This window comes from Pinus tabuliformis, chromosome 9 (genome assembly GCF_031772625.1).
Source record: "Pinus tabuliformis cultivar Carrire ecotype Pingquan chromosome 9, CPIR1, whole genome shotgun sequence".
NCBI classification, from domain to species: domain Eukaryota; kingdom Viridiplantae; phylum Streptophyta; class Pinopsida; order Pinales; family Pinaceae; genus Pinus; species Pinus tabuliformis.
The window spans coordinates 1,607,645,382-1,607,717,470 of record NC_142307.1 but is presented as its reverse complement, the minus strand read 5'-3'; the positions used below and the strand labels follow the sequence as shown (position 1 = coordinate 1,607,717,470).

At 35.6% G+C, this 72,089-nt stretch overlaps 1 protein-coding gene and 3 pseudogenes across 1 annotated transcript; 3 read left to right on the top strand and 1 right to left on the bottom strand.

Moving 5' to 3' along the window:
- The first annotated feature begins 34,390 nt into the window (after positions 1–34,390).
- LOC149154929 (SWI/SNF complex component SNF12 homolog pseudogene) lies at positions 34,391–41,459 on the top strand (annotated as a pseudogene).
- A 1,974-nt stretch (positions 41,460–43,433) lies between these two features.
- On the top strand, positions 43,434–44,075 carry LOC149154928 (uncharacterized). The gene has a single exon (XM_089444260.1). The coding sequence runs from the start codon at positions 43,434–43,436 to the stop codon at positions 44,073–44,075; it is 642 nt and encodes a 213-aa protein (XP_089300386.1).
- Positions 44,076–48,425: 4,350 nt separating this feature from the next.
- LOC149154927 (putative histone H2A.3 pseudogene) lies at positions 48,426–48,866 on the top strand (annotated as a pseudogene).
- Positions 48,867–49,210: 344 nt separating this feature from the next.
- Positions 49,211–54,085, bottom strand: LOC149154926 (plasma membrane ATPase 1-like; annotated as a pseudogene).
- Positions 54,086–72,089: the final 18,004 nt, after the last annotated feature.

Here is a 72,089-nt window from a genome sequence, read left to right as displayed (position 1 = left end):
CCCCAACCACTATAAGGAGAAAGAATAGTGTTGGGCAACAATAATGGAAGTATTACAAGAAACACATGCTGGAAAAATAATTTTAGGAGGAGATTTAAATCTGGTTAGAAGTATAGAGAAAAATTTTGGAGGAAACTTTCAAGCGGACCCATCCAGGAACTCTTTAGAAGAAATAATGTAAAGTATATCCTTCTAGATATTCCTCCAAACAATGGAAAATATACCTGGAATAACAAGAGAGTGGGAAAAAGTAACATAAAAGAAAGACTGGACAGAATCCTAATTCAAGACAGCATAGCAGCATTTGTACAGCTCTATCAAATCCAAAATCATTCACACCACAACTTCTGATCATAAGCCAGTTGTAATGGCAATGGGAAAAATGGAAAACCAAGGCCCACTCCCGTTTAGGTATAGCTCAATCTAGGACAGCAACACAGAAATCAACGAATTAGTTAAAGCAGCATGGGCACCAAGAATATTAGGCTCACCACAGTACATATGGGAGACAAAACTAAAAAGTGTAAGAACCAAGCTAAAGGAATGGGCAAGGTTAAATGAAATTAAAAAAAAAAGGAAAAGAAAAAAGAGCTACAACAGAAAATGGATAGCATGCATGCTGAAAAAGAATGTAAAGAAGAAAGCAAGGAAGACTACCTTAAAGAGAAAGAAATTTTCTGGGAGATATATAGGGAAAAAAGGAAGGAGGAGGAAGAGGCAAGACTAAAATCTAGAGTCCTCTGGCTCAAGGCAGGGAATAAGAATACATCCTTTTTTCATAACAGCATGAAAATCAAAAGAGCTAGAAACCAGATAGAAGAAATACAAGTGGAAAATCAAGAAATCAAAGGAGCGGAAGAAATAAAAAAAGCAGCCCACCAGCACTTCAAAAACTTATTGTCAGCAACAGAGGAAACGGTTGAATATGAAGAAATTTTGCAGCACACAAAGAAGAAAATAAAAAAAGAACAAAGTAAAGACATGTGTAAGGACGTCACAGAAGAAGAAATTGTGGAGGCCATTTGGAGCCTGCATTCGGACAAAGCACCCGAGCCAGATGGATTCACAATAGCCTTCTACAGAAATCATTGGTATACAATCAGAAAGGATTTCTTAAGAATGGCAAAGAATGTTTTTAAAAACAAAGGGAGGCCACACAAGATCTTCCTATCTTGCTTTGGTTCCAAAGGAAGAAAATCCATCCACCTTCAATAGGTTCTGGCCCATTTCTCTGTGCAATTCCTCCTATAAGATAATAACAAAAATTGTGGCAAACAAAATAAAGAAAGTGTTGCACTTAATCATCTCAGAAAACCAAGGAGGGTTTGTCCCAAACAGACAAATCATTGACAATGTCATCATAGTTCAGGAAGTTGTCCACTCCAGTATCTTAAAGCAAGAAAAAGGTATGATAATCAAACTAGATATGGCAAACGCTTTCGATAGAGTCAGCCACTCATATATGCAAGTTGTACTTCAGAAACCAGGCTTCTCAAAAGAAATAATAGAAGTGATACAAGAATGCATATCCACTCCCTGGATAACCCCCCTCATCAATGGAAGACCTAGAGAATTTTTTCAAAGCACAAGAGGCCTCAGGCAAGGCTGCTCTCTATCACCATTTCTATACATAATAATGGCAGAAACTCTTAGTAGAGCATTGGAAACACAGAGGAAAGAAAGAACTATCATAGGACTAAGAATAGCAAAAGGAATAAAAACCATAAATCACTCCTTGTTTGCAGATGATACATTGTTGATGGGAGGAGCATCAACAATAATAACGAGAAGATTCAAAAAAATAATGGATGCATTTATGCAGGTGTCAGGTGGACTTTTGAAAAATACAAAATGCGGGATCTATGGGTGGAACATTCCACCACGAACTATGCAAAGAATTTCCCAAATAATGGGAATCCAAACACAGGAAAATTGGAATCACTTTCTCTATCTGGGATTACCAATATCAAAAGAGATCATGTAGAAATATGGACAAAACAAATTGGGAAAATGCAAGACAGGATAAATAACTGGGGAATGATGTGGTTAAATATGGCTGGAAGGGTGATATTAATTAAATCTCTCCTTGCTGCACTACCAATATACAAATATGCACTAATCATGGCACCAACAAGTGCCCACAAGTAGATGGAATTAATTCTAAGAAGTTTTCTCTGGCAGGGAGGGAAGCAGGAAAACAAAAAATTTAGTTTGGTAAGGTGGGAACAAGTAGTGCTACAATATGAACAAGGAGGCATGTCCATTTGGCTACCTGGGCTCATGAATGAAACCCTGGGAATGAAAATTGTCTGGAGACTCATGACAGGTAATGAGAGCTGGTGGAAAAAATCCCTCATAAACAAATATCTAAATGGCTCCAAGGAGAATCTGTTGAATGGGAACATCCCAATAAGACAAAGCACCCAAGTATGGAAGCTAGTCAAAAGAGTCATTCCAATAATGGGCAGTCACATCTCCAACACTCCTGGGAATGGACAAAAAATCTCGATATGGGAAGACAGAATCATGGGAAATGACCCATTGCAGGATCACCCGGAAATGGATGGCATTCAAGAGTGGATGAGAGGGAAAGGCTTTAATACCTTACATTCAATCTCCCTGTGGAATCAGAAGGAATGGAAGGAATGGAAAAAGCCAGCAATCCCAACGAACATGGAAGGACAATGGAATAAACTCAAGCAACATCTAAAGGGGCCAACACCAATTCATTGTGACGAGGAAGACAATTACCTCTCGGACCCAAGTAATGGGCAATATACAGTCAAAACTAGATATAAAATTCTTCAAGATCAAGCCAATCATCAAGAATGGGAACCATGGAAAATAGCATGGAAATCAGAAAGTTTGCCTAAAATAAAAATTTTCATTTGGACCCTATTAAAAGGAAAGATCCTGACTGGCGAAAACCTTAAAAAAAGAGGATTCCATGGGCCATCAAGATGCCCATTATGCCAGCAGGCAGAAGAAACCATTCAACACTTATTTCAGGACTATAAATTCTCAAGAGAATGCTGGGAGCAACTCTTGAGCCTGTTGGAAGTAAATATAGACTATGGAAAACCATTGTCGGAATTCCTCAAAATTCTGGAGAAAGCCAACCCATATGCAACAAAGAAGAAAGTCACAATTATAAGAATCTGGAAATGCATCCCAACAGTTCTATGCTGGCAAATTTGGCTGACTTGGAATAGGTGTATCTTTAAAAACTAAAATCCTAGAATTGGAAAAACATTATCAAAAGTATGGGGATTAACTTCAGAAATATTCAATGAAAAAGGAACTGCCCCAACATATTATAGTATCCTTCAACAAGAAGAAAGAGAATGGCTTAGCAAAGCCATAATAGACAACAATGGTAAAAAGGGACAGAGAAAAGAAAGCTCAGGGAAAAACTGGAAATTGAGAATGACTGAAGAAGAAATTGAAAGTTGGAAAAGACAGCAAAATAGATATTGTTTGCAATTTGATGGAGCCTCCAAGAATAATCCTGGAAAGGCAGGAGCAGGCGGGATAATTTTTTATCCAAGTGGGAAAAAAATTGTCACATATGAATGGGGATTGGGACAAATTTCAAATAATAAGGCTGAAGCGTATAGCTTGTTCATGGGGACAAAAATAATTAAAAAAAGAGGAATCCAAAATCCAATAATTTTGGGAGATTCAGCCATCATAATTGAGGCAATGACCCGAACCAAAAGTCCAAGCAATGAGTTTATGAGTAGAATTATCAAAAGAATAAGAAGGAATCTAGAAGACTCTGGTAGTGTAACTTTCAAACATATACTGAGACTTCACAATCAGTAGGCAGATTTTCACGCAAATCAAGCAGTGGAGATGAATGAAGGAAGAGTCCGGGAGAATAATGAGGAATATCAACACTCTGTGCCATAAGATCAAAATGAATTCGAAAAGATTAATGTACTAGGGAAAAAAGGGACAAAGCAAGACAAATTATGGAAAAAATAAAAAAACAAAAAACAAAGAAAATAAAAAAAGTGACAACCCAAAAAAATCCCAGAAAATCATGGAAGGACAGAGGAAAAAGCAAGGAAAAATGGAAATACAAAGGATCAACTTCAGAAACTTCAATCAAAGTCAAAAAGCTCATGAGCAAGCAAAGCTCGGCTCAGAAGGAAACCAAGCTAGAAAAGAAAAAAGTGTGCAAGGGACAGCTCTCAACTCCAATGCATGGGGGACCACTACAACCACACGCTTGGAGGCAAGCATGCAACGTAGAACAACTTTAAAAAAAAGAGCGCACAATGAAAATTATCACCTATTAGAGGACTCAACTCCCCTTGGCACTTCCATGTTTGCATTAAGGAACAACTCCCTCACACACCCTCGCTGTCCCCTCCCTCTCTCTAACACGTGGTCCCCTGCTCTCTACGCAGTCCTCTCTGCGTAGTCCCCTCCCCAGCACCCACTCCTTGCTATCTTGCTCAGTTGCCTCTCCACGCAGCCCCTACCCAACTTCCCTCACGCAGTTTGTTGTCCGGCTCCCTTAAGCAACCATGTTCTCCCCTCCCTCAAGCATCCACGCATTTTGTTGTTCGGCTCTCAAGCACCCACACAGTTTGCTGTCTGGCTCCCTCAAGCATCCACGTGGTCCCTAGCTCTCTGCACAGTCTCATGTTCTCTGCGTAGCCACCTCCCCAGCTCCCATTCCTCCATGTTGTCTAGCTCAACTACCTTCTCCACGTAGCCCTTCTTAGCCTCCCTCCCTCACACATTTCCCTTACACACCAGCTTTCCTGCTCATGCTCGCCCGTTGCTTCTTGTCCTCTTGCAAAAGCTACTTAGCAGGCAACCTTTTTATTTGATCAAGCTATCACCTACCCTCATTCAGTTCTTACTGCAAAATTATAAGTTTAGCTGCAATTTACATTCCCCTCTTCATAAATGTAAGCCCTCTCTCATTTTATCTAGCTCAGCGGAAATATCCACAGCTACTCAAAAATTTTAGAGCAGAGGCTATCAAATCAGAGCAACTATAGATCAAGGGAGCACAGGCAACTACAACAAAGCAAGGGGAAATAGCAATTAGACGGAGCTTAACACCACTGAGAAGGCAGTCAGGAACGACTCATGCCCAGCATGCAAAGAAAACAAGGTCATGATACATTGGCTACAACAGTCTCTCAAATATCTAAGAAGTGAAATGAGAATGGAGTACAACTTTCAGAAGAAAAATATGGCAGCACAACAACATGAGATAAAGGATCTGAAAACCAAGTGCAAACATCTGCAGGAAGCAGTAGAATACTACAAGAGCAACAATATGAGTAGTGAAGGAAAAAACTCAGCCAACAACAACAATATGAATGAAGCAGCCCAAGAATACTCAGTCAACAAGCCATAAACCCAATGAGAAATTATGTTATGTAAATTTGTTTTCTTAGTAGGCCAATACGTCCGGCAGTATCGTAGAATAGTTAAAAAAAATTATGAAGGTTGGAAATCAAGCACAGGGGAAGGGATTGCGATCTCGTATCGCTGCTTAGTCTACTATCGCAATATAGCTGAATGTAATTGGAGTTTGCTCTACAACCTTTTTTGGTAATATATCATCTAACTGACCTTGTTAAAAAAAAAAAAATGTTAGTGTATTGAAATAATGAATTTATATGAAAACATGAATATGTATGTGGGGGGAAATTATATCTAGTCTTCTATTTCTTCACATGTTGTCAACCTCATATACACTTAACTCTATAGTGGCATGATTTGTCGTATTTTATACATATAAAATAATATGTAGATTTACTCTTTTATAGGTTAAATTTCATATATATATATATATATATATATATATATATATATATATATATATATATATATATTATACTTACCTATAATGTAAGTAGAAAGAACATTTTTAATCTTTTATATATATTGGATTAATGTAAGTGAGAACAAATTTTCTATGGTGAATGTTGAAGTGATTTATTTTGTTATTTTGTATCTAGGTTGTATTGTAAATGCACTTAGGCAAGGGTGTTATTTGTGTTTTTATAGTATATGAATTGTCATTTTAAAATGGTTAAAAATGGTCTTTACAGGTTTTAGATTCTTTGAATTCAAGTGAAAGGCTATAATTCTTGTTGTGGATTTTGACATAATAAAATCTTTTTGATAAGGAAGTAAAAATTATTAGATGGGTCTCTCTTGGGGTTGTTCTTCTACAATTTGCAATTGTTGTAATATCATATATGTTGAAGCATTATGGTGCATTTTCAGAGAAATGCATGTCGAATTAGCTATAGAGATGAAAGAACCTGTGATTCATTGAACCATTTGAATATACATAGATGAATTGAAGTGCATGCTCTCAATGTTTTGTGGAACTATGCTTGATGCAAATGAGGAGTGTTCTTTTTGATATGGTATGACTAGTGCTTGTGCAAGTTCGATCTGTTAGTGTTTGAGCATGTCACTACTCTTTATGGAGCATGGGAAGCCTATTGAGATTCAATTTTGTGTGTTTGTTTGTGCCTTGAACTATGAGTTGACCCTGAATATCACAACATGTTTTAGGTAGAAATTAGTTGGCTAATTGCATATGAATATTCTATTGAATCCACTGGTGTCAAGCACAGGTCAACTTCCTAGCATACCTACAAAGCATGAAGAAAAGTTGTTCATGTATAACTGCAATATTTAGGAGCTTAGACTATCCATGGTATGTGCATTTGTTTAGATTTCCATAAGTCTTACAGTAATGGATGGATGGTATATATCTGTCCGTCATAAAAGGACTCATATGATTAATTACTCATGTGACAAGTTTTATGTTAGTGAAACAATGCATTCAATCCACATAATATTTAAAGAGAACTTTGTTGATCTCCTCCATGACTATTTGTGAAAGTATACCTTGACAAAACACATATATAGCACAATTTTATATATAAAACGTTAAAAAACAAAGATAATCACCCAAATTTATCATCCTTAATAAATTGCATAGATGTGTTAAAATAACAATTAATACAATGTAAAATATAAAGATCACCAAGCCCACTATAGAATTACATGTCATTGTGATCTTCTATAATTCTTATAAGATGATCTTTCTCCTTTGCTCTCGTGTCTCTCCACTCCTCTTGGTAGAAAATCTATTATAAAACATCAAATCGCTTCAATAGTACTTAAAGCTTTCCTCTCCTTTAAACTTAAGTTATTAGGATTAACACTTTGCAATAATTTGATGATTTTAAAAATATCTAATAAATTTCATACATTATTAATTTCACATAATGACTAATAAATTAATATAACTTTATAAAAACTACAAAATTTATTGTGACAACCTATCTTAATATAATATCAAAAATAACCTGTAAAATATAAAATAATATCTTTTCAATATTCTTTATATCCACACTCTAGATTCATATAAAATTATAACTTTTACTTTCATTATCTAATATAATTTTTTTATTTAAAAATACAAAATAAAAATATAAAACCAGACAATCCTACAGAATATTATATTTTCAGATTCACGATCTTTCTATATAATATAGGATTATCAGCTAGCACTCCTATATAATATCATTTACCACCCAATTCTATCATTCATAGTCTTTTTATATAATATATCATTTACCACAAGTTGCAAAGTAGATATTACTTTCTGATCAGCTACTTTCAAGCATGTGATCAACCTGGAAAGATAATGTTATTTAAAATTGATTTTTTCCCGTTGTAATTAGGTAATATAATATTTGGCAATTTCTTTATTAGTCCCTGCCATCTGGCATCCGGCAGGGACTATAGTAATCGATAGGACCCCGACTTAGCATTAGTTGACCCCTGCCCTTCTCTGTTATACGGCGGTTAGAGCGGGGATATGCTAAGTTTCGTTTGCACTCACTCTTTCCCCATCCTTCATCATCTTATTTGGCCTCTTCCCGAGGCGGAAGAGGCCGGACCATAGCTTAAACTCGTATTTATGCACAATCGAGTGGCCCTGACCATGTGCGGTTTCGTTTTAATGCTAACATTAATTCCTTAATGTTTAATGTTAAGTGCGAATGGGCATACATATGCTAAGGTTTGCTTGTTCTTTTGCAGGTGTCGGCCGTATGCTCAAGGTTTGCATGGCGGGAGGTGTCCGCCTATCGGCTCGGCGGTTTTGTGCAAAGCATTTGAAGAGCAGGCGGTGTGTTGCCTCAGTATCTTTCACTGGTAAACCAGTGTCACTCTTTGCATTCCGTTTTCCATTGTGGCATCTGCGAAAAACGGGTTCATAGCTGAAAACGACGGGTTCCTGGTTCTGCAATGGGGTTTTTGGTTTGGAAAGTGGGGCGCATGCCCAACCACATACAGAGGTCAAAAACCCTAGGTCAGTTGGAAGGGGCAGTTTTGTGCGAAGCATTTGAAGAGCAGGCGGGTTCATAGCTGAAAACGACGGGTTTCTGGTTCTGCAATGGGGTTTTTGGTTGGGAAAGTGGGGCGCATGCCCAACCACATACAGAGGTCAAAAACCCTAGGTCACAAGACCCCTTCCCATGCCAGACTTTTCAACTTCCGCGCAGCTCAAACATAGCTTTTGCATGTAACTTGTGAAATGATGTTATGCATAGATTTATATCGGTAATCCTTTAATCCGCTCCTATATTCGTATCCGCTCAGTTATCCATATCGGCTTCTATAGCAGTATAAACAATTATTCGCTAAAGCCGAGCTATCATCCCCTTATAGTTCCTGCGCCACTTCTGCGTTCAGGGTTCAAATATCATCTTTCTATGATGATGACTCAGACGCTCAGAAAACGCGACCGAGAGCCGGAAGCTCTGCCGGTCTCCACTGACGTGCAGGAGGCGAAACGCTTCCACGGCGAAGAAACAGAGCGGTTTTGTCAATTAGACAAAACCCTGTCACAAGAAGAAGACGAATGGGCTGCCAGTGAGGAGGTCATAAATGAGGTCATGAAAAGCCTGGAGGAAGAGATGGGCACGCCTCCTTTCACTTCTTGTCCATCAAATTCTGGGCATAATTTGGCGTCGTCCGATATTCCTAGCGGCCAAGAAGGTGGAACCCTAGCTTCGGACTTGGGGGATGATCTGTTTTATCTGTTGGGGGCTTCAGATGACGAGCTCGGCATTCCTTTGAGCCCTCTTACGAATGTGATGGACGAAGCACGCCAGTCTCCTGAGGAGAAGGCTGATTTTAAATCTATTAGCGAAGTCTGGGACTTCGATGACAATTTTGGAAACTATCGACAGTTTGCATCGTATGACGATGCCCATCAAGCGAGCGAGCTACAGATGCCGGGGGAAAATCCAGCACGAGGGTGGATAGCAAATCGAAAACGAATTGCAAGGCACTGATTTCCTTTCTGGAAAAAAAGACCACCCAGGACTTGAGGTTTGCAAGACGAGATCGATACCTACAGAAAGGCATGGGGACGAGCGAACCAGAACCCCTAACCAGTTCCGAAGAAAGGCCATTCAAATGCCATATAATAACTAATGTTGGCTTCTAAATTGACCAATGGCCTCAGGGCCGCATTGGTCAAGCATTTACTGATTTTTACTTAAGACAAATCTAACTATATTTCAGTCTCATTCTGTCTGAATGAATGCTTAGATCTAGAGCTGACTACTTTGCTTTAAACGTGATATAAAAATAGCTTCAGGTCAACAGGAGTAAAGAACTTTATTGATTTATTTTTTGTAAATCATCTAAGCAGAAATATGTTGGTGTTTTCAGATATGCAATAAAGGCAAATGCCATATAATAACTGATGTTGGCTTCTAAATTGACCAATGGCCTCAGGGCCGCATTGGTCAAGCATTTACTGATTTTTACTTAAGACAAATCTAACTATATTGTGTCAAAATTAGCTCACCGTAAAAACTGAAACGAATACTCATGGACTGGCTACAGGTGGTGAATGAAGAATTTGCTATTGCTGAGGCCCTCATGACCACTGTTCATGCAACAACAGGTAGGCATGGGCCTCTTTGTTTTAAGTCCTGAATTTAAAATGATAATAAAGTTGTTATGATTCTTTTCTTCTGATGCTTAGATCCAGAGCTGACTACTTTGCTTTAAACGTGATATAAAAATAGCTTCAGGTCAACAGGAGTAAAGAACTTTATTGATTTATTTCTTGTAAATCATCTAAGCAGAAATATGTTGGTGTTTTCAGATATGCAATAAAGGCAAATGCCATATAATAACTGATGTTGGCTTCTAAATTGACCAATGGCCTCAGGGCCGCATTGGTCAAGCATTTACTGATTTTTACTTAAGACAAATCTAACTATATTTCAGTCTTATTCTGTCTGATTTATAAAGGGAAAGGCATCTAGATCGAGGAAATACTGATCTGCTAGATCTACGAATCTGTTACCATAATGCAGTTAGTGCTCTCCAATTGCTTCTAGCATGAATGCCAATCTAGATGATACAGAATGGTGCATGCTGAACATCAGGCACTAGATCATCTTGTGTGTTCCTGAGTTGATTAGGTACAAGTATCATCCGGCAATCAAATGGAGGATTTCTTATACTACTTGAAAATATTCATTCTTGACACATTACAAGCAAAAAGAATGCTATTATTTGGCAGACCTAGGAAAATAGTAAGTGGATTACTTCTGTATGCCATCGTAAAGACCATCTATTATTATGCATGTTCGTATGGGCTTCATATAGAGTTTAGTTTAACAGTTCTTCTTGTTGAAACTTCTGAGAGGATCCCTTTCTCATTATTAATGCTATTTCCTATTCACTGATTTTATTTTGTTTTTGTTTTCTTTCGATGTATGTTTTCTATCATACTTTTTTAAACTTGTTTTGTGTCCTTAGTCAGACACATCCTAATTCATGATTGCTTACAAATGATGTTCAGAATCAGAGGATTTTGTAGCGGCTGTTCCAGTTGCTGCTAAAGAGAAACCAAAAAGTGTGTGGGATGAAGAGGCTTTGGTCCTTATTCACACATCCTAATTCATGATTGCTTCAGTCTTATTCTGTCTGATTTATAAAGGGAAGGCATCTAGATCGAGGAAATACTGATCTGCTAGATCTACGAATCTGTTACCATAATGCAGTTAGTGCTCTCCAATTGCTTCTAGCATGAATGCCAATCTAGATGATACAGAATGGTGCATGCTGAACATCAGGCACTAGATCATCTTGTGTGTTCCTGAGTTGATTAGGTACAAGTATCATGCGGCAATCAAATGGAGGATTTCTTATACTACTTGAAAATCTTCATTCTTGACACATTACAAGCAAAAAGAATGCTATTATTTGGCAGACCTAGGCAAATAGTAAGTGGATTACTTCTGTATGCCATCGTAAAGACCATCTATTCTTATGCATGTTCGTATGGGCTTCATATAGAGTTTAGTTTAACAGTTCTTCTTGTTGAAACTTCTGAGAGGATCCCTTTCTCATTATTAATGCTATTTCCTATTCACTGATTTTATTTTGTTTTTGTTTTCTTTCGATGTATGTTTTCTATCATACTTTTTTAAACTTGTTTTGTGTCCTTAGTCAGACACATCCTAATTCATGATTGCTTACAAATGATGTTCAGAATCAGAGGATTTTGTACCGGCTGTTCCAGTTGCTGCTAAAGAGAAACCAAAAAGTGTGTGGGAGGAAGAGGCTTTGGTCCTTAGTCACACATCCTAATTCATGATTGCTTCAGTCTTATTCTGTCTGATTTATAAAGGGAAGGCATCTAGATCGAGGAAATACTGATCTGCTAGATCTACGAATCTGTTACCATAATGCAGTTAGTGCTCTCCAATTGCTTCTAGCATGAATGCCAATCTAGATGATACAGAATGGTGCATGCTGAACATCAGGCACTAGATCATCTTGTGTGTTCCTGAGTTGGCAGACCTAGGCAAATTAACTATATTGTGTCAAAATTAGCTCAGCGTAAAAACTGAAACGAATACTCATGGACTGGCTACAGGTGGTGAATGAAGAATTTGCTATTGCTGAGGCCCTCATGACCACTGTTCATGCAACAACAGGTAGGCATGGGCTTCTTTGTTTTAAGTCCTGAATTTAAAATGATAATAAAGTTGTTATGATTCTTTTCTTCTGATGCTTAGATCCAGAGCTGACTACTTTGCTTTAAACGTGATATAAAAATAGCTTCAGGTCAACAGGAAATACTGATCTGCTAGATCTACGAATCTGTTACCATAATGCAGTTAGTGCTCTCCAATTGCTTCTAGCATGAATGCCAATCTAGATGATACAGAATGGTGCATGCTGAACATCAGGCACTAGATCATCTTGTGTGTTCCTGAGTTGATTAGGTACAAGTATCATGCGGCAATAAAATGGAGGATTTCTTATACTACTTGAAAATTTTCATTCTTGACACATTACAAGCAAAAAGAATGCTATTATTTGGCAGACCTAGGCAAATAGTAAGTGGATTACTTCTGTATGCCATCGTAAAGACCATCTATTCTTATGCATGTTCGTATGGGCTTCATATAGAGTTTAGTTTAACAGTGCTTCTTGTTGAAACTTCTGAGAGGATCCCTTTCTCATTATTAATGTTATTTCCTATTCACTGATTTTATTTTGTTTTTGTTCTCTTTCGATGTATGTTTTCTATCATACTTTTTTAAACTTGTTTTGTGTCCTTAGTCAGACACATCCTAATTCATGATTGCTTACAAATGATGTTCAGAATCAGAGGATTTTGTACCGGCTGTTCCAGTTGCTGCTAAAGAGAAACCAAAAAGTGTGTGGGATGAAGAGGCTTTGGTCCTTAGTCAGACACATCCTAATTCATGATCGCTTACAAATGATGTTCAGCATCAGAGCATTCTGTACCGGCTGAATGGTAAAATTCCAAAGGTCAGTCACAAGGTTTGCTGTTAAAATTTTTGTATTTATTCCATATTCGGGGTTTAATCTTGTTGAGATCATAAAAGGACAGTGCATCTATTTTGATCTCTTCAACAAACCCTAATCCAGTAGTAGTGCAAACAGCTTCTTGCTCATCATAGGGTCCGGTTTCAGGGTCCGGTTTCATCTTAGTAGTACCATTTGCTCCCCATGTCAGATCGATATGCCCTGCCGCTTCCATATGCCATTTGCACCCCATGTCAGATCGATATGCCCATCATTAAATACTGATCATATTTAATCTACCGCCACAGACTCAAAGGGGCACCTAATTTCGCATTTACTACTGCCGCCACATCCATCATTCCATATGCCATCTCAACCCCATGTCAGATCGATATGCCCATCATTAAATACTGCCCTGATCCAATCTGATCTTCAAGATTATTTCTGCACCTAGATAGATTGCCCGATGTCAGATACATCACTTCTACCGCCAAATACATCATTCCATATCCCATTCGCTCCCCATGTCTTATCGACCACTTAATTGCACCTCAAGTATTTTAGCACCATTCACACTTAAAACCACCTTACAAACACGTTGAACTTTTGTATAAATTGGCCTCCTCTGCACCTGGATATTCACATACACCTCCCCGCTTCACATAACATGGAATCCATTAGCATAAGCCAACTTACTGAACTCACAGCATTGTTTCTCTTAGCACTTATTCTCACGACTCTTCTGATCATTGACATCGTAAAAGTCGAAAGACAAAGGAAAAAGAAACCAAAAAAAAACTAACATCTCTTTTGGATTATCTTACGCATTGTCTTATTTCCCCGCTTCTTTCTCTATTACAGGTGTACAACGGATGCTTCAAATATGCATTTGGATCCGCCATCACCGTCTCTGCTCAACTGCAGACATCATGTATCTCTCGGCCTACAGTGAATGTCCGTGTCCTAATAACTTCATAAGTTAGATAAGAACTTGAATCAGATCGACTGCAGTGTGTAATAGTTTTGTCATTAAGGCTTTTGCCTACCTTTTGCTCTTAGGAAAGCAACTCGATGCAACAAAAATCAATGTCAATTTGCTATCTCTGATTTCAACGATGCTTTTGTTAATGGGTGACACTTCTGGTATACAGAAGCTGCATTTTGCTTCTTAAAAACTCAGTTCCTTCCAATACTGTAAAAGTTTATATTAATATTAAGTTATAGTTAATTTTCTTAATTATTCACATAATTAACAACGTCATTCTCATTGCTTAGAAATTTGTTTTATTCATTAAAATTTTCAAGCACTTCACTTTCGGATGCACAGTAATTTGAACCTGCAGGAAAAGAAAAAAAACCGAACGGCTGTCAACGTCCTAATGATTACAGCATAAGCTGACTAAAGCGTAGAAAAACACTGAAATCAGATTACAGTTTTTGTTAGTTTCTCAGTCCCAGCCACTTCTGGCAGCGTTTCTTCCAGGCAGTTGGATTCATGTACTAATGGGGGAGCCTCTAGGCCACCTGCTATTAGCTCTCCGATTGCTGATCCCTCCACAAGTAGCTCTGGTGACGCATAGCTCTGGTGAGGCATTAACGGCAGCATTAGCATGAATTATTTCGTGAAGCCCTGGCGAGGGGGGCCAATCTCCTAGATATGGTTATGGGTCTGGATCAAACAGTTACTAGAGAACCAGCAACAGATCCAGTGCAGCTACTGTCAGACAGGCTCAACTTCACGCAGGGACTCGCTGCGTCGCAGCTTTCCTTGTTTAAAATGCATTCTGATAGAGAATATATCACACACTTATTAACCCAATAAATTATTGTTAAAATTGAGACAAAATGGATTATAAAAAAGTCAAAATTTTAAAAAACTAGAAGATAAGTAATGTTAAATTTTGATTTAAATTTTTTTTGGGAACATATCTGATTAATTTATCAGTACAATTGGTATTAATTATAAATTTAAATTATAAAATTTAAATTATTGTTAAAATTGAGACAAAATGGATTATAAAAAAGTCAAAATTTAAAAAAACTAGAAGATAAGTAATGTTAAATTTTGATTTAAATTTTTTTTGGGAATATATCTGATTAATTGTATCAGTACAATTAGTATCAGTACAATTGGTATTAATTATAAATTTAAATTATAAAATTTGTGTAAGTAATATAGTTTAATTATCTATTTTTAAGATGTTGATTTCATTTATATATTACAAATTATGTTTTAAATAGAAAAATAATATTAACTAAAAATGAATATGTTGTAAAGTAATTAGAAGTAAAAAAAATGCGTGAATCAATGTCAAAAATATTTCAGCTAGAGATTCAAATAAACTGTTTGAAGGTTTACGTTAACTAATTTATATATAGAAAAAATAAATTCTTATGGTTAAAATTTTTATTTGGGCTTACATATACTTTATTTAGCATTCAAAAATACATTTTCAACAATGAAAAATAACACATTGTATTTTGCACTCTAAAAATGTTTGCATGCTAAGAAATTTGATCTCTCTCTGCTCATTTTAGATCCGCATTTAAGATCAATCTATAATGGTAAATAATTAACAAATAAAATCTTACCAAATATCATATCACAAGATGAACCCTATATATGTGAGAAAGATTGCACTTAGCAATAACACATTCCAAACCAGTGAACGACCCATGAACTTAGACAATAAAGATACTTCAAGTTAAAATTAACAACAAAATTCCAAACTTATTTAATAGAATTATTTGTTGATGTTTCGATATACAAATAGAAACCAACTCTTAGAAATGTACTCTGAAAATTCTTATTATAAAAAACTTACAATTCAAATTTATGATTCTAACAAATTACATCAAAAAAAATATACCAAAAAAACCAAAACAGAAAACGAGTGTTCCCACCCATTCTGAGATGACCCACTGGGACATAGATGCCCTGCATGCACAACATTCGATTATGCGGTAGGTTTGACGTTGGCTATGTGATCTACCTGAGCATCAGCTTTTTGCACCACCACCACATATATTTATATATTTATTGATTATTATGAGTGAAATAAACGTTGAATACATTTAAAATAATGATAGTTATATGGAGAAACATACAAAATAAAAAAATAAAATTGAAGAAGAAAGAAAAAAAAATGATTTTAATCCATTTTGAAATAAAGTTTTTAGAATTTTAATTTAATTATTAGTAATTATTAAATGAATGGTAAAAATTGAACTTCTATTGAATATTTTATAATTTTCTTAATTGTAATTACAAATCAAAGGTTGAAATTTATTTCAAAAGTAGTTATGTCTTTTTTGTCTTTTTTTTTATAATTAAATTGGTTCATTAAAAAAAATATCATGTGAACAATTTTGGCATGAAATGAGTATTGATAAGCTATGGTATTTTCATGGTTTTATGAGGATGAATGGTGAATCTCCATGGTTAAGAATCTTGTTACAATATGTTTTATTCCTATATTATTTCTTTTTATAATTAATAATAATAATTTAACATAAAATTATAATTTAGTTTATTTTATGATTTTTTTTAATCTTAACCATGTGCTGAAATAATTGTTTTCATAATTATAATGATTTGACGCATATTTGCATTTACTATTCTTTAAATGGATAGAATCTAGTAAAGCAAAATCCAAATAAATTTAAAGATTATTATATAACAATAAGAGTAAATATTAAATGAAGAAAAAAAATAGATAAATAGATGCAAAAGAAAAAAAACACAAAAAAATATTAATTTCAACAATATTTATTCATATATTTATAATCATTAAATTAATATAATTGAATAAAAAAATGCAAATAAATTTAAAAATTATTACATAATAATTTTATAATTATATAAAGCAAAAAAATATATTGATCTCATTACATCATCCATTAAGTAGATGGAATCACATGAATAAATTAGGATCCAAATAAATCTTCTACAATTTTATATCAAATTCTCTAATAATTAACTATTATAGATTTATCTTAAGTACAATTCTAGTATGTTTGGAGAGGGATCAAACTAATTATTTCTCTAATTAATTTTCTTTAGCTACAAACTCTTTTTAGAGTGCGAAATTTGAAAAGAAAATTTGCAACCCACTCATTCCTTGATAGATGCCAATGAATTGGTAGTCGCTTTTTCTCTCTCTCTATATTTCATTGTTGAAATTGTATTTATGAATGCTACATAAAGTACATAACTTAAACTTGTAAGTCCAAAAATATTTGTAGGATTTCAGGGAAAATTGACCAAATAAATACCTACAAAATGACCAAAATGTAAGATACTGAGAGTACTTCAAACATTTTAAACATAAGAACTTAAGTTTTTTCAATTGTTTTTTATGATATATATACATAACAAAAATTAAACAATATATAATAAATACATAATTGACATTAAAATATTTTACATAGCATGTGCATTGAGACATTTTATCTATGGACTACATTTTCCACATTAAAATTGTTGTTTTATTGATGATTAGCATTTAATTTCTTTATTCTAGGGTAAATTTATAGAGGATGATGGATGAAGCTCTAGAAACTCTTGTCATGGCTAAGGTTTCGCCCTCGCTGACTATTCTATTTGCATATCTCTTCATTCGTTCAATTCTATGCTTAGTTTGCGTGAATATTATGCATATCTCTTCGTTCTTTCAATTATATGCTTAGTATGTGTGAATATTTTGCATATCTCTTCATTAGTTCAATTTTATGCTTAGTTTGCGTGAATATTTTGCATATCTCTTCTTTAGTTCAATGGCAAATTCTAGTGATTCGGTGAAAAATACAATTCCTTTTGCATGTATGACTACCAGTCAAGCAAGCTTTACTAAGCTTTTCTTTAGTTTCACACATGAAATTCCTTCCCTTAATGTTACTCTCGATGAGAAAACTTTCAATTGTGATTTTCTTTTTGAAAGGAAGGTCTGGTTTGAAGTTTTAACGGGTTTTGGCGCAGCTGACTAATCTCCACAAATGGATCTCCTAGACATGGAAGGCCCTAATGATAGATGAACTAAATATTACCCTTTGGGTCCAGGTTTTGTCATTGTGGTCTTTTATAATATAAAGGACAAGAAGGCCATTTGCGAAGAGAGGTAGTGGTTTTGGGGTAGTGTTGATCTCTTCATGCAACCCTAACTCACGCTTTTGATCAAGTAACAACATCAATCTCTATGGATCTAGTTTAGATAAGGATTCCAAACCTTCCCTTGAATTTTCAGAATCTTTCATCACAATCCTCTATTAGGAATGTGTTGGGAACGTTTTATCGCTTGCAAAATTTTTCAAGATTACTTATGCCCGAAAAAGTGTGGAGATGGACTTCAACAAGGGTATTCTCGCATAAATTAATCTGATGGCTCCAAACTATGTTTTGGTCCAAAAGATCGGCTGTGAGAATATTCCATTCTGGTGTAGAGCATGCTACAAAATGGGGCACATAATTAACATTTGTCCCAGCTGTTTATAGAACAACAAAGATTGGGAAAAAAAAACCCTTGAAGGCCCAAATGGTGGGATGGAGCTGAAGGTGATCACTATATGGTATTCAAAAAGGAAGAGATTCATTACAAGAAAGAACCAAGAAACACGAAGGAAGCAAATACGACGAAAGGAATTGCATCAGTTACAACAAAATCCAAAAAATCACATTCCAATGAGGATCCTTTGGACTGAGCATGAGTGGAAAAACAACAAACCCTCACATAAAATGAATATCCTCCTGAATCCAGAAGTATTCTTGCTGGAAAAACATATTCTTAGGAAGATGAGGAAGAATCCAAATTTCACTTGCCAAAAAATGATTCACCGGAAATAGAAGAAAACATTGATTGGACTCAAGTTAGGAATAAAGGAAAAAGGATTTTACCAAGAAAAATAAGAATCGAGACTAAGTCAAAACAAAAGTAGTAAACAATGGAATGTAAATGTATTTGGATATTAAGAGTTTTTTGGAGAATTTTTTGTTGGAAAGGGTCTGAAATTTTTGTGTTGTGGGGCACTGGCTTGAGGGTATGTATTGAGCCTCTGTGCTCAATTTCAAACCTCTAAGAAAGATTGGAACATGTAAAGGTTATAACCTAGTAACCATATTTTTTAATACAAATTCCTACTCTTTTATTTGAAAAAAATCATTGAATTTTTTTTATTATTATGAATATTTGTAAATATCACATATTTATTTTATATTACATGTCTCCCTCTTATTATTCTTATTAGGAACTATCTTTTTGTTTTTTAACTTTAGAATTTTTTTGGGTTTGTAGATTGAATATATATATATCTATATATATAAAAGTTGATATGAAATTATATTATGTTATATGGATTTTGAAATATTTTATTTATGACTAAGAATGAGTGAAATATTTTTACCACATTGGGGTTGTACTATCAATAATAAGTTGAGTGACTATAGTGAGGTTGGGATTATTGATGTTTTATAATGCTTTCAAGTAAAACTAATTAAACATTCTATTTCATTTTTGTTTTTTATATAGCTGCAATTGTCTTTCTATAAATAGAAAATATTTTATTTTAAGAGATAAACTTTCACACATTGCCCTCATATTGGGTTGCATAATGCACCTCCCGACTAAATAAGTTTGTAGATGAGTTTTTTTTTTTTTTTGAGAAATGAAAGAATTATGAAGAAAATGATATAAGAAGTTTTATAAAAATAATAAATGTTTAATTAATTAATTATATAATAAATGATAAGAGTGTATTTTAAAATAATAGTTTTAAAAAATAGATATCAATAATAATAAATTTGAAGAAAAGAATGAATGAAAATAAAGGGAAAAATGAAATAAAAATATGAAAAAATAATATAAATTTATTGTAATTTAAATGTTTTTTTTTAATTGTATATTTTAATTGTTAAGTTTATATAATTTGAGTATTGCAAATTCAAATAACTTATAATTATAATCTCGTAAAAAGATTATATTATCAAATTTCAATTAAAAAAACCAAAATATAAAATATTTAAATTCTACTTATTTATAATGATTAAATATCATACATGATCTAAACAAATTTATACCAAGCATTTAAAACATATACAATAAATGAACACACATATAATGTGGATAGAACTATATATTTGTTTATGATACTAAAATGAAATGTAAATATGAAAAGATCTTATATAAATAAATATTTAAGAAAAAATCAAGTATTATTACTAGATGTAAATATGGATAAAGATAATGATAAAAATAATTTATACAAAATATAATCTTAGATGTATATATGGATAAAAAATTAATGATAAAGATAATTTATACAAAATATAATCTTAAACACTTGTATAGTAATGTTTATGATACTAAAATGAAATGTAAATATGAAAAGATCTTATATAAATAAATATTTAAGAAAAAATCAAGTATTATTACTAGATGTAAATATGGATAAAGATAATGATAAAGATAATTTATACAAAATATAACCTTAGATGTATATATGGATAAAAAATTAATGATAAAGATAATTTATACAAAATATAATCTTAAACACTTGTATAGTAATAATGTGCGCTTATGTATAAGGTTATGGGGTTTTATGTATGGGAAGGTTAAATGCTAATAAAAAGTTAATGTGATATTTTTAATTATTTTTTATTAAAATTTAAAAATATTTCTAATTAACTCGAGATTCATTATTTTTTAATGAAAAAAATATATTAGCACAATTATATTAATGAATGTGATTGATATATGTGGATAGATTTATATTAAACATATATATTAATTATCAATAATATTAAGAATTTATGTTATTATCAATAATATTAATATAAATATAAAATCATTTTATTAATAATTAATATTATATTAAATAATAATAATTAATAAAAATAATAATAATAATAATTCCACGTCTCGGTTGCTTGTCATGAAGACCCTGTCATGGAAGGCTTTCTCCTCTGGTCCTCTTGCTACTGAGGAATCACCTGCCCAAGCGTTGGTTCCTGCTCCACCTCGCTGTGGTGGTAAAACAGTTGGGAGCTCATGGTGAGGTGTCGATGGGTCATGAGGTGGTAGAGCTGGAGGATGACTGGGGATCTACTGAGGGGGAGGTGTTAGGAGAGGTGGAAAACAGGGGAGGAGCCGAGGGACATAGAGAGGTGGAGTGAAAAGCGGCCCGAGAGTGTTTGAAGCTCAAGAAGGGCAAGTCCACCACCAGTGCTGTGGGGAAAGTTGCCGAGACCTTATTATTAATATAATGAATCAAATGGATGTTGTTGACCACATTCGGAGAGAAGAACATGCGTTGCAGATGGAAACCTTGGAGTGGCTTCACTATTTCCAGAGTCAACTTAGGGAGCGTGTAGTTGTGGTGTGGAAGGTCAGAATCTACTATCAGAGAAAATTGAAAAGTTGGAGACCTGGATGGCGCATTTGGAAGGGCACGTCTTGTGTGACTTCCACCCTCCACCACCTCTTGGAATTGCCTTGGACAACCCTGTATCCATTACTTCTGGTGACTAGTATGCTTTCTAGAGTATTTTTTTGTTTTAGTTGTGTTCTAGTGCCTAATCGGTTCTAGCCCTTTTGTATTTTTGTCATATGGTGAACTTTTTGGTCAACAAACCTGGTCGGGGTGAGACCACCTATTTTGACAACATCTCTATGTATTCCTTTCTTTGAATTTAATATAAGATTGACTGACAAAAATAAATAATAATAATGACAAATAAAGATAATAAGAACGATTATATTAATAATCATTTAATAAATAATAATGAAGTAATTATGAAATAAACATTTAATAAAAATTAAACAACAATTTAAATGTGGTTGATAGGAAATTCAACTTTAAACGCTCCGCCAGAATACAATTATTAAATGCTAGCCTCTTCCAAAACACATCGAGACCAATGACAAAAGCTACACCAATTCAAATCAACAAGGTAATGATCACGACCATGCACACTTTCCAACCAATCCCTTGTTTCATTGCCTTGGATTTTTGCATAATGTTGAAAAGAAAAAGGCGGTGAAATCTGCAAACCATTTATTGATTTCACTCATGATATAGCTGTAAATGTCAGACCCTACCTCTCTCTGTCTCTAATATCTATAATGGCTCATTTCGAGGGAATAATATTAAACCCAAGGGATAAATATTACAATTCCAAGGTATAAAAACCCTAAAATAAACATGCTTGACCATGATTTACCATCATTGATTTTGATACTGAGACGATGTTTGTTACAATGTGACGTTGGACCATGGTTGACCATGGTTGATTTTCATATTGAGACAATCTTTGACACATTGTGACATTGGACCATCATTGACCATGGATGACCATGATTGTAAACCCAAGCAATTTATATTAAACCCTATAATTAATATTATAAACCATATGAATAATATTATACCCAAGGGATTAATATTATAAACAAAAGGTATATAACCCTAAGATAAATATTATAAACCCAAAGTAATACTAAACCCAAGGGAATAATATCAAATCAAAAAGATAAATACTATAAACCCAAATAATATAAACCATAAAATAAATATTTTAAGCCATAAAATAAAGTATTAGAATACTTCTCATTAACTATAAACTCAGTGTTCTAATTAACTCGAAACTAATTAATTTGATCAAAACTTTTGCTGACACATAGAACAACTACTGATGCTATGCCAAACGAAAAAATATGTTAAAAGGGACATATGTTAATTTAATAAGAAGTAGAAACAACCCTTGGAAATATTTGCTTCCACTAGAAAAAAATTTTATTAACAAAATGTGGTTAAATCAATAATTAAAATTATCTTAGTTTACGTAAAAATTATCAACAAAATGTTGTCTTTTTCTGAACTTAAAATTCTCATTTCCGAATGCAACTCTTTTGATTTTTGGATGAAACCACACATCTCCTGATTTTTCTTCACTTCTAAGTGTTCCAGAATACATTGTTCACCATTCCTAAATAATTCAATGGCCAGGATTGGGTCTCAAATAATTTACAGCTGAGATTGAGTGCACCTATACTCTCTCGTAAATGTATGACTGAAAACCTAGATAATTGAACGTCAAATTTATGGTTTGATATTTATTTTACGGGTCACTTTATACATTTGAAAAAAAAATTTAAGCTAGCAAATACGTTTAAAAATAAAAATAAAAAAAAATTTAGTAGAACGTCAAATTCTAGGCCTCGCAACCTGACCTGAACAATTTGATTTTCCTTTTCAACTTTGATCTTCCTGGTGTGCACAACGTTCCATTGCACAGTGGATTTGGCGTGACCGACATGACCAACAAACCTTTGCACGAAGGCTTTGTCGTGGCCTACCTAAACAACAGATTTTTGCACCAGGACAACTTTGTCAAGCCTCTGCGTGACGACTGCTCCACCAAAGCATCAAGTCTTTGCTCATGGGTCAATCAAAGTATTTTCATTAGATTTTCAGAAGAATTTTTGAGTACAAAATTCATCTCAAGAGGCTTTTTTTTCTCATTTTGACTAGACTTGTTGAGATCGGGACCTGGAGGAAATCATAAAAACAAGATAACGTACATTATTTTTGATAGGCTTTGTAGCCTTAGCATGCTTAAAGAAAACAAAAAGTTAACCAGAAGTGATGGAGACCTGGAGGAGATCATAAAAACAAGATAACATACATTATTTTTGATAGGCTTTGTAGCCTTAGCATGCTTAAAGAAAACAAAAAGTTAACCAGAAGTGATGGAAACATATTAATGAGGGGGGACGAAATAGATGACATGTTCATGCATATGAAAATTAATGTGCTCCACCGTCGCTTCCACGCTGCGTAGGTGTTCATTGGGGTGGCGATGTTGGCGTCGAAGATTGTCCAATTGTTCCAGTATTTCATTTTGGTTGCACTGGATGTCATTGATGTATGCCACTAGCTCATTGTGGTCATCATATCGATGTTCCTAGAGAATATCCATGTTCAACTAGATATTTCGTAGTTGTTCATCAATGGACTCTAGTGCAGCAGGGGCTACCACATGGCCTGGGGAGTGAGCCAGAGAGATGGCAGTAGCCTCTTCTGTCTCCCAGCTACCAGAAGTGTCTGAGGGAAAATTGATGTCCGGTTTTGGCCGCCTGACACAAAGGTGGTTTCCTCCCCAATGGCAGGGTCGTCCTCTTTGACGAGGCGTACTGAAATAGATGAGACAAAACTGCCGAAGGAGAGGGAAGGCAGGAGATATCAATTCACAAAACCTGTAAGAAACACAATAGCCAAACCTGCAGAAAAGAAACCTTTGAGGAGTGTAAAACAACAACCCAATACCATGCACAAAAACACATATAAAGTCTGTGTAGAACCAGTCCCAGGGCGCGACTGTTCGAGGCACCTTCCTCCACCCCCTAGACTAGAAAATGAAAAGGTGCCTACCCATGGGTGTTAGAGATCCCACACACCGACTTTTCACCTTTCGTTGAGGCCAACCTTCAAGCCCCTAGAGGAGCGTATTGCATCCCAGGACAACCCCCTCCCTCCAATTGCAGTAAAAATCATGGACCAAAAGGACCCGTAAACTAGGGCGAGCCCAATTATAAGTCAGTTGGGCACCCCAATTATGAGAGCGAAAATAGAAGTATATGGGAATGACCTTACCCCAAACAACATACACAAGCTCCAATACCTCCACAAACTTTTCATCACTTGAGCGGAAATTGCAGGCAGGAAGGCGAGAAGGCACTCGAGTGATTCACATTCCAAGGTCCCATGGACAATCCTAGACTTCAGTATCACACCACCCCCATCAATCCCAGGTGACTACCTCTTTTCTCACCCAAGGTCTTGACCCTAGAAAGGCATCCTGGGACTCAACTCCATTGTTCTCTACGCAACCCAAATTCATCTCCCAAAAAACAAACTAAAGGAACTACCACTGCAAGTCCTGTATTTATCGACTAAGCATGCGAGTAGGGTTTCCATTCGTGGGCATTTAGAAGTGGTCTAGTTTGTCATGGTGAGGTAATGGTGCATGTGGAGGCTGGATGATGTCCTATAGCGATTCAACTGCCAAGTGCCCATCGAAAAGTACACCCCCATCGGGGAAATATGAGTAGTATTAATATTAATAAAGTTTATCATACTATTAGGGTTTGTGAATAAGGTTTAATACTTAATAATAATATTAGGGTATCTTAATAAGGCTTAATAAAGTTGACTAATAGTTATAACAACAACAACAACAATAATAATATTAAGGTTGACTATATAAGATGACCATATTTAGCTATTGTCACCATATATTTTAACATGGTTGACTTCACCCTATGAACCTCTGACATATCACGTGTGTTCGTGGCATACTAAACAATATCCTTATTTTGACTACATATTGGAAAATACCTCTAAATGTCACATTATTTAACCCCCTACCAATACAAACCCAATACACCTTCCCAAGTTAGAAAACCCCTACTTTCACTAGATATTGTAGGTATCCATTTTTTCATTAACATTTTTTATACCCCTTTATATCTTTTCATTAACTTTGAGCTCGCATTTTTATACCTGCCAATATAAAAACCCTTTAACCCCTATTATATGCTCAGTATATTATGCCATGTTTTCATCAATATATATCTCCCAATATGAATGCATGTGATATGGTATTTCACCCCAGTGAAGTCCCCTATAATCAACTGATATAGCTTGTAGATAACTATGGTCAACATGGTCAACCATCATCAACCATAGTTGACTCTATTCACGATGGTTGACAATATTCAGCCATGGTAAACCATCAACTTTAGTTAGTCATCATTAACAATGATCAACGATGATCAACCATGACCAACTATGGTTGACCATAGTCAACATTGGATAACGATAGTCAACCCATGCTCAACATGGAAAACCATTGGTCAACTATGGTTAGAATGGTCAAACATGCTCAACCTCTATCAACAATGGTCAACATTAATGTAACTTTGTTAAATTGATGTAACATTATTATGTTGTCACATTAATGGTTGACCATGGTCAACCTCGTCAACCATGATCAAACTCATCAACGCTCTTCAACTATTGTCAACCATGGTTAACAAATCAACCCCATGCACGTTAGTTGCTAATTAGCACAACCACATTAATAAATGTGGTTGATATACACTAATTGCCGTTACTTTCCACCATTTATACACCAATCGACATATGTCAACCACGTTTACTAATGTGGTTGTGCTAGTGTATAACATAATTAATACTCTTACTCTATATTGTCATTCACCATGAGTTACAAAATCATTAATGAAAATTTATAGTCTTTGAACCTCACATTCTTTCTATATAATATCATTAAGTACAAATTGCAAAGTAAATGTTATTGAATGAACAATTTTTTTATATAATAGTTAAAGTATTATTTTTTAGTTTTCATATAAATTACTATAGGTTAATATGGTAATACATGGTAAACCTAGGTCACCATGGTAAATCATGGTCAATCATAGTCATTCATTATCAATATAGACAAACCATAATATATTATAGAAAACTATGGTCAACCATGGTCAAATTAATCAAACCATGTTCACCCATGGTGAACTTGGTCAAGCCATGTTTGTCCATGGTTAAACTATGCTCACCCATAGTGAATGTTTAATTTTTTTATATAATAGTAATATTAATATGGTTTAAAACACATTGGTTTACTAATGTGGTTGAGTATGTCCAATTATGTTTGAGAGTCAATACTCTTCAACTTTGGTCAACTATAATTGCCTATTATTATTATTGATTAATATTAATAGTCAAACATAGTCAACCACATTTGTCAAAATAGTCAAACAAATTCAATCTTTATATTTAATGTATGAATAGTTGACCATGATCAAACTTCATCAACCTTGTTCACTCATACTCGTCCTGAGTCAACATAACTAACCATATTCAATTATAGTCAACCATGGTTGACCAAAGTCAAACATTGTCAACCTTAGTTAGTTAAGGTCATCCTTGGTCGACCATAATCAAGATTTTAAAATATTTAATAATAACAATATTCAATATTAATAATGTTGACAGTAGGCTAGATAAAATCAACTTAGTAACATCCCCCCTCTCATTAATGGGGAGGTGTGGCTGGACAGGAACAAGGCCATATTCTGAGACCAAATACTGGTCCTTGAAAAGGTGGTAGTTCAAGTGAGGGCCATTTATTCCCTTCTACCATCATCAAAATATTTCTAAGCTCCCTTGAATATAGTTGCAAAAGAAATTGACGAATTCTTCAGATCTAGGGTTCGAAACTGGAAAAGAACAGGGTCAGAGTGGCAGAGCTATTCAGAAGAGGACAGATCCTGACCCGACAGATGGAAAATGAGGGGTCCATAGGGACCCCATCGTATAAGCATGTAATGATGCACAGACAGACAACACAGGAAGGTGTGCAAATAGCTGGATATGAAAGCTCACAGAAAGAGGATGGAACCAACAAGGGAAGGAAGAGATATGAGGGTAAGGAGGAACATCATAATCAAAAGCTGAAAGGAAAGGAGGACGGTGGCCAAATAGAAAACAGAGGCAGGGTGAAGGCCACGCAAGCACATCCCGACCAGGAAAACAAACAAAGAAAGAAGCAAACAGAAGAAGAAGAAGGGGTCCTAAATAAAGAGAACAAGGAACAAGAAGACAAAGTGGAAGCATGCAATGGCAAAAAGACTCAAGGCCCATGTAAACCTAAGGCGGCAGAAACCCTAAGAGTGGTAATAACAGACCCAGAGATTCAAGCCTACCGGGATCACATGACCGAACATGCAATAATCTGCAAGTTCATGGGACTCTGGCCAACGGAAAGAGCGTTGTGCCAATGGATAAAGCAGCAATGGAAACCCAAAGGTGATGTAAGACTGCACTTAGGAGCCAAAGGTTTTTTCACTGTTGTTTTTCAAATCTAGAGGATAAGGATAGAATATTTGATGGCGGACCTTACTTCTTCGCTTCTGCGGGCCTATACATTCGGCCGTGGAAGCCCAATTTTGTGCCAGAAAAAGAGACCTTCAAGCAAGTGCCAGTCTGGATACGCCTTTTCTCCCTGCCAATAGACTACTGGGGATATGCTGCTCTAAAACAGATAGGTGACAAATTAGGAACCTTCGTCAAAGCTTCAGAAGCTACTCTACAGAGAAGATACACCTCATGTGCCCGAATCTGTGTGGAAATGGATGTGTCAGGAGCATTGCATGAGGGATTGTGGCTGGAATACAGGGATGAGGACTATTTCCAAGCCATAGATTATGAGAAAATCCCATTCCGCTATAGAAAATGTCATGAGCATGGACATTTAATCAGAGAGTGTCCATTAAATAAAGCAGCAGAAAACCTTAACGTAGATAGAGCAGAAAAGAATAGGGAGATCTTTACTCGACCAAGAGCGAGACAAAGAGCAAACAGGAAACGTCCAACCAAAGCAGGAATCACAAGGTAATACTAGTAATGCTTTCGAAGTATTGGAAACTGAGACAGAATCAGAGGACAATAACAAGGAACAAAATACCGCTGAAGCAAACAAAACTACAACAGAGCTTGAAACCAAAACAATGGAGGAAAATCCTCCAAATATCACACTACAGAATCAAGAGACAACAGAAGGGGTAGATGAAGACTCAGAAATGCTCATAAGTGACATCGGAAGTGATGAGATGGAGCTTAATGACATACTAGAAGAAGGAGTTAATCTACCAGACATGGTGGAACACTGGAAAAAGAAGGGGATGGAGCACATACCAGAAGAGGAAGTGAGGAGAATCAATGAGATACTAATAGCAAGATAGAGAGCAGAAATCGAGAGGCAAAGCAAGAACCTGGGCGTAGCAAAAGGAATGGGACACCGAACAAAAGGTCTACTTCAAACCTCCACAAGCTCCAAACAAAGGAAAAAGAGAGGGCGCAGAACAAATAATGAGGCACTGCAGGAATTGGGACAAATGCTCTTAAACTCTGGTAAGATGAAAGCTCTAGAAGCTTTTTCTCTTAACTACTAAATATTGTTTTAAAATGAAAGTTATCTCTTGGAATGCTAGAGGGCTTAATAGCCAATTAAAACAACGACTTTTAAAGAAGAAGGTCCAAAAGGAAAATCCAGACATTATATTTGTGCAAGAAACCAAATGTACAAGTAGCACTATTCATAATGTAAGCAAAAAATTAGGTAAACATATGGAATACATGGAAACCGCCAGCCATGGATGGGAGGGAGGTTTAATTACCCTGTGGGATCCACGAGTTATCAAAATCCTCTCCTCTGAAGCTACTAGATCCTTCATAGCCATAGAAGCTCAGATGATAGGAAATTTGGAAACCTATCTATGTACTAATGTCTACGGGCCTCAGAAGCTAGAAGAGAAGTTTCTTTTTCTGAGAACTCTACTAAATCTGAAGCTAAGATATCCCAGAGCGAAGGCAGTCATAGGAGGAGATTTCAATATGATAACTACACTAATGGAAAAAAAGGAGGGATAAGGAAACTCAACAAAGATTCTGAAGCCTTCTCAGAGTTCATCAATTCTGCTAAACTTGTGGATGTCCACCCCAAGAGTGGAACTTACACTTGGAATAACAGAAGGGGAGGTGAAAGACAAATTGCTTCTCGACTAGACAGATTTCTAATCTCTGAAAGCATTCTGTTGGAGGGAGTTACAGTAGAATCAGATATACTCCCAAGTGGAGGATCAGACCATTGGCCCATTTCTCTGAATGCGGCTATCCAGGGAACTCCAAGAAACAAGCCATTTAGATTTGAGAAATTCTGGCTCACCCATCCGGATTTCATTCAACTTATTGAAAAATGGTGGCATGAACCGGTGGACATCAGAGGCACCAAAATGTACAGATTACAAGGCAAACTGAGATATATCAAAAACAAAATCAAAATATGGAATAAAACAGTTTTTGGGAACATATTCAAAGAAAAAGCCAAATTAGAGGAGCAATTGGAGTAGATACACAAAGGTTGGATCACTGGAGACATTAACCCAGAAACAGCAAACAAAGAAAAAATGTTGATGCAGCAATGGCAGCTTCGTTGCCAGCAAGAGGAGACCCTTTGGAAACAAAAGTCTCGAATTCAGTGGCTCAAGGAAGGGGAACAGAATACAAAATTCTTCCATAGATCAGCAATGGACCACAGGGGAGCGAACAAAATCCTCAATCTCAAAAATGAACAGGGAGCCATTCTTCAGACAAATCAGGAAGTTTCAACCCTGCTTACTTCGCATTTCAGCAGCATAGCTAAAGAGCCAGAGGTGGATAGGACAGAAGCAATTGAGGAACTTATCAAATCCATTCCCAAGACAATCACCAATGAGCAAAACCTAGCACTAACTCGAGAAATTTCTTTGGAAGAGGTGGAAGAAGTGGTGAAGGGCATGCCAAATGATAAAGCTCCTGGGCCTGATCGGTTTACCATCAACTTCTACAAGGCTTTCTGGGACATTGTTAAAACAGAGGTCTGGGAAGTGGTGGAAGACTCTCGGCGTTCTGCCTCAATCCTCAAGTCCCTAAACTCTACTTTCCTCATCCTGACACCAAAAGAAGAGGAGGCCAATACCCCGGAAAAATTTCGGCCTATTGCTTTGTGCAATGTCATATATAAAATTATCTATAAAGTCATAGCTAACAGGATGAAACCTATTCTTCCGGGCCTCATCTCTGAAGAGCAATCGGGATATGTTGAGGGGAGACAAATTCTGGACAACATTTTACTAGCTCAAGAAATGATTCATACACTTCACTCCAGGAAAATTGCAGGTATGATGATGCAACTTGACTTATCAAAGGCTTATGATAAAGTCAACTGGAATTACCTTGAAGCAATTTTAAAGTCTTTCAGTTTTTCCAGTCAATGGATAATGTGGATTCTAGCCCTGATCAAATCTACTAAATTTTCTATTCTGGTAAATGGTGCCCCTGCCGATCAATTTTCTCCCTCACGAGGACTCAGGCAAGGTGACCCATTATCACCCTTCCTTTTTTTCATCCTGATGGAAGGATTAAGTAGACTCATTCGTAGCGCCAAAGAGAAAGGTAGTATCAAAGGATTGCAGCCCCTCCCTTCCATCTCAGCGACCACTCACCAACAATTTGTGGATGACACAATGTTACATGGTACTCCAACAGTCAAAGAAGCCTTGGGCTATAAAAGGATCCTCAATCTTTTCAGCAAAGCTTCAGGTATGGAAGTTAACCTATCTAAATCCACCATATTTTTTTCAATACTCATTTAGCAGTGCAAAAAAATCTCTCTACCATTCTAGGCTTCCGGAGAAGCAACTTGCCCTCTAGGTACCTAGGAGCTCCTCTATCAGATAAACCCTGGCAAAAAATTCATTGGGAGAAGGTCTTAGCCAGCATGGAGAAAAGATGCCAACATTGGACCCACAGGGCCCTCAATTTTGCTGGCAGACTAGTCTTAACCAAAGTAGTCTTGCAAGCCATTCCGCAATACTTGTTATCTATAACTCCTGCTCCCAAAGGAGTCCTGCAGCAAATGAGGGTAATTCAAAGAACTTTCTTATGGTCGGGAAATGCAGAGAAGAAAAAGTGGGCACTAGTGGCATGGAACAAATTATGTAAACCCAAACAACTGGGAGGGTTAAATCTGCTAGACCCCTCCACCATCAATAGGGCCTGTGGTGCCAAGCTGTGGTGGAAATGGCTGAAGGAACCCAATCTTCCGTGGGCTAGACATTGGAAGGAAAAATATGCTCCAATGCATAGTATTCAGCACCTGATCAGAATGCAAGAGAATCCAGAAGGCTCTCCGATCTGGAACCTTGCAAGGAATAATCGACACATTATACAGGAGAATAGCTTCTGGGAAATTCGCAATGGAGAAACAACCCTTTTCTGGGAGGATGCTTGGCAATGACTCCCCAAGCTAGAAAGGCCTGAATTTGCAAGTGTGGAATTAAATTACCAGGAGCAGGGGAAAATAATGGTGAATCACTATTGGGCTCCTAATAATAGGGACCTGGAATGGAGACATTGGGTATTCAATGAAACAGGGAACATGGCTGAAGAAAACAATGACATCAGAGATCTGCAAATACTACTAAACAAAAGAAGAATTAGAATGGTGGAAGACAACGATCAACTAAGATGGGGTAAGCAAGGAGGGGGCAATTTCACACTCAAAGAAGCTAGAAATTGTATCGAAGATTCGGAGCAGGAAGAAAAGGTTAAATGGAGCAATAAGGTTTGGGATTCTCAATTCTGGCCGAAAATTAAAACATTCCTTTGGCTCCTAATGCACATGAAAACTCTCACTTGGGAGAATCTCCGAAAGAAAGGGTTTTGTGGTCCTTCTAGATGCCCAATGTGCGAAAAGGAAGAAGAAACAATGAATCATCTCTTCAACACTTGTGAGGTAGCAAACCACCTGTGGAATTGGGTGGAAACCATTTTGCAGCAAATAGACAGAATAAGAGAGTCCATTCAAGCAACTATCGAAAATTGGCGAGGCAATTTCTCCAGCAATCAATTGGTCAACCTCATTTGGAAAACTATGCCAGGGTTTATCACATGGACAATCTGGAAGGAAAGGAATAGGAGAGTATTTTTAAACGAAACCAGAAACATAAATCACTCTATAGAAATAATCATTCAAAATACCAGGCAATTGATTCTTGTCAAAGGCAAACCTGACAAAGATACTAAAACATCAACTGGGGACTTACAGATCTTGAAAGCCTTTAACCTGGATAAAGGGACCTTTGCAGCTACAGTAAATCGCCAACAGGAGATAAGTTCCACTTTAAGCATCTGGAAATGACCACCTTCAGGCTTCCTCAAGCTAAATTTCGATGGTGCCTCTCGGGGAAATCCGGGTCTGGCCGGCATCGGAGGCATTATTAGGAATAGCGAAGGAGAAATTTAGTACATCTACAACAGAGCCTTAGGGGAAGGAACCAATAATGAGATGGAGTTCGCAGTAATGGAACAGGGACTGAGAATTCTTGGGAAATTACAGGTGGGCAGAGTGTTGGTAGAAGGAGACTCCCAGCTCGCAATCACAGCAGTGAGAAGGCTGTACGCGGGAGCTAAAGCAAACAAAGTTACACAGCATTGGTGACTAGCTAAAGTAATAGAGAGTATTGCCGATCATCTTGGGTGTTTGAAAGGGTTAATCTCTCAAGCTGTTCACCGCAAAGCTAATATAGTTGTGGACCATCTAGCAAATATGGTATAGAGAACCCAAACGACATCATGGACAGCTGTTGGCAGGACGTCACCTGTCCGGAAGTCTGAAACAAATGTGCCTTGCTCTCGAGGCAGGATATGGTAAATGAAAGTCAAACACATTGGGACAACGTTCTAGCAAGCATTGGGATATGATTAAGATCAATTACACTGCAAGGTGAATTAAAGGTTGGCAGAGGAATGAAGGACAGGCAGGAAATGGGCATTCAATGCTCAAGCAGGTGAGAGTCACGCCCATCAACTCCATAAGCGGAAAGTATGAGCGACGCCGACACTCTTATAGAAATAAGGACACTTGGCACGCTTTGGAGAAGCCCAAGGGAGGCAAACTTAAGAGTAAAAATCCGAGACATCATCGAAAGGATATACCATGTTATAGAGATAATCATGAAGGAATTTGTGGCCAGCAGATGAAAAGATGGAAAGCGGCAAGTGGCTCACCCGATCTCTCCTATATAACTTCAACACTCGGTATCGGTAGCACCACTGTGCACTCAGTTAGTCTGCAGAAATTCTTTTCCTCGGTCCTCAGAATACAGGGTAGTCGGGTGCTTGAGTTCAAGATAATGGCGGGCGAAAGTAGTAGAAATGCATCTGCAAACCAGGATCTCAGGCATGCCCGGGAGGCCTATGAAACAAGGACATCGCAGAGGGAGAAACGAAAGATCGAGGAGCTGGAGGCCATTGTTACTGAGGAAGAGGAAAATTTGGAGGAGCAGGATCTGGAAAAAGACATGGAATGGGTCCACGACCCTGGAACGTCTACAACCCGAGCCACCCAATATGTCCGCACACAAGCGGAAATGTGGAGAATGAAAACGCTACTGGCAAAGGCCATAAGTATGCAGGGTGACTACATCAGCCAAGCTCGACAGGCTCAACATGCTATTGCTGTTACTTCTGCTGAGCATGCGGCGATACTGGAAGGATTGGATTTCAAAATCAGTGGCCTGGAGCAGCAATTCGACAGCATCTCTAAAAAACTGACTGTCCTGATCAGTCTTCTACGACACTCCATATGTCAGGAAGCTGTCAATGCGGGGGAAAGGGAAGAGGGGATCACGAGCAACAGTAAGAGTACACTTTCAGCACCTCCTCAGGCGGGTAGAGCCAAGGCTCCGACTGGGCAGGATTCCCCCAAGAATTATGTGGTTCTCGAGATGTAACTGGTCTCTGCTGCAAGCTTTGGATGAGTTCTTGGGACATGGATCTGCATATGCGATCGTTGGCCTGGGAATTTATCTGTCTTATAAGCTTTTTTTGTTTTCTTCTTTTACTGTCCATGGCTCCATGTGGGTCTCTGTTTGCTCACTGTCTGTTTTTTGGTCAACCCCTGACTGTCTATGCCGCCCTGCGTGGTGTGCCCTGGGGTTCTGCAGGAGGTCTTTTGGTCAAGATGATGTGTATGCGAATCAGGAAAGCAGTCTTCTGTCTGCACGAGCAGACCTTTTGTAAATATGTATTACTATCTTAATATAAAATGCTGATTTACAAAAAAAAAATAGCTGCAAAAGAAATTGACCCTTCAATTCCATGGGCCTATTTTGTTGGTGCTTCCCTTGAAAATGATTCTTGAATGTGTCCCATTCATTCAAAGACCAGACCGGACTAGGAAGAGGAACTAAAAACTATGTTTAGCTCATGGCATTGAAATATATCCTCCTTTTTGCTTCATAAAAAGGGTGCAAGGCTATATAGATCTTTGGGGACTCCTTGATAGTTGTGAATTGGTTCAATGAGGTTTAGAGATGCCACAAACACACACTTCAGCCCATTGTTGAGGAGGTTCTTCATATCAAGCACACTTTTGACTATATTTCATGTTTGCACATTTACAGGGAGTGGAACACTCATGCAGACAAACTCTCTAAGGAAGGTGCTTCACAGCCTCTATGATCTTGGAGGATTTCTTAACAGTAGGAGAGCATATCATAGGCCTTTTAATGAAGGCATCCTACAACAACAGTAATGCACTGTTATTAGGTACATATTATTGATGGATTTTTTTATTATTATTTTTTTTTTGGGGGGGGGGTTTATGTTGTATCCAATTATGCTTTATGTACTGATGCAAATAGATATAGTTAGATCAACTCACACAAGTTGAATTGTTTTATGATATCTTATATTACGCATGTTGTTCACAGTGGAAAGGTTTATGTTTTTAGGAAAGTTATTGCTAGTTTTTTATTAGATGAGCATATGCCAATAATATCAGAATGCACCCAGTGCATCAACAGAATGTAATTGTTGAATTGAGGCTTCTGTGATTCATAATATTTATAAGTATAACTTCGGCGTAAATCACATAAAGAGAGACATTTGTCGACGCGTTTCGAACCAACCAGTGTGGCTCATCGTCAGGACAAGTTGAAGAAACAGATCTAGCCTATGCATGTTAAATAGTCTGAGCAAAGCCTCCAACGGCTATCTTGATCAATGGCTAACTTTGACTTAGGGATAGTAGTTAAAAAGTCAAAATGATAATTTAACTGGAGTTAGTTAGATTATAGATGTTGATTACGTTAATTAATAAAATCGTGACTTATATGGGAATTAGTTAGATTAAAGATTTGACATATATATATATATATATATATATATATATATATATATATTAGTAGATAGTATGGGAATTAGTTAGATTAAAGATCCGACTTTTATATATATATATATATATATATATATATGTATGTATTAAATATATAAATATAATAGTTAGTTAGATTAAGGACCTGACTTTTATATATATATATATATATATATAGATATATATATGAATTAGTAGATGGTTTGATTTAAAAATAAAGCAAGGGGAATTAGTTATGATAAAGACCAATATAAAGTTAATATTAAAAAAAAATAAAAGTTAGTTGAAAGGTATAAATCTAAAAATAAATAAAGGGGAATTAGTTATAATAAAGACCTATATATATATATATATATATATATAAGAGTTAGGTTAGTTAGTTAAATTACTAGAAAAGAAGAAATAATATTATTTTATATGGTGATTACTTATTGGTAGGTTAAAATTTTATTTTCCATTGTATTTTTTATTATTTTTTATTTATCTATTTTATTTTTATTAATTTTCAACAGAAATTATTTAGATAAATGAAGTAATATAATTCAAGGTGATGGTTATAGTAATTATAAATTACTAATACGCTGAAAAAAAATAAAAATAAATAATAATAATAATACTAATATTTACGATCATATTTATATAAAAAAAAATTACCAGAAAGAAGCAAATAGAAAGAGCGCTAGAAAAGAAGGAGAAGAACAAAAAAAAATGCCTTAAAACAAGAAGGACAAACACTAACGACAGCAAAGAAGAAGAAAAAAGAGGGGGGGGAAGAGAAAGACTAGGATGAAAGGGCGGGGATCCAACATCTACTGATCTTCCAGCCGTCATCCCTATTGAGATTGTTTGGCCTTCTTTCAATCTCAATAGCTTCCCTGAATTTACGATGATGGAAATGAGCAACTTTGGCGACAACCTTGGTCTCCTCTATACACACCTGATGCTTAGTCTTTTCTACATGCTCCGCCAAAGCTGAAGACTTGGATATCCCATGTCTTAGGTCGGCTGCATGTTCGCTGATCCTTTGATGGATGGAGCGCCCTGTTTTCCCAATATAGGGGGTCCCACAAGAACAAGGTATCAAGTAGACACCCTTCATGTCCTTGGGGTTAATGGGATCTTTCACCGATCGGAGGGAATTGCGAATGGTGTTGAGGGGCCTAAAGGTTGAGGGAATCTCATACCTCTTAAGGATCCGAGCAATCTTGTCTGTGGTTCCTTGGACATAGGGAAGATGGACACCTATACAGCGCTCTTTAGGCTCTTTCTTAATTAACATATTTTTAGAGGCTTTACGAAAAGCCTTCTGACCTTTGCGCCTACTATATCCATTCTCCACAAAGACATCAAGGAGATGGGATCTCTCCTTATCAAAGCTCTCACTATCAGAAATCCTAAGGGCACGAGTAGCGAAGGTGTTGAGAACACCCATCTTCTAAGCAGGGAAATGATGGGAATCCGCATGAAGGTACTGCTCAGTATGCGTTTTCTTTCGGAACACAGAGTGGGAGAGATAGCCATCCTTATTCTTGGATATAAGAATATCCAGGAAAGGGAGGCTACCATTGACCTCTTTTTCCATGGTGAACTTAATGGCAGAGGATTGGCTATTGAGGTGATTAAAGAAAAGTTCCAGCTCCTCTGGGCCATGGGGCTAGATGACATTAGTGTCATCTACATACCTTTTCCAAAGCTTGGGAAGGAGACGAGCCGAGGCTAAAGTTTTGGCTTCGAAATCTTCCATAAAAAGATTCGCAACAACAAGGGAAAGAGGGGAACCCATGGCAACACCACAAGTCTGTTCAAAAAAATCACCCTCAAAACAGAAGAAAGTGGAAGTGAGACAGATCTCCACCAGATGAGCGGTATCGGGATCTGTTAGGCGAAAGATCACTTCCAAGGCCTCCAGAATGTAATTATTCATTTTCTTGATGAAAATTACGTTTTTTTTCTACGGAAAAAATAAAGTCGACTAATAATAATAATAAAAGTATTAGTATTAATAGTGTGACATCAGAACATCACAATTTGACATACACTATCACAATGTTACATTACATTGCAATTTATCCAACATTGCAATGTGACATTACAAAATTAGTCAACCACAATTACTAATGTGGTTGACAGATCTTTGGGGACTCCTTCGTAGTTGTGAATTGGTTCAATGAGGTTTAGAGATGCCACAAACACACATTTCAACCCAATGTTGAGGAGGTTCTTCATATCAAGCACACTTTTGACTATATTTCATGTTTCCACATTTACATGGAGTGGAACACTCATGCATACAAACTCTCTAAGGAAGGTGCTTCACAGCCTCTGTGATCTTGGAGGATTTCAAAACAGTAAGAGAGCATATCACAGGCCTTTTCATGAAGGCATCCTACAACAATAGTAACGCATTGTTTTTAGGTATATATTATTGATGGATTTGTTTTTCTGGGGTTTTTATGTTGTATCCGATTATGCTTTATGTATTGATGCAAATAGATATAGTTAGATCAACTCACACAAGTTGAATTGTTTTATGATATCTTATTTTACACATGTTGTTCACAGTGGAAAGGTTTATGTTTTCATGAAAGTTATTACTAGTTTTTTATCAGATGGGCATATGCCAATACTATTAGAATGCACCCAATGCATCAACATAATGTAATTATTCATTTTCTTGATGAAAATTATGATTTTTTTCTACGGAAAAATATAGTCGACTAATAATAATAATAATAAAAGTATTAGTATTAATAGTGTGACATCGGAACATCACAATTTGACAGACACTATCACAATGTTACATTACATTGCAATTTATCCAACATCGCAATACGACATTACAAAATTAGTCAACAACAATTACTAATGTGGTTGACTATGATAAATTATATTTAACTATATTTAATAGTCAACGCTCTTTAACTTCGGTCAAACATAATCGCCTATTAATATTATTGATTAATATTAATAATTAGACATGTAGTGACATCAGAATGGTACACAAATCCATCCAACATTGCAATGTGACAAACAATGTCACAATGTCACATTACATTGCAATTTATCCAACGTGCATTGCTACATTACAAAATTAGTCAACCACATTTACTAATGTGTTTGACTATGTTCGACTATGTTTGACAGTCAACACTTTTCAACTTCGATCAAACATAACTGTCTATTTAATATATTGATTAATATTAATAATCAACATAGTTAAAAAAAGTCACCCTTTAGAGTCAATGTTTAGATGGTTAACCACAATCAAACTTGGTCAACTCTATGTTTACCATATTTAACAATAGTCGACCTTGTTTACTCATAATTGTCCGTAGTCAATGTAACTTGACCATATTTAATTATAATAAACCATGGTTGACTAAATTCAAATATTGTCAACCTTAGTCAATTAAAGTCATCCTTGGTTAGTCACAATCAAGATTTAAAAATGTTTAATAAGAATAATATTAATATAAATAAAGTGGACTAATATTAGTAATATTAATATTAAGGTTGACTATATTAAGATTATTAAATTATATGGCTGAATATAATATTACTAGTTGACCATGATCAAACTTGATAAACCTTATAACATTATTATTAATGTTAGACTTTAATATTAATAATAATACTAATAATAATGGTGATTATATTAACTATATTCAATCATCTTCAACCATGGTTATCTAATGTCAAACATTGTCAACCTTCACAATCAATATTTAAAAATGTTTAATAATAATAAGGAGGAGGAGAACATTATTATTATTATTATTATTATTATTATATGATTGAATATATTGTTAATATTTGACCATGATCAAACATGAAAACTCTATGTTTATCATAGTTAACAATATTTAACCTTGTTCATTGAGTCATCTTCATTTAATGTAACTCGGTCATATTAAATTATAGTCAACTATGGTGGACCAAAGTAAATCAAGGTCAACCTTAGTCAACCAAAGTCAACCATGATGGAACATACTCACAATTTTTTTATTAATAATAATAATGACAACAACAATGTTAACTATATTATTAATATTATTATTATTATATGATTTTGACCAACCTTATTCACAAGCCATAATAATAATAATATGAAGGATTGTGCTTAAGGTTAGATATTTAATACTAATATTAGGGTTTATGAATAAAGTTTAATATTTAATAATTTTAATAAAAATAATATTAATATTACTAAAATTGACAGCTCATAATATTAATATTAAGGTTGATATTATTATTATTATTATTAGTAGTAGTAGTAGTAGTAGTAGTAGTTTATCTTGATTTAACTTCGACAACCTTATATTTACCAAAGTCAATAATGGTTAACTTTATTTTTTCATAGTCATCATTAGTCAACTAACTCAACCATATTCAATTATAGTCAATTGTAATCAACCTTTATTAGTTGTAGTCAAGGATTAATTTTTTTAATAATAACAATAATAAATGACTATTAATAATATTAATAACAATGAACGACACTAAATGGTTTGAAACTGGTCGACAAAACCCTCATAATGTGATTTTTACCGATTTTTTTTTTACTTTTCAACAATATTAATATTAAAATTGACATCATTATCGTTATTATTATTATTAGGATAATAGTATTATCGTTATTATTATTATTATTATGATAATAGTATTATAATTGAGTATATGATTAATGATATTAACCATAATATTATTATTATTACTATTAATATTAATAACATTAATATTAGTAAAGTTTATCATAATTAGGCCGATAGGCCTTCCTTTGAAAGGGACTTTCGTCGTCCTTTTGTCTCTACAGTTGACACGTGTCGTCCATATTCAGCGGCAAACAGTTTTCGTATCAGGCCTCTTTTTAATATTTTTCAGCGGGCATTCAGCGTCTCCTTCAATTACTTGTCATGGTCTCAACCGAGAACCTTTGAAGCTTGCGCGAGTTCTATTGCCCGGGTCTCGCAAAACCTCAACGGAAAACTGTTATGCCAACTCCTTTCTCCATAATGATGGCGGTCTCGAATCTTCACCCACTACATGAAGCCGGAGTAGCAAAGAATTCACTGCATCTATTCGATTGGAAATGAATTATGTTCTGGAGAAATTCAAGCTCTCGCCTTCCTTGACTGAACTTCTCGGCATTGAGGTGGATACAAGACCGAGAATCATTGCTGCACTTTGGTAGTATGTGAAAGCTAAGAAGCTTCAACATCCTTCTGATCCATCGGTCATTAACTGTGACCCACCATTGCAGAGGATTTTCTGGGGCGAGAAGATTAAGTTTTCTTTTATATCCCAGAAGCTTTTTCAGCATCTCTATCCTCCGCAGCCCATCCACTTAGAGCACAAGATAAGATTGTCAGGAAATAGTCCTGTTGGCCATGCTTGCTATGATGTTTTAGTGGATGTTCCTTTCCCATTGCAGAAGGAAATGAGTGCGTTTTTGGCTAATATTGAGAAGCACAAGGACATTGATGCCTGCGATGAAGCAATTTGTGGAGCAATTAAAAAGATTCATGAGCATCGTCGCAGAAGAGCATTTTATCTGGGCTTTAGTCAATCTCCTGTGGAGTTTATAAATGCGTTGATAGCCTCACAGAGCAGGGATTTAAAGCTTGTTTTCGGGGAAGCAAGCTAGAATGCTGAGAAGGAGGGCAGGTCTGACTTCTACAATCAACCATGGGTTGAAGGTGCAATCATTTGTTATCTCAACCGCAAGCCAGGACCAGGGAATGAACCTCCTAGAACTACGTAAGAGCTTGATTCTTGAGATTAGAAAGGGGAGAGCTTATAGAACTTGGAGTCAGCAATATGTTGCTTTTCCAGTGTGTCAAATGAGCATAGTGACTTTTAATAGTAGTTATATGCATTTATGCCCCCTCTAGTTAATAGTAAAAGTTGTTCCAATAAATGACTGTTCTGGCTTGGAAAATTGCCACTCAATTTGTATTAATTTGTTTGATGTATATTATATACACAACCATATGATCAAATGGCATCCTCTACTTCTTAAATTCAACTGTCATGGACCAGTGAATGGCAAGTTGTTCCATTAATCGACTGTTGTTGCCTAGTAAATCGCCATTAATTCTGTATTATTTGTTTGATGTATATTATATAGACAAGCATGTGATCAAATGGCATGACACGCTGTTTAATATTTGTATGTCTCTTTATCAAATTTTAGGGCTCTATGTTTAGTAGTAAAAATGATGGCGCATTGATGGGTTTGTATTTCATTCGTAAAGAAATGAAAATGAAATGAAAAGAATTGTGTGATTCACTTCTCAAGCGTTGTTTCCCGTGAAAGCAGGGTAACTTGTTGCGCTAGCCTTTTCAGGGACGTACTAATGCTTCGGTTAAATGTGTGAAAAGATCGTAGCCTCGTAGAAGCTTCCTCTTAACATGAAAATCTTTTATATCCCCAAGCATTGAATGTCTTGGCTTCTCCACTAGATTCTGATATAGTGAAATACAATCCCATAGATTATTTTTTTTCATTGGATGGATTAATAGATTTCGTGAATTCTACTTTGTTCTTTAACATTAATTCATTGATGTATTATAGAAATGTATAGAATATGCAGGGTTAACAGATACAGTCTCAATAGAACCTAATTATGAAGTGTCCCAGGAACAGCAGAACTCTGAGAGGTAACAATACTAGTACTAGCACAGGGCATTCTTCTTGAATATCTCTTATTAGGACTGATTCAATTCAAATTTTGACCCAAGGGCTTGTTAGGGTATTTTTTATTGTATTTTTCAGAAGTAAATCATTGTGTTTTGCTGATAGTTGATTTTTTAGTACTTCATCATTCAAATATTTATGTTCAGCCCTTACTGAGAGTCTGGGAAGAGTTTCTTCTTAAGTTATTGGAACGGATTCAATGTTCTTATGCCTTTAGCGTCCTGAGTTCCTTAGACTTCTCATTGTTTATGCTCTGACTCGCTTAAACTTCTACTGTTCACGCCTGCAACTTCCTGAGATATGTTAGGCACTTCTGCATTGACGGTATTGTTTAATGTGCTTTTGAGTGTAGTCATTTGTGGATAGTGTCTTTCTTTCTGAGGTCCTTAAAGTTATTTCCATGTCTTGAACTCTTTGAGGGATTTCAATTTTCCTCTTCAATTCTTGCAGGAAATCAGGACTTCTGATGGGATAATTTCCCTCTTTTTAAGTTCTCTAAAGCTGTTGCCACGATTTGAACTTTGTCAAGGATTTCAGTTTGCGTTTTCAACTCTTCGGCATACTAGACTCTTTCCAATATTTGATTTTCAAAACCTTTTCTGATAATTGAGCTCTGTGGAGGAATTTAAACACTCAACCAAAGGTTTGCTTGCCCATCTAATTTTTGAAAGCTCTGATCCATGTCCTTATATGCCTCTCCTCATTTATGGAGGTTTTCTAGTTTGCAAGAATTAGTCCCAAGGTGACTCCTTGGTCTGGTTTCAAGGTTTACAGTGGCTCTTAATTTCAGAGAGATTGCAATGGTTTGTATGTTTGCATTTCTTCTTACATCTGAGGTGATCGGACGAGTCCTTTGTCAATGTCTCTAGTGGTTCCAGTACTGTTTCTTGTAATCACTGTGTAAAATTGTTACCCAGTCATCAAATGATTATTGTTCCTGTTCATTTCCCTTCTTTCCAGAAGAACATATGTTCACATTTTCGTAAAAGATACACAATTTGGTAACATTTTGTTATACACGGACAATTTTTTTTTATCATGGATCCCTGCACCTTTGTGAAGATTTCTATTAGTGCATTGGCTTTGAGGCTGCCTGTAGCATCGAAACCAGCAACTTCACGAATTCACTCCGCATGTGCCCCTTGCTTTTGTGAAATTAAGCTTCCCAATAATCCAACAAAGACTATTCCACTTCCTTTGCTTCTGCAAGATTCCTCTGCTCTGGATTCTCACAGAATTGCTGCCACCTTTTACCTTGATGAAACTGCTTTTCAAAGGCAACTTGCAGTTTCATGGTTGGGGAGAACAAAGACTGCAAACCCTTGCCTGGAGGTCGCAATTTATTCCGGAAAAGGGAGAAATTGTGGTATTGGGAGTGATAAACAGCTTGGGAAGTTTCGAATTGGACTTGATGTTAAGTGGATGGGTTCAAGTTCTGTAGAGGTTCATAATGGGTGGGTTTGCATTGGCAAATCTAAGGCAGGGGAATTGCATTTGGATGTTAGAGCAGAACCTGATCCACGGTTTGTTTTCCAGTTTGTTGGACAGCCTGAGGCCCTGAAGACAGTCCTCAGATTTTGCAAGCGCAAGGAAAAGTTCATCAGCCTATTTTTAGCTGCAAGTTTAGCCGTGACAGAGGTGATCGCTCCAGGAAAGCTTTCAAACCTCTTCACCTCATAGCATTTGATATTCAGACGAACCTGTCTTTTGTTTTCCGAAAAACTGTCGGTACATTCAAAGTGTAAACCTATTAGAAGCTGAACGTAAAAATGAAATTTCTCAGATTGTCCATGTAAGGAAAACTTAAGAAGTTTAGCTTGAAAACTTAGAGTATCGTATTAACTGAAATTTATGACGAAGGCAGCTTTTAAAGTAGTAGATTCTGGAGTAAAATTGTTTCCAGTATATCATGATGTTGCCAAGATTCTGCAAGGGAATGTATCACCCTAGTAAAACTTAATAAGTGTAGCTTGAAAATTCAGAGGATGAGATTAACTGAAATTTAAGGAGGCAGATTTTAAGGTAGAAATGGGCTCTGGGGTAAATTAGGTCTGAAGATATCATCATGTTTCCGCGATTCTGCAGGGGAACATGTCACCCTAGTAATAGATATTGCAAGTACACAACAAACCATCGTACGAATAGATACTCCTAACAGTCAGAACCAGAGAATTCTCAATCTGGACACTCTTGCGGATAATGGTGTTTACTGGAAAGGAGTTGATGTATTGGTTTTTGAGTCATCCCATTGGTGGCAAGATCAAAGGTGGGAAGTATCAAAACTCTGAACTTTCTGATTAAAATTTTCAACAAGGGGCAGCCAAATTTAGTGTTGTAAATGATATTAAAAGTGTAATAGTTTGGAATGTGGTTGGACAGATGGGACCTAATCATGGCTAACAATCAGCTTTACACAAACATGGATCCACTTGTGGCTTACAAGAGGGCATTGACGACGTGGGCAAACTGGATACCTGCAAATATCGATCCCAAAAAATCACTTGTCTTCTTTAGCACCTCGTCCCCTACACATTACAGGTAAATCTTTATACAAACACACATTGTATATATTATAGGGAATTTTTGATGTGGATTGCAGTTTTCATGAATATTTTGGAATTGGAAGTTTAAGCTTTAAAAAAATATAATTGTTCTTATGATAGATCAAATTCCAAGATATTCATGAAATCTATTCAAGTAGCTATGGCTCTTATTTTAGGTATACGAAATGGTTTTCCTCATAAAATTGATGTAAATGTGCAGCCCAATTTATTGTAATCAGAAGAACGGGCAGAAATGCTATGGTTAGACTGAACCAGTGCAATTTGAAGGATACTTGCCTCCAGTGATTCCTCAGGTGCCCATAGTGAAGGAAGTTATAGGGACTATGATTTTTCCTGTTACTCTGTTGGATATCACAGGACTATCCCAATTTCGCAAAGATGGTCACCCTTCAATTTACAGTAGTACCGTTACTAGTGATGAGAAGTAGCATCCTGAGCAGTTTGCAGATTGTAGCCATTGGTGTTTACCAGGCGTCCTTGATACATGGAACGAGCTTCTGTATGTCACTTTGCTTTCCAAGGGTGTAGGGAATTGATAATTCTTATTGATCCCTGAAGCTGGGCCAAATCTGGGACCTGGTTGGCCATAAGGAGGAAATCCTCTGCCTTGACTCGCTGGAGCAGTAAACATATCTGGCATTGCAAACCCATCCACAGGGCCCATTCCAATCCTGTCAAAGCCATAAGTATCACCAGAAACCATACCTGGATGAAAGCCCAAAGCCTTTGATCCTGCCATTCCCCGGCTACCCCTTGACATTGTCCCACGCCACATGATTCCTCTTCCCTTGCCTCTTCCTTAGCTTGCACTCCAAGTCTGGCTTGAGCTTTCTTGGTCATCGCAAACATTGATTTGAACTTATTTCAGTAAAACGTGAAAGAAAAAAATCACAAAATTATGCTTATTCCTGTATTGGGTTATGATGGAAACAAAAATTTACTTGTTGGGTTGCTCTAGATTGAAGATTTCTGGAATGAGTTGTTATTCACTTGTATTCGTTACTGTATGGGTGTATGATGACTATCAACGTTTTGATTTGGCTGTTTTGCAAATTTGCAGTTTCTTCTACTACTTGAGACTATGGACGACTCTGTTCCTCTGGGCTAGGTTTATATATAGAATCAGGCATACTGGTGCTATGAATTTGAATAAAGTACTCTGGTATTTTTCTAGGCTTGAAGTTTTAACATTTCATTGTGGTGATTTAGCTTGGTCTTCTGTGGATTTCTTTATTGGGTTTCAGTGTTTTTGCATAGCACACCGACTTGTTAAAATGGACTTGTTGAATTGGGATTAATTTGTATACATACATCGACCAGCCCACATACACCAATGACCTCGAATGCCTTCACTGAACCTTTAATTCTTTAAATGGAACACTGAGGCATTCTAGCAACTCCGACTACTGTTTTTGGCTACTACTTGTCTGGTATGGCAGGTGTTGAGGTTTCGCTTGTTATAAACTAGAAAATAAATTAGATATCCCAAATGATTGATGCCAGATTAAACTCAGGTATGTCCTGCTACTTATTGTGAAGCTAAATATTATCCATGAATATAGTAACTACCCAGAGCTCAGGAGCTAGGAAATTTCTGTGGATAACTAGAGGGTGTACTTGTGAATGCAACTGCAGAATTTTGTGAAAGGTTCACTTGTCTGTAGATTGTAGAAATTTGATGGACAACATATCAATTTTAGTTGAAGAGAGTTTCATTGTATGGGGCAGGTTGTACCAGATTTAATTGTATTGTATATGTTTAATAATGAAAAATTAAAAATCATGAGGGGTATCGTTTTTACCACATACCTCTCAATTTATTAGTGCAGGGGAGTGCCATTAAATTTCTGTTATGAACTCGTTGCAGTGGGAGATATTTTTATAAGAAAAATTGCAGCCTTGTCAGACAGTTCTTGCTTTATTGTTTCATTGCTTATACATGGATATTCAGCTCATACAAAAGGTTGTATCGATCTGGTTGGTATTGAGAGTACTTGGTCTCAGGTTGTATCGATCTGGTTGGTTTTCAGAGTACTGGGTCTCAGGCCTTTTGCAGTTTGGTTTGCCTTTCATAATTTTTATGATGTAGAACTTTCATTCTGTGTCAAGTAGAACTATCACTCTAAAAGTATAGTTTTACTATTAGCTTTGTAAATATTTTTCCTTAGCAATAGCTTATGGCTTGGACAAGAAGGGTGGAGAGGAAAATATTGTTGTTTTTGATCTTGGCGGTGGCACGTTTGATGTCAGTGTTCTGACTATTGACAACAGAGCTTTTGAGGTTTTGGCTACAAACGATGATACCATCTTGGAGGTACTCTGTCTGAACTCTGTCTGGCAGTTTTACATTATGAATTTGAATACGTGCACAATTTTACATTATGAATTTGAATACGTGCACGGTGGTTATGATTGACTTTTTTGGTTGGCTTTCGAGCTTTGAACTTACCAGGATGTACACTAATATGCAGGTGAGGACTTTGACCAAAGGATAATGGAATATTTCATCAAATTGATCAAGAAAAAGCACGAACAAGATATTAGTAAGGATAGCAGAAATGAAATAAGACATTCAATGTGTTCCTTGTAATATAGATATAAACAAAACATCTAAAGAAAAGTAATTGCACAATGATCCAGTCCAAGAAAACAAGGTTTTCCACAAACCAATTAACTCTTCTAGAAAAATTCAAAAATTCCAATTAAATAATCCTATCGGCCTCTCTTTGTACCTTTTGGGACAATTGCTAGTATTTATGCCGGCATTCATCAATACATCGTCTACACTTCTCGTGTCAACTTTACATCTGTTACCCTCACTGCTTGACATTCGGTTCCTGGTGTCACAACTAGTTTCTGGGATATTTCCCATGTTCGTCTAAAAATACCCAGCCATCGACACACCTGTCGTTTCACTAACTGCATTTTCTACAACAGCCGATACGCTTGCTGTTTCACGAGCTACATTTTCGGAGGGTGTTTTGCGTGCGAGTTCATATTGTCGATTTTTATGGTGCCAACAACTTAGTATTTCCTACACGCGCCACTCACTATGACCATCATCCTCTTTCTTAGTTAGCTGGTTGTTTTATTGAATCAGAAGCGTGCAGCGTGAACGACCAGGTCAAAGTCTCATAGACGCCGAAGGTAGGCAAGTGCAAAGCCTTGTCTGAGTTCAAATTTGTTCAATTTTGCATACCAGTCCATTTGGGGCATGGTGGTAGTAGGGATCATAATTACCAAATTCGTGCGTATTGGTAAAAAAAAAATCGAAAATTCGCTGATTCAATTTGGTACGATTAAGAATTCGGCCAAATCGAATTCGGTACGGTGCATCAAGTATTTTTTTTCTAGCGAGAGGGAAACCAGCTGATGGTAAGAATCTGTTCCCGGAGCTCGAAGACCGGTCTTCACTTCCCCGTTGGGCGTATTGCCAAGTTTTTCAAAGCAAGAAAATATGTTGAGCATGTCGGAGGAGGAGCGGTTTTTCAAAGCAAGAAAGTATGTTGAGCATGTCGGAGGAGGAGCTCCGGTTTACCTAGCTACTGTTCTTGAATATCTCGCCGCTGAGGTGTTCGAGTTGTCTGGAAATGCCGCAAGAGATAATAAGAAGACGAGGATTGTTCCACACCACATTCTGTTGGCAGTGAGAAACGATGAAGAGCTGAGCAAGCTTCTAAGCATGGTGACCATAGCCAACAATGGTGGTGTGTTGCTGAATAAGAAGACGAGGATTGTTTCACACCACATTCTGTTGACAGTGAGAAATGATGAAGAGCTGAGCAAGCTTCTAAGCATGGTGACCATAGCCAATGGTGGTGTGTTGCTGAATATTCACAATGTTCTGCTACCAAAGAAGACCGGTAGTGGTAAGGCAGGGGCCAATGAGCTCGAGGCTTCATTTTGAAATGCATATGTATAATTTTATGGCGTTTCTAGGAAGTCTGTGATAGGGAAAAATTAATTAGAAAAAACAAATCTTTGAAAAACTTGTTGTTTGCAAAGAATTTATAAAATGAGAAATTGGAAGAAAAAAAAATGATAACTTTAACTTTAATAAAAATGATAAAATAGCAAATTAGATGCAAATTAGTAATTTCTATATTAAAATAATAAAAACACTGTAATTTCTATATTAGACAAAATTATAAAATGAGAAATTTCAATTTTATATAGATAACTCTTATTAAAAAATTAATAGATTTAAGTATTTGTAACATGTATACTATCAATTTTGTTGCGTATTGGATTTTATAGAGTTAATTTTTTTCTTATAGAATAGAATTCGAATCCAAATTTGATAACTATGGTAGGGATAAGTCTTATTCCCGTCTGGCGAATCTCGTTCCACTGGTTTATGAAATAAGGAGCCAATCTGCCCAATGCTTGCGAAACATTACCGAATGTGGATTTAAGACTGAGAACCCACATGTCTACAAGAGCCCCCTGCTTATGCCCAGAATTGAAATCCTCGCTTCCATCACCACCTGCCATGCAACTTTGAAGTTCTTCCCATTTTGTTCCGATCCACGTGCAGCGTCTGGTTGAGCTTCGTGATGTGGCCCGGAGCAAGAGTCGCCACATAGATTGAGAAATAGTCCTCGGCAAGCAGCTTCTTGGTTTTGCAGAGCCGAACAGGATTGAAACTGACCTTTCTCTCATGTGGACACTTGCAAACATGACTTGGTCATTTCCTGTTACGTCAATCCACGATTTGTACCAACAACTCTCATTCATGGCAAGTCCCATGTTCAAACAAGGAGCCACTGCTGTGGCAGTAGTCCCTGCCGGGGTCTGCAGGGAATTGCAGAACTTGGAAAAGTTGGCTTGGCGGAAATTGTCCCAATTCTGGAGAGGATGGGAGGCAGAGGTCAAGGAATAAATGGACTGAACCAAAAATAAGTAATTCATATAAGTCGCTCAAGGCAGGCAGGTACTCTTAGCCGTAAATCATTTCACAGTGGATGCAAATATTACAAAGTAACAAAATAGCTATGGGGCCAGTTTCTTGACTGGCCTACATGCTGCAGAGCAACGACCATTTTCATCCATCTGTCCAGGTATGACAAGAACGATTATGAACTTAAAGAAGCTTTATTTGAATGAAGATGCTAAACAGAAATGCACAAAATCATTTAGGAACAGGGTTTGGAGATACAAAGTGATCGAATTCAGCCCTTTCAATAATGCTCAACCACAAATAAACATTCTGTTCAATCTTGACTGAAAAATTAATTGCCTAGACTGAAAAATATCTTTAAATCTTAAAACCAATAATTCATATAAATCGATCTTTAAACCTTAAAACCAGTAATTCATATAAGTCGCTCAAGGCAGGCAGGTACTCTCAGCCGTAAATCATTTCACAGTGGATGCAAATATTACATAGTAACAAAATAGCTATGGGGCCAGTTTGTTGACTGGACTATGTCAGAAGCACTTCTTGTTGCATCAGTTGCATCAGCAACAACAATTCCTATGTCTGCCTTCTTTAGCCTGCAATCGTTTAACAATCTCGTACTTATGCTCTGCAATGACCAGTCAAAATCAGGAAGGATATGGAATCAAACACTAATTAAGGAAATGAAAAAATAAAAGTATCTGAAAAAACACAGAAGTAAAAGATAATTGTTGCTCACCAGGGAAAACACCAACAAAACCATCACCCTTCTCTATCAGTTCATCAACTGGCGAAGCTGCAATTGATTCATCTTTGTCCTGACCTAGTAAAGAGGATGATGGATACATGTTTGTACCCATGTCCAGTCGGCGACTTGTCTCCTTGGCAATAGCCAATTGATCTCCTGATGAACATTTGCAAGTAAATAGTTAAATGTCGGCTCACTGCATTACAAAAACAGCAGTGAAATTGATGACACCATAACCTCACCATACCTGTGATCATTTTGACATTTACACCAAGATTAAGAGCCCTTGTGATTGTTTCAGCACTGTCATCGTGTGGGGGATCAAAAAGAGGCATCAATCCAATAAAATGCCAGGGTCCTCCTGGACTCTCCTTCCTGCCCTTTGGAACTTCCTGCAAACATTTTGAGATAGCTATAAAGATATACATAATCAACAAGAAGAACTTACTGGGAAGATTCAGCCCACGGATAAAGCAAAAGAAGCCATATTATTAACCTGATATGCAACTACAAGAGAGCGAAGTCCTTGTTCAGCAAACTTGTCAATAACTGTATGAACTCGCCAGTCAATTTGTGGCTTATTATGTGCGAGGTTAAGAATCTAGCAGAAAGTATTTGGTCATTTCAGTTTTAATAGAATGTGTACAAATAAGTTTTGAAGCACTTTCTAAACAATACAGCCTATTACCAAGTCTAATGAAGTCAAACTTCCAAACAACAATACCTGCTCTGGAGCACGTTTACTAACTCGATGCATTTTCCCTTCATTGTCAATATAAGTGAGAGTTGTCCTCTTGTCAGTTGGATTAAAAGGAAGAAAATGGACCTCTTGAATGGCTGCCCTTTTAGATCAATGGATGTTAAAACCCACAACAAAAGATACAAATCAGTAAAATAAGCATAGGCCTGCTTATCAACTAAAATTTAATATGATGACATAAAAAAAATACTTGCCTCCTTAGGATCCGTAAGCATGCCAACAATTGCCGCATCAATGGCATCTTGATTCTTTGTTCTGGATGCTCTTGCAGCCATCAGGACAACAACATCCTTGTCATATCCTTTCGTGAAAACCTATTCATGACAACAATTAGTAATTGATACTTGTTTGAAGGAAACTAACAGTACTGGATCATCCAATATTACCACGGACCCTAACTAGCCAATTTGGTACAACTACAGTATCACCAAAAATTATGTATTTATGAAATAAGAGAAAGGAGAAAAAAGAATCAGAAGTCCAGAGTAAATACCAACCTTTTGGAAGTGGCCAACTTGGTTTGTACTGTCGACAATATGTGTTGGTTTACCAAAAAAGGTATGGACCCCAGTAGCAATGACAACACATTCAAGTTCACCCTGTTTGCAAGTAGATCCAGAATAAACCCCATCGCCAGGACCCTTTGTTACTGGTAATGACTGACCACTGAGGGCAGACTACACACATTCAAAAATATTGCCATAAAACGTGGCTCAGGAAAAGTACCAAAACAGTCGAAGTTAATGCCAAAAACCATATAAAATCATACCGAAAATTCCAGCACTTGTAATCAGAAATAAGAAGTAAAGAAAAGGATTGGATTAAGACCTGATCAATCTTTAAAGGATCTCCTTCAAGAAGACACGCATCCGCAGGAACAATATCTCTAAGTTTGATGCTGATTATGTCACCAGGAACAAGCACTGCTGCATCTTCTTCACTCCATTGTCCATCTCTGAGAACTTGTTAAGTTCAAAGTCTTAAGTCATTGACTAAGGAATTTAAAACTGCAGCACCCATGATCTTAAGAGGATTCTGAACATCCAATTGCATGCTTCCCCGCAAAACCAAGGATAGAAAACTGAAAATATCGGGGCTGCCACTCATACAAAAGATAGTGAACAGACCTTGCTCTTTGGAGCCAGCCGAGTCATCAGTGCTGCAGCAGCATTGCCAGCATTGTTTTCCTCTATGAAACTTATGGTAGAGTTTATAACAAGCAATGTTAGAATAGCACCAAAATATTTCCAGTTAGGAGGTTTTCCCTGCAATGATACAATTTACATGATTAAAGCCTCAACTAAAGGATCGGATAGGGTATGCCCTGACTGATACTGGCTACAAGAGAGAAATATTGTGACACGGTAGAACAAGAAGCCATCTTCTTTTCCGATAATATGAACAGGAACCATAAGGATGAAGTATTACTGTGAACTACTAAAAATACAATAGAGGGGAACGATATCCAATGGGAGAGACCAAATGCCACACTACTATTTACTATCAAACAAACACAGAAAACACAAAATTAGCAATAGTACTAGCAAATATTATTAATGATGAAAAAACAAAATAATAACCATGACCAATTTTCCAAAAAAATACAATTGTCAGAAGGAATGGCCACACTTTAAAGATATGTGTTTAGTTCATGGATTGATCAATGGGGGTATATTATCCAAGCATGTTGAAGAGTCAAGACAGGCAGACAGACATGTTTGATAAACTGAATGTACACTTTGTAGGCCCGACTAGGAAAAGCCCTTGTAGAGAAGAAAACACCATAGAAAAAAAAAATAGAACATATAAAAGTAACAACATGATATTTGTGGTGTAAATAACCGAGAGTTTTCAAAAACAGAGAAAATATGGCATTAGCAGTATATCAACAGTTGTTTTACCAATGAGAAATACAAATCACTAGTAATGACTGAGACTGCAAAGAGACGAAGAACCCGAGATAGAAAAATGATGAGTGCAGCGACTGTGCCGACAAAATATATAGAACTAATTACATGATATTAGCAATGAAGCTTGATAGCTGCTTTATAATAGAATCAACGAGGGGAATTAGAAGTGTATGATGCTTACGTCATGGAGTTAAATTTAATCAATTCTTGACAATGTTCAAGTACTCCGCATAAACCCCAAGTGCATGAACCTCTTGGCATAAGCTATGACAAAGGATCCCTCATCGGAAGCCTAGGCAATATACTTTCCTGTAGCCTAAAGATTTGATGTTGCAGTATAAGCCCGACCAAGCTAAGAAAACGTATTTATTTTAAAGAACGATATAAGCCATGGAAATTACACTGTGCCTGTTCATATCTCTAACCGTGAAAGAAATCGCTTCACAGTAGAACCAAAGAATTTGCTTTACTCTGCATACCTCAAGGCTCAAACAGCCTTAGAAATTCAATTTCCCGTAGATCTCAAATCCCAGCTCAACTCCGGAACTGAGTTCAAAATTAGAAATATGTCGAAGCTACCCTTACCTTTTTCTCTTTGAGCTTGTTGTATCCGAATATACTCAAAAACCTCCTCGATGGGAATATTTTCCTGCATTAACAAACTTCACAAAATCAATCTCAAAGCTCCACAGAAACACTTGGTAAAAGACTCAAAAGGCATTCAAGTCCTCCTTACCAAATCCATAGCTTCTTTGTTAATGGCTTCCAGAGTCGCAGCCTTGTCACCCATTTCCGCAAATCGGGTTTACTCACCGCCCCGACGCCCACAAGATACACACATGCAATCCAGCGATCAATGCATCACTGAGCTCTATTTGCTTCGATATGCCAATCACCAAACACTTGAGCTGAGGACTGCTAAGTCTGCATGCTTGGCCTATCCAGCGGTCAATGCATGACCGAGCTCTATTTGCAATCCAGTGATCAATGCATCACATAACATGAAGTATGCTAAGTCTGCTTGCTTGGCCTATCCAGCAAAGAAATCTGGAGTGACAACAACACCCAAAATTGGTAACCACGGAAGGTAGGTGCAAAATGAAGATTGCTCTTCTGCCACCCTACCTTACCAAACACCAACCTCCTTTTGTCGTTAAGGAACGTGCTAATCCTGCAGCAAACATATGCATCCATCTGTCCAGGTATGACAAGAACCATTATGAACTTAAAGAAGCTTTATTTGAATGAAGATGCTAAACAGAAATGCACAAAATCATTTAGGAACAGGGTTTGGAGATACAAAGTGATCGAATTCAGCCCTTTCAATAATGCTCAACTACAAATAAACATTCTGTTCAATCTTGACTGAAAAATTAATTGCCTAGACTGAAAAATATCTTTAAATCTTAAAACCAATAATTCATATAAATCTATCTTTAAACCTTAAAACCAGTAATTCATATAAGTCGCTCAAGGCAGGCAGGTACTCTCAGCCGTAAATCATTTCACAGTGGATGCAAATATTACATAGTAACAAAATAGCTATGGGGCTAGTTTCTTGACTGGCCTACATGCTGCAGAGCAGTGACCATTTGCATCCATCTGTCTTATGTTGTCTAGGATGATAAAGAAGACAAGAGCTGTTGGAAGCTGATATTCCGAGTTATATTCAATGGCTTAGTTTTCTCTTTCACTGGGGGCTTTCTCAGAACCTGTAAATTTGACAAAATGCACTTTATAATATAATTCAAATAAGAGACTTTGGATGGCATATTGAACTTTTGAAATAGGAATTCAGTCATTCAAAACTATCATCAGCATGATACTTACAAGTAGTAAAGTTGAACTCTGAACTATGTGTTCAACATTCAGGGCATATTTCCAAATTATTGTCCGGAAATAACTTACTGTCAACAATAATATTTATCAGAAATAGGTCTGATATTCAGAAGTTTGACAATGTGTCCTCAAAAATGTGACTTGTTATAGATTGTCATAGATTCCTATGCTCCTGGTTGGAGATGTTATTGTTAGTGGCTATTTCTTGGTTTCTTTTTTCTTTGTGCTTCTACTTTTAGGATGTCCATAATCAGAAGAGTCATGAGAAGAAGTGCTAAGAGAAACAATGCTGCCAGTTGAGTAAGTTGGCTGATGCTAATGGATTCCATGTTATGTGAAGCAGAGAGATGTATGTCAATATGTAGGTGGAGAAGGAAGTTATGTTTTGTAGGCGAGAAATTAGAAATTGCTTTTGCCAATTTATAAAAGAGTTCAACGTGTTTGCAAGCTGGTTTTAAATGTGAATGGAACTGAGTTTTTGGGAATATTTTACTGCAGGCAAGAGGTAATCATTTGAAAATATTGAAAGACAGTGGGTAATGGATGTTTGTATAGGCTTCTTCATCCTCGTGGAACGAGCGTTTTTGGAACCTATGCACTAAAAGAGATGCAACCGAGAAGTCCTGTAGAACCAAATAGGGAAACGTGTGCAAGATTGCAACACTTGAATGCAGGATAAATTTCTGACAGGTGCAGTAATAAATACATATACGGACTGATTTGAAATGGAGCTGAAATACTTAAAGATCAGATGGGAGAGGATATAATCCAATATGAAGAGCATTTATTGGAGCAAACCGGTGTTAAAATGTTTTAAATGCTTATTACCTAACGTTGCTGTGGTATTTTTGCGTCTAGTCTTTTCAATCTTGATTTCTGTTATGGCATGCAACTCATAAATACATATACTGTCCGATTTGAAATGGAACTGAAATAGTTCACCTAGAGCTGTTATGGCATGCAACTCATAAATACATATACTGTCCGATTTGAAATGGAACTGAAATAGTTCACCTAGAGCTGTCAAATCGACGGTGATGTGCGGAATTTGATATGCAATTGGTGCAGTTAAGTGAGTACTGCAATATAAGCGTAGGGTTGCTTATTGAAAAGAAGTGGTCACCATTTTTGGAAATCATGCACGAAAGGATATAGCACCCATTTTTTGAAAATTGAAAATTGTACTATTCGTTTCTGAGAGGGCGAACATTAAGGTATGGTTACGAATTTGCTGACCATGGTGACGCAGCGTAGGCGCACTTGAGAAATGCACCAATAAGTGATAAGATGCCTTAAGAGCATTTAACAAGAAACTGGGGCATAAACCACCACAATATAGTGAGGGTTAGGAGCTAATTAGTCGGTGCTAGGTTTGAAATAAAGTTAATTTACATCAGGATATGCCAAGCAACAGTTAGATATCACCCAATTGATGAAAAAACGAGTTACCTTTTGATGCACAGGAATGACATTTGATAATTGATTGTTTAAACCAAGAGCAAGAGATATTCTTGAGTTACCATTTGAGAATATGTTGAAATAAGGACAACCTTGCTGCTGTCCACAGATACCAGATCTAATTTATGATAAAAATATGCAGAAAGTGCAGGTTTGGAGAAAGGAAAAGCAACTGACCTCTGACGAAGACCCATTCTGTTTCGCTAAACTGAACCGAACAACAAAGCTTCAATCTGCCTTCGCCGAACAAACTTGCTACCTTCCCTGAAAGATCTTGCTGCTTGGATGGCGTTGCAAATTCAATGTGTGATTCGTTACAAAAATTTCAGTTCGAAGTAAAACATATATTTCAAGATTGTTAAAATATTTTAAATGGTTATTACCTCATGTTGCTCTGGCTCATGCCCATTGCAAGAGACATATGTCTGAATAACATCTATCGCCCCGTCTTTAGACCTGGCAATAAGATTGGATCACATCTGTTTAATAACATGCAAAAAATTTAAGCAAATTGTACAGTTAACAATAAACAGAAACATAGGTAAAATAAAATAATACCAAATGCAATACAAACCTCTGCGGTGCCTTGAGGGCAATGTACGGAGCTGTCCGTTGATTAGCAAAGCTCTCTTATCATAGCTAGTTATCAGTAGATTTTGTATAGCACTATGCCATAATTCCATCTTCAAACAACATAAATTCATTTTAAAGTCCATATAGTTTGGTGCTATTTATAAAGTTTACCTGGTATGGTAACATATTGCTTCTAAGTAGTTTGCAGTACTTAATTTAATAGAGGAAAGTGCCATAGTACAACAAATTAAATAAATTATTAATAATTAATAGATCTATACAGGGAAAATAAATTATTAATACTTAATAGATCTATCCTAGGTATGGATTATTTAGGTTTAGCTATTAAAGCAGATATTAAGCTATTAATACTTTGATATATTTAGCTACTAAATCAGCTATTGATACTTGGGACATCTATGCATTTCGATTTTGTAGTGAGATGAACGTACCATTACAACTGTTCACCAGGGTTCCAATTCCCTATAATCCAACCCAACGTGTATAGCAGAGTAGCAAAGAGAGAGGAGGCTAGGTTGAAAGTGCTAAATAGTTTGGTGGAATCTGGCAGTTAAGCCCACGGAAGTTCATTTTTGCAATGTAGCATTTCAGTGTATGTATCTGAAACTAGGGAAAATTGGGAAAAAAAACAAATAAGAGATGCCACCTCCAGAACTTCATAGCTTTCAGGCATAACATAGGAAGAAACAGAAATGAGTAACCGATTCAATATACAATTTGTCATTTAACTTCACTGGATAATAAGCACCATGTTTAATCAATCTATGGAACCTTTGGTGTTCGCATTCAGCAGCCGTAGATACAAAATTATTGCTCATCTGAGGTTGCATTTGTTGTATTCAACGATATAATTTAAACCAAACACGGTACTTTTTAAGATGGAGCAAAAATATAAATACAAAAGGTGGCAAGACAATGTCTGATTGTCAAGCTTCAAGCATGTTGCAGAATGCCTTCCATTTGAAATACAGGACAGAAACAGAAACAGTACAAACACACATGCATAAAGACTTTCCAGCCTTCTTTCCTGAACCGTTACCTACATTACCCAAGAAACAAAAACTAACAAAACAAGATGGCTTACAACAAGCTCATTATGACTAAAATTTGAATCGACAACAGAAATTTAAAATCTTCTCTTCTCATTTTAAAGTAGCAATGGAATTTACAATATTGAAAGTACATTTTCTTCGTAAATGAGTGGAAATTGCAAGTTAAATAGTTCTATTACTGTAATACCATAATATGAAGAAACATATTCATATCACTTTTGCATTTGCTGTGTACGTGAAGGCCGCCATGTTCCTGGATTTTGTAATTTGTATAATAAATAGTTAGTTATAATAAAATGATAACATTGTGAATTGAATAGAGGACATATTTGAGACAAAAGATGTTAAGGCATATGTTGATGTACCTTCCATTTGTTAGCTGACATGTAATATCTCACTATCTTCATTGAGTGTGAACTTGCTGTGAATTTTGAAGTCACGTAACATGTAAACAGTGGTAGCTTTCTGTTGAAAATATGTCTCATATGACATTGCTTTTAAATAAGGAAGTAAGTCATGTAATAAGGGTTGCCTGATAATGCACTGGACAAAGTTATTTGTAATGGATTCTATTACAGCATTTATACAATGCTTGTAGATGAAAGAGCAATTATCATTGTGAACAGAAAATTGTTCCATTGGTTATCACTATGGATGAATTGACTGGGGAGTTACAAATTGCACAAACAGGTTCGAAAGGAGTTGAATATGGATTTTTTTCCATTAGAATACCTTCGACCTGTTTATAAAATATTCAAACGTTAATTTACATTATTACATGGCAAATGAAAAGCTAGTAAAAACACCATTATTGTTATACTTACACCATAGGTAGATGTAGTTAGTTTTCTGAGATTGTTCAGTGCATCTGTGTTAAGTTCAGTCATGAACGTTGACTTTGATGCCCTGAATATTGTTTCTTTTGTGTTTACCTTTTTTGTTAAATTTTTGAAAAGGATGAGGGGGAAGTCTCCTTTCTGTAGTTGTTTTTCCATTGAAAGGAAAAATTGTTCATACATGTCAAACAGTTGCAACTGCAAGAGAGAAATTGTTATCTATTGAAAAATACGAAAAGTAATATGCAAGTACATTGTTCGTATGTGTTGAAAAATTGCAAGTGCAAGAGACAAATTACAATAACTATAGACAAATTACAATAACTATATATTGAAGTGATGCATGTTATCTACTGACAATTAGGAATAAGTAACATGCAAATACATACAGTTTCATTGTCATTTTCAGAATCTCCATCTTTGATATGGAGTATGTAATGCAATCCAACCCGTTTGGCAAGTGTAACGGCTGCAGCGATTGTGCCAATTGGGTACATTTCTTTTTTGTTTGCAAATTGCCTAATGGTTGTATTGGGAATGAAGCAGTATTCTTTGCAAACTTCAGGTACAGTTCTATGATACTTGATTCATTAAGAAAAATTATTTTGTCAAAGTCACCGCAATCATAAACAGTTTTAGGCAATATCTTGAAATTTGTAATTGAGATGTTGTTGCCTTGCAAAATTTTCTGTTCATGTCGCTCCACTAAATGTGCAGGTACAGTTAACGTAATAGTCATCATTCCTTGAGCATCTGTCAAATTAGCTCGTAATATTTGACGTGATTTGTTTGCTTTATCAAGGAATGCAGTATAGACAACCATTATGTCTCCAACAAATAGCTGCCCAATTCTACGACTATTGAAATCTTCAATTGATACTTTAATTGGCAGTGTCTGTTTTTGCCTATTAAAATTGCTTAGTTAGAAATAGATTGGACTGTTGTGTTTCATATGCATACCTTTTTGATGTATCATTTTGTACATTTGTTGAATCAAGTTTTGTTGTGTTTGTTTCAGTTGGACTAACACAAGTAAATGCACATTTCAATATGATGTGGATATTATCACATGTATTTTGTGATAAGCAATCAATAAAGAAGTTATGATATGTAACCTGTACATGTCTTCTTGCTGCATTGTCTGGGGGGACTTACTACTAGTGCTTTCTCCAATCATCCAAGATTTTCTAATTTATATACATTTAAATATACATATGTAAAAAGAGAATGCATATATAATAAACATTAATATTTTAAATAGAAAATAGCATATTTGTATAGTTGTCATACACATACCTTTTCAAAACAAGTGGTTGGCTTGCCTTTTCTATTTGAGTTATGCCCTCTATTTCTTCAATTGTTTGTTTTCCTTTTTCAGGATTTATGCTATGTTATAGAATAGCAACATATATTTAGTTCAATTTGAAAGAGCATATAGAAGTAAAAAGTGAACAAGAACATTAAAACCATAGAACCATACATATGTAAAAATAGAATGCATATATAGTAAACATTAATATTCTAAATACAAATTAGCATATTTGTATAGTTGTCATAGACATACCTTAGTAAACATTAATATTCTAAATACAAATTAGCATATTTTTGTAGTTTTCATAGACATACCTTTGCAAAACAAGTGGTTGGCTTGCCCTTTCTAATTGGGTTATGCATTCTATTTCTTCAATTGTTTCTTTTCCTCTTTGAAGATTTATGCTATGTTATAGAATAGTAAGATATATTTAGTGCAAATTAGAAGTAAAAAGTGAACAAGAACATTAAAACCATAGAACCATACATATGTAAAAATAGAATGCATATATAGTAAACATTAATATTCTAAATACAAATTAGCATATTTGTATAGTTCTCATAAACATACCTTTGCAAAACAAGCAGTTGGCTTGCCCTTTCTAATTGGGTTATGTATTCTATTTCTTCAATTGTTCATTTTCCTCTTTCAAGATTTATGCTATGTTATAGAATAGTAAGACATATTTAGTGCAAATTAAAAGAACATATAAAAGTAAAAGTTGAACAAGAACAGAAGATCCATAGGAAAGGAAAGGCAAGAAGAATATACTCTGTTTGTTTATGTTCCATGTTGTTGTTCTTTTTTCTTGGTCGTTTTTTTCAATTGAAAAAGGTTTTACTGGCACAATCTGCATTCATAAATAGATGAGGTCATATCTGCAAATTTATGATAGGATGCTTGTGTTGCTTAATTGAAAAGGGTGTCTTTGGCATAATTTGCATTGATGAATACATGAGCTCATATATGTAAATGTACGATAGAATGCATAGTATGTATGGTGTTATTATTTGGTTTAGTACAAAAAGAATATTGTAATATGCTTTAGTAAAATAGAAATGGTAAAAACAATGAGGTATTGCAAAAATGTCAAAATTTGCAATTTTGTAAACTGTTTCATGTGTATATCATAGCTGAAGGACAAGAGATATTGTTTCATGGTCAGACCAATATGTATCCAATATGAAAATTCTATATTTTATATTAGCTAGATTTTCCCAAACATGGTCAATGAATGATTTATGCATGGTATTAGTTTTGTCAATAAGGAAATGAAGATTGTAGTTTTCCATATAGGTTTCTAGCTGCTTTGTTTTTTGATTGCAATGTACCATATCAATATTGAAGTCCCCTAATATAACTATGATATTGTTTAGATCTAAGTGGCATAAATCTTTTGCAATGACATTCAAAATATTGTTTAGATTTGCATGTGGCGATGCATATATATTGAATATTGCAATTTGTAATCCGTGAACTTTTATTTTTGCGAGCAATGCTTCTACAATTGCTCTTCAAAATGGGTATGTTCAAGGATAATGATATTTTTCTTTATCAATATCATTACTCCATGCTTAATGCAACTTGAGATGCAATTGAAATTTTTGAAATATTCATTTTCCATACACAATGACATATGTGTTTCTTGTAAGCATAAGATATCAGATTGCATTGTGTCATAATCATTGCATACGTTAGTAAGATGTGCATGAAGATTACGAGTGTTCAATGAAAGAATAAAGATGGATCGCAATGATTGTATTGATGAAGAGTCATATTCTAATTGCCATTTTGCAGTGGTTTGCAAACGTTGCATTTCACAATTTACTTTTTGCTTAACCTTAAAATTATTGTGTTTAAGAGGATTAAGCAAATACAATGATTCTATGTTTCTAACACGTGATAGTGTTGTGTATACTAGGCCATGCACTTGTACTCCAGTAGGGTCGAATGCAAGCCTATCCAAGGTTAAGCCTCGTGATCTATGTATTGTGTGTGCACATGCAAGTTGAATTGGAAATTGTTTTCGTATTTTCAACTGGGCCATCTTTGATGTGATAGGCATTGCTTTTGATATTCGCAGTATTGGTGTCCAATCATGTGCTATGTCGAAAGTATACAAATGAGCTAGTTTTCTAGATCGTCGATGACCAATATTAGGGTTATGGAACTTAATCCATAGAACATCGACCTTATCTGTATGGGTATATGCTTTAACTATTCCATCTGCACCATTTACTAGCCCATCTGGTGCATCATAATTGCAAGCATACATTTCAACTAACATGTTCAACTTTATCAGAAGTTGCGAAGGCAAAATCACTGTATGTTGATGGGTTGGGAAATTGCCATTATTCTGCTCATTTTCATCAATTGCATTAATTAAAATTTCTTTGCCAGGCATCAGCATTAACATTTTCTTGTTATTCATTGCAACATCTTTGTTTTTGTAAAATAAATAGGGAAATGTCAGATCATTTGGTACAAGGCGCATGCAACTTATATTCATATATGTTATATCATCAGATGTTTGACAATTTGTTCGCATTCTATTTAACACTGATATGAATCTCTTATTTGTTTGTCGCATAGTCATATGCAATTGGAAGCACTTGACATTATACTTCTAGAAATCATGTGTTATTGTTTGATTGTTGATTCTTGGTTGTTCAAAAATAAGAGAGTCTTGAATAGGTTGTGCTTGATAGAAATCACCACAAAATATGATGTCAATGTTGCCAAAGTATTTGGTTTGGACATGTTTTATGTTTCTGAATCTACTGTCAATAGAATATAAGAACCGATTACCAATCATCGAGACCTCATCTATGAAAGCTAGCTGCAATTCTTGATATAGCTTTGATAAGTTGTCCAATTCTTCTTTGCTGAGTGGGAACAATTGAGACTTGTTAAAAGGCATTAGCAATGCAGAATGGATTGTTGTTCCACCTGCATTATATGTAGCTTTTCCTGTGTATGCTAATATTAGACCTTTTGGTTTCATAGGATCAGTTGTGTTTTGTGAATCATAAATTCATATAAGCATTTGGAAAATTTCTTTTGCTGTGAGTGTTTTACCTACGCCTGCTCCACCTGTAATAAAAAGGTAAATTGGTTCCTTGGGGTTTTTTTTTTTAATTGCAACGTCTTTTACAATTTCTTGTTTCTCTTTGTTCAACATTCTTCTAAGTTTGTAATACTCATTGTTCTCCATTAAAAATGGATGGGCAGTAATTTGAAATCCAAGATTGATTTTTTTCTTCATTTCAATCTGTTTTGGAAATTGCAAGTCCGATTGCAAATCATATTCCTCATAATGGGAACTGTTCTCTTGGCTTCGCATATTCATTTGGTTAGTATTCAAAGAACTAATTTGCTCATTTGTTGCAGTCTCTAAATCACCCCATGTTGGATTGATGTTATATGTAAATTTGGCTTCATTGGCTTGAATTGTTTTTTCATGTAATGTATATGCAGAGAGCCATGTAGACAATTCTTGTTTCAATGTATTTTCACAATTTTCAAATGGCATATATAATAATAATTTCTCTCGGAAGAAGTTTTCAATATCATTGTGTTTGTTATATTTGAAAAATCGTATAACATTTGGTTTTTTCCTTTTAGATATGGGTGTGCCATCTTTCCTGTAATTTGATACAAATTCTGCAAGGCAGATTTTGCTAATGGAACTTGGGCGTCCAATGTAGTAGTCAATAATGGAATGGCACATAACATCTTCTGAATCATCAGGTTCTTGTTTCAAAAGAATAAGTGGTTTAAGCATAAATGTGCGTTTGTCAACTGGAGATGTGTTTATGAATATACATTCCCTTGAACTACAACTCAATGGCAATGAAAGTGCTATATCCACTGCTTGTTGAGCTGACATTTGCTATAGATTGAGTAATGCATTTCCAAGTTTACGAATCATTTGCATAGCATCAATTTCATTTTTTTGATGCTCTTTGCGTATTCTTCTAAATGCATTTGTCATAGACTTGTCAATTTTGGTCATATATGAACTACAATATGATGTTGTGGCATATGCATTTAGCACAAATTGTGCATCTGTATTTGCATTCCATAAAGTAGGCATAGCCTTCGCAAAACTGTTATTCCAAATGTGAGAAGGTTTTCGTTTCAGGAAAATTGTTGGTTGCTTTATTGTATGTTGTAATAGTTCTATGTACTCACTTTCTAGTAGTCCTATTTCTAGGAGGAAATTGTCATGGGTTATTGAATCATTGTAGTTTGTTTGCGCCAAGAATGTGAAAAGTGATATTGATTTCTCTACGATTTTTTTTATTTTGTGCATTGGTTGGCTCGATGATCATTGTTGATTTCATTGGTGGCATGGGGAAGTTGTATCTACAGTTTGAATTTTTTCGCTTCTTACAACTTCTTGTATGGTGATGTTTATGCAATTTAGCAACATCTGGGTCCAAATGATCTGTATTACAAGTTATGTAATTGTCAAGAAACTTCTCAATTTCTGAATTGCTTTGTTTTCCATATATTGGAGCATTCTCTATCCATAACAGTCCATGTTCATGTTCAGTTCCTCTATTTTGAAATTCTGTTACGAAATAGTAATCAGATATTTTTCCAAAGAATGTAGTATTTTGACATATCAATCGCTTTACAACATTAATTCTATGTCTATAGTACTGGCTACATGTGATTGGATATTTTCTTATAAGGTAGTCAATGTCATCATCTTCTAATATATCAATAGCATTTTTATTTTCTTTATTTCTAAACAATGTGATGAGTGTATCTACTAATGGTTTCCATCGATGTTCTGCACTTGTAAATGTCACAAAGAAAGTTGGAGGCCCCAATTGTCGTATCATTGCAAATATGTTTTTCTTAATTTGTTCCAAATAATCAGAAGATATGCGAATGTTTTTTAAATCTATGTATCCAATATCAGATTTCAATAACTTTTCCAAATTTTCTCGATACTTGACATCTTTTGCTAATATTTTCCTGCCTTTTAGTTGTCCTTCTCTTATTCGTACCCATATGCAAGAAAGCGCTTTATCAATTATTATTCTCATTGTCTTGAAAAACAAATTTGTTGTATGATATGAGAAGTCACCACTTGCTTGTAACAATTCCCATTGTACAATTTTTTGGTAACTAAACCTATTTGTGATGTCATGATCACATGCATCGCCATAAAATAATGTTGGAAAGTTCATTTCTTTTGCATATTTTTCCTTGAAAATCCCCAGTGGTCGTTGTCCTTCAGCAGGTGCTAGTTCAATAATCTTGTCTTGCAAATCGTAGATGCGTTGTGACTCTATTAATCCATGCACCAATGTTTCAGTAGGTGTTTCGTTATTTGCATCACTGTCTGTATCACTTTCATTGTCGTTGTTTGAATTTTGTACAAAGTATTCATTATTCTCTTGTAAAACATGGGCCCAATTCTCATTTATACAAATGTTCTCAGCTTTATAAAGACTTCTAGAACATAGTTCGTTCAATGCTTTCATGACAATAATTGGACGTACTTTACCTGTTTGGTATGCATTTTTGTATTGCAATCGTCTTTTTAATGCAACTGCAATTGTCATTGTATCACTTAGATATTGTGGCAATTCTTTTTGCACAACATCCATATGAACTGGTACATTGATAATTGATCCTGTTAAGCCAATTTTTGATTGCCTATATCCCCATTGTCTGATTTTTTCAAATGCAATTCTCAATGACACAAGTCTTTCTTCTAGATCTGAAAGTGTATTTACAGTTGGCAATGGAATGTTACGTCTTATTTGTTCAGGTGTTGCAAATTGTGGAAGCTTTCCATTCTTGAGTGCTTTTTTGCAAGCAACACATATGTTTTCATCGCTGAAGGTCCTATTGTTCAATGTCAAATTCATATGCTTTTCTTGCAAATCTATAGTGAAGAATCTGATATTTTTTGCAAAATGCAATCTGGTACAAACTGCATATGCATTCCTAGGCGTGTCTTCGACTTTTTCCATATAAATCTGTACTGCATCTTTCTTACTTGTCATTCTTGACTTCTTATTAGAAGATGCTTTTTTGCATATGTCATTGCATTTGTGTTTTGTACGTATGAATTGCTTTAGTTTGTGATAATTGACCCTACGATGCTTAGTTGCCTGCATTTGTTCTAAATGAGATGCTATCTCAAATGCAATATTATTCTTAAAATGTACTTGAGATATACATTGTTGTTTTTCTAGTATATGCTTATGATGCAATTGATTACAATCCTCTTTTGCTTCCATGTACACTTGTTGAGAATTGTGAACATATTTTTGTATCATTGCGTGGTAGTGAATATGTGATGTATCTATCTTGAATGACATGATGTTAACAATATGATTGCATGTCAAATAAGCAGAACTGTAACTGACAAAGTTATTAGCAACAGAGGACCATACCTGGATATTGACTTTGAATATCACAGATATCCATTGCAAACAGAATGGTCCGCCTTCTACCTGTCCTTTCTCATATGGCATTGCCATATTTCTGAGATATTGTTGCCAATTGTTATTCATTGCATAGTGTATCACATCAACTACTAGGTATTGTTCTAAACAATGTAATGCATCTCGATTCTTATGCATAAGTGCATTGCAAAAAGATTGCACAATGTAAAGTCGCAAACACTGTGCATCGAATTCTGTTGCCACTAAATAGCAAATTGCATTAAAGAGACTGTCACCACAATTAGATGTCATTTGCTTTGTGATTGTTAATTCATTTAAAAGCATATTATCTGCAATATGCATCCAGTGGCTTTCAATATCTTTGCAAATAGATGACAGGTAGATATTAGACTGGCTGCAAATGCATATTGGAAACTTTTGGTAAAGCAATGGTTCATAATGACCACTAACAGGATTTGCATCATGAAAGAGAATGCAATATGGAATTGTATTTTCATGTTGATTAAAAAGCAAATATCTTGTTTTTCTTGTCAATGACCAAACTGTAATTGATATATCTAGCCATTTAGCTAACCAACGTATGCAAAAGGTATCACCCCATAAGCCTCAGTCAGACTCCTTTATATTTGTAGATGCAGAACAACGCATTTTATGAAGATATGTACCAATATCATTAATACCATGTTACTCATATAGGAAGTTAGGTGCTAGTTCATACTCATATGACTCTATTTCTTCAACATCATTGTTGTTTAAGAAAAAAAGAAAATGTTCTATTAACCCATTTCGTAGTTCATTTGAAGTATAACGAAAATGTAGAAGCATTTCGAATGAGTCAAATAGACAATCTCCTACAGTATATGAAAATGCATTTAGTCTAAAAAGACCATTTCTTTTTAATACAGTATCAATATTGTCAGGCAAAATGCATTGTAATCTGAATTTGTAACTGTCAACATCTATTATTTCTTCCATCATTTGCAATTGCTTACCAGACTTGCCTTCTGCAATTGTCTTCTATAGCTTTGCAAAAAATATTGATCAAATTAGCAAAAAGTGAAGATGATTGTTTCGAACAAAATATATATATTAAAAAAGTAGGCTCTTGCATTATGTTGCCAAACAAATATCAAATTTCTAGCAACAAGTCATATTTATAAATAACAAAGAAATTGGAAATGAAAACAGTGGAAAGACATAATGAAAAAATGTAGCATAACTTTAAGAATATTTCTGCAAGTTAACAAAAGGAACCAGTGGAAAGACAAAATGAAAAAATGCACCATAACTTTAAGAATATTTTTGAAAGTTAACATTATTGTTGATTGCATTTGTGAAATAAAATAATAATAGATTGTCTATTGAAATCTATATTTTACTAGTTAAACATGTTGCCCAATGTTGTATATTGCCTTTATAACATCACTTGGATTGTCATGAGTTATGAGCACTGAAAAATAAGTGATAGAACAACAGGAATTTGAGAAGCTTCGAGAAAAGATGTGAGATGTGAGTTATCTAACATGCTTGCTTTTAATTTTTGACGATTGACCAAACAGAACAATATAGGAACTGTTCGTATGCTTTAATTTGCAAATTACAAAGGAAACAAAATAACAAAAACTTGATGAGCGCATACCTTAACATTAACAGAGAGTTAACCTGTTGTGTGAAATTAAGAAAAAGCATACCAGAAATTAACAGTATTGAGAATCATATATCCTGAAAACAAAAATCTTGAACCTAGAAAACGTCAGGTTCCTTTAGAGCTAGTGTAACCTCTCTCTTGAGAAAACCTCAGGTTCCTCTATGTATCAACGACAAGATGCAAGGATAATGTTTCAAATTTCAATCGATCACTAACTTTTTGGTTTGGTCCCTGATGCCACGGTGAAGAGCCAATTTACTTTAGAAAACACTTGATTCTTGTTATTTTATAAATTGACTCTTCAGCATTAGTTTACTCACATTAACTTTTTGGTTTGGTTACAACATTCAACATAGTGAATTCTAAAGATGACAAAAAACTAATCTGAATGTTGTCAGAATCTTCATGGCAAAAACCTAATCTGAATGTTAACAGATTACTAATATTTATGGCAAAAAACTAACAACATTCAAGATAGTGAATTCTAAAGATGACAAAAAACTAATCTGAATGTTGTCAGAATCTTCATGGCAAAAACCTAATCTGAATGTTAACAGATTACTAATATTTATGGCAAAAAAGTAATCCAAATGAAAAGGAGTTTCTGAAAATGAACATTTTCTCATGCTTGGCCTCAAACTCTTCATGGACTATGAAGCATGGCAAAAACCTAATCTGAATGTTGACAGATTACTAATATTCATGGCAAAAACCTAATCCGAATGAAAAGGAGTTTCTGAAAAATAATACTGTTTGTCATTGTGCAAACAATTTGAGGGCATAATTGGTACAGGTATCAGACAATCACAGCATGATCTCTAAAGATTTGGGAGCCTGGAATTTTGCCCAACTATAATTCCCCTGTAATCGTGGCACACACCAAATCCTGTCCTTAACAACCACAGATCTGAACCAGAAATGACAGAGCCTAGGCACAGAAAGAAAGTTTTGTTTACAGTGATGCATTATGTGATGCCAAAGAGAGAAATGTTGTCACTGGATTTATTTTTCAGCACGAAAAAAACTGTATAATTGTAGTCATGGGAGGAAACAAAATACAATTGCATTATCTCAGATATATTGTCAGAGAAATATGACTGATGGGGATTTGGCACATTCTATAAAGATGACTAAAAATATGGACCATATGCAACCTATATTGCGATAGTTACATTGGGTATGGAATCAATAGGACTAGCAAAATAACAAAAACTTGATGAGCGCATACCTTAACATTAACAGAGAGTTAACCTGTTGTGTGAAATTAAGAAAAAACATACCAGAAATTAACAGTATTGAGAATCATATATCCTGAAAACAAAAATCTTGAACCTAGAAAACCTCAGGTTCCTTTAGAGCTAGTGTAACCTCTGCCTTGAGAAAACCTCAGGTTCCTCTATGTATCAATGGCAAGATGCAAGGATAATGTTTGAAATTTCAATCGATCACAAACATTTAAAAGAAACAGGCACCATGATTCAGAAAATTGAAATAATATGTTTATTAAATAACAGTTCCAAAGATAAATAAAAGATATACTTAGTTGATAAACCAGTTAGAAGTGGATCAAACACACACCTCAATATATGTTTATATAGACCAATGATGGAAGGCTAGAAACGAGACGAGGAAACATCAAAAGAGTGTAGTCAATCAAGTCTACTTAAGAAAGGAAAGATTAGATAGGCTAATTGAGCACCAGACAATGCATCACATATTCACTCTTTGAGCTAGCATTTAGGAGGCTAGACAGAATCACTTGAAGCTGTACTGCTTCTGTGTTGATTTTATGAAGGCCTTTCCTATTTCTAGTAATACATTTACTCAATTTGGTGCAGACTTCGGGAGGAAGTCGAACCATAAAACTCAGTATAGCAAATCCAAGAAACTGAATCAAGGTCGAACAAAAATATTACAGACTTTAATAAAATAAAACCATAGTCGTAGTGAGGTCGGCAATACTTCAACAGAGACTCTGGTCTACATGAGAAGGGCCAAAAACCCAAGGGTAAAAGCTATAAACCACTACAATAGGAGGAAAGTTAAACCCTCCATCAACTGATAGGAAGACCGACTAGTAGCTCCAGCAAGTATTTGCATGCAGAACAGAGTCTGAGAAAAATAGATTTATCCCTGGAACAAAAGAAAAAAGACATGTTTTAATTAAGACACAAGAACCCTTTTTCTTACAGTGAGATAACCTGAGAGGCTAAATACTTACCTGGAAAAACGATAAAGGTTGGACCAAAGAGCTCGCCGCCCAGCTGACAAGACAAAGTGTTCATGCAGCACCCTCGCCAGACCAAACTACAAGAAGTGCTAAGTTTGTGAATTAAGGAAGATCTAGTAGGACAATACAGGAAAATGAAGAAAATAAAATAGACTTGGAACAACTTGTAACTTCACCTGATAAACAGTAGGCCGCACCTCGACCTTGTACTAGAGCACTCCAATCGTTGCTGCAACTAGTCGAAAGCATCATGCGTTCGAATCCCAGAAGAGTTTTCCCTCAGGCAGAGCAAAGGTGTTGGGCAGAACGCCAAAGTAGAGGGTAGCAAATGACCTGCAAACTTTGTTTGAGTACATGATAAGCCACCCGCAACAGCCATAGCCATGCGATCTGCAAACTGAAGCCTACACCGTCGATAACAAGAAGGATCCGGAGAAAGACTGTTCCAGCTGTACCAGCTATTAAATTGGTGACAGAGGAATTGAATGACGAGGGTTTGGATAAGTTCAACACACTAGTTGTGAAGTCCCATGGTGGTGATGGCGTAAGAACAGGTACCAAAAACTTACGACAAACCAAGTTGTGCTTAAAATGTTGGCATATCAACCGTACTTTGCATCGAACAACGTGAAGGCGGTAATAAGACCCCAATTATTTTCCGGACCAAAACTTTGCTTAAACTTAGGTTAAAATGCCAATACACTGAAAATATAATGGTCAAACTATGAACTAATGCTCGGTCAGCGATCGATCGATCGCTAATAGTCCCAGGCAGGGACTAATAACTAAATGAACCCTTGGTTTAACATAAATCTCATAAGTTAGTTCGACTACTCTATACGTTCATAAAAAAGGTGAGGTTTGAAAATGTTATTATCTGTAACAGAGTTTAAAAAATGTATCTCAACTGATGTATCACTTAAAACATTAAATCCCATGTAAAATACTTTTAATACAATATAATACACAACTTATAATTAATATATGTTGGTTATGATTTACGATTTTTTATTATTATAATATTATTTATCTTGCGTAAAGTATTTAATTTATATAATAATGTTAAAATATATGTAGGGTATTTATTATTATTATTTATTTACATTTCACATGGTTAAATTTTATGAAATTGCATGTGTTTTCCTTTTGAATTTAGTATATTTAAATACTTGTGCACCTTTTGAGATTTATATATTTAATGAGTGTGAAATTGATTGTTGATGTAAATGTGAGTGGAAAGGTCACATATAATAATACTATATATTATCATAAACATATAGTGGTGCAACGCAAAGGGTTGGTAATAAATTTGAAATTTGAAATTCTTGTTGTTATTTTCACTGTTTGAACAATGGTTTAAATAACTTTGAAATTTTTTGTTATATTTTTATTGTTTTTAAATTTAAAAT

Excerpts from the sequence above, each read along its gene's own strand:
- LOC149154928 (XM_089444260.1), top strand. The coding sequence starts at position 43,434 with ATGGATCCCTGCACCTTTGTGAAGATTTCTATTAGTGCATTGGCTTTG.